Here is a 72,089-nt window from a genome sequence, read left to right as displayed (position 1 = left end):
AGGTCAGCCCCGCTAATTGACCTGGTTAAGGTTGAGGTCAGCCCTGTGTTAATTTGACCTGGTTGTAAACGGTGCCGCTCCACCCTTAAGTGAGCTGTTAGTGGAATCCTCCTACTTGCGAGCTAGAGGCGGGGACGTAGGCACAGTTGGCAGAACCCCGATAACATATCGTGCGTGTTCTTTACATTTCTGCAATTTACTCACTGCACGTGTATGTTATATTGTAAATGATTAGATTTACATTTGCATAGACAGACCCTAGGTTAAGTAATACTGCTTATCTGGTTTAACCTAGGTGATAATTTTTAAATACCCAATTCACCCCCCCCTCTTAGGATTGCACCAAAGCTAACACCATCTCCTCCCTCTCACCCACACGACCACCCCCATCTATATACCCATAAAACCACCTTCCCTACACTCCATAGCTGCGTTCATCTTGGTGTTTCAATGCTTGTTCGAAGGACTCACGGCGTGGTCTAACTTGTGTTGAACAACGTCAAGTCATCCAACGAATCTCGTAGTAAATTTAGTACTTGTTTGAACCCTTACTTAATATTGTGAAAGCCTTTTCTTGAAGCCTAAAATTCCATATTTGAATAACACATTTAAACCCTTAGATTTCAATATTGACACTTGCTAGTTAAAATCAACTATATGAACATTAGCTTGTTAATTTAGGACTTGCAATCTTGACTTTAAAATTAACATATGTTGTATTTGTATGTGTGGCACTTATACTTAGGGCTCGTAAACAGAAAATGAAAAGCATATGGGTTGAATTCTTGAAGAGTGCAGCAGTGACTCGTCAACGAGTGTCATGTTCTCGTCGACGAGTAGATACCAACCGAGAGGCTATAAATTGTAGAGTCTCTAAGATACCGAGAGCATGAAATTAGACTCGTTGACGAATGATCATACTAGTCAATGAGTAGACTTCTCTCTCACATCGACAAGTGTCATATTCTCATCGATGAGTGCTCCTGGGCCGCGAGGAAGAATTCAAATTTTGAATTGGAACATTGGGACAGTTGGGTATTTGGAGGGAAACCTCCGAGGGGTTGTTAAATAGGTCCTTCTGGGCATATTTTGTATATAGAGAGATCATTGTATGAAGTATATTGTAAACTTTCAATTTAATAGTGAAATATTGACCAAATTGCTCCTATGGATGTAGGCATTGCCGAACCATGTATATTATCATATTGTTCTCTTTACTTGTTTTTAGATTTACTGGTTGTGTATGAATTTGTGTTCTTGGTGCTTCATCATTTGCTATAAGTTTAATTATTCCGCTGTGCATCTTATACTTAATTTCCACAACAAATTGGTATCAGAGCATTTGTTATCATGGTGTCGGGTACTTCTTCTACAAGATTTAATGTCATAAAATTCGATGGAACCAAGAATTTTGGTTTGTGGCAAAGGAGAATTAAGGATATACTTGTGCAACAAGGAATAGTGAAGGCTCTACATGGTGTTCAATCGGATAATATGGATGCGGCAACTTAGGGAGAATTGCAGAGTCGTTTCTACAATACGTTTGTGTTTGGCCGATGAAGTTCTCTATCATGTGATGGAGGAAGATTCTCCAGCGGCTGTGTGGCAAAAGTTAAAAAGTCGGTAGATGTCCAAATCACTCACAAATAAACTATTTCTTAAGCAGCGTCTTTATTGGCTTAAGATGGTTAAAGGATCAAACTTAAATCAACATATCAATGCCTTTAATCAAATCATAAGTGATTTGATGCGTGTTGATGTTAAGTTTGATGAAGATGATAAAGCTTTGATGTTACTAAACTCCTTTCCAGCGACTCACACTTATGAAAATTTAGTTGCCACTCTTACTTGGGGAAAAAAATCTCTTAATCTAGAAGAGGTGACAAGTGCCTTACTGAATTTTCATCAAAGGCTTAAAATATGTGATGAAGGAGAATGACTTGTGGTGAAAAGTAACAATGAGCGTGGCAAAGGAAAATTCAAACATGGATCAAGTCAGAAATCCCGTACTCAATCCAAGAAAAAAAAAGGATATCCGGTGTTATAAATGCTGTAAAAAAGGGCATGTTAAACCGGAGTGTCCGGATTGGAAGAAAGGAAATGCTGAAAAGCATGAGGGTACTTCAAAATCTGCAAATGTGGTTCAAGAAGGAGATTCAGTTTGTAGTGATGATGATGTTCTTCAGGTTTCGTCGGGGTTGGATCACCTTAAGAACTCCTTGATACTTGAGTTGGCATGTTCTTACCACATGACTCCAAACAAGGAGTGGTTCAGTACCTACAGGTTGGTAAACTCAGGTTCAGTTCTTATGGGTAATGATGTTTCTTGTAAGATTATTGACATAGGAAACATTAAGAAAAAAAATGTTTGATGGTGCTATGAGAGCCTTGAGTAATGTGAGACACATACCAGAGTTAAGGAAGAGTTGGATTTCACTTGACATGTTGGATTGTGATGATTTCAATTACAAGTCCGAAGGTGGGGCTATGAAAGTATGGAAAGGAAATCTAACGATGATGAAAGGGCAAAAGTTAGACGGGAATATCTACACATTGCAGGGAACTAGTATTGTAGGTGGAGTTGCAATCGTAGATGTTGAATCTGATGAAACTATCTTGTGGCATATGCGTCTTGGGCATATGAGGATACATGGTATGAAGGAACTACACAAGAGGCTCTTGAAAGGTATGAAATCTTGTCAGTTGGACTTTTGCAAGATTTGTGTTCTTGGAAAACAAAACAGGGCAAAATTCAAGTTAGTTATTCACAACATGAAAGGTATTCTTGATTATGCGCATTCCGATGTTTGGGGCCTGGTTAGAGTAGCATCAAGGGATGGACATGTGTATTATGTGAGTTTTGTTGACAATTACTCACGAAAAGTCTAGGTATACTTCATGTGGCATAAGTCTGATACGTTTGCCAGGTTGAAGATGTGGAAGGCTGAAATAGAAAACCAGACAAGGAGGAGAATCATATATTTAAGGTCGGACAATGGGGCCAAGTACACTGATTCTCGGTTTATGGAGTTTTGTGAGCAGTAGGGCATTAAAAGACACTTTATTGTTCGCTAGACACCTCAACAAAACGGTGTGTCTAAAAGGATGAATTGAACTCTAGTTGAAAGAGCTCGGTGTCTCAAGTTGAATGCAAGGCTACCGAAGAACTTCTAAGCCAAGGCAGTTAGAATGACTTGTTTTCTAATAAACCAATTGCCAAAGGCATCACTAGAGGGTAAAGTGGCAGAAGAGGTATGGACGGGAAATGGATTAGACTACTCCGAATTGAAGGTATTTGGGTGTCTAGCCTATGTTCACGTGTCTAGTGAAGAGAGGTCTAAGCTTGACCTAAAGTCTCGATGTTGCATCTTTTTAGGATATCAAAAGGGCATAAAGGGATACAAGATATGGGATCTAGTGGCAAACAAGGTGGTGATCAGTAGAGATACAGCCTTTGATGAAAAAGTTATGGTGAAACGTACTCAAGCTTGTGATGATCAGAAACAGGAGCCAAAAAACTAGGGCAGAGATGAACATGTTGTGCAGGTGGAGTTGAAAGTTCAGGACAACGACGATGATCATGGTCCTTTGGTTGTAGGGAGTTCTAGCTCGGGAAACCAGAAAGTCGACAATCTTTCTATACGGAGATCCAAACGCACTATCAGACCACCACCAAAGTATGGATTTGAAGAGTTAGTGTTTTATGCTTTTCTTACCGGTTGCAACGATCCAACTATATTTTAAGAGGCAATGCATGGCCAAGAGAAAGGTAAATGGATGGGTGCAGTGATTAAGGAGATGGAATCACTGCATAAGAATCAAACTTGGGATTTGGTGGAGCTTCCAGATAGGAAGAGACTGATAGGTTGCAAATGGGTGTATCGGAAGAAGGAAGCAATTTCAAAAAAGGAAGGAGAAAAATTCAATGCATAGTTAGTGGAAAAAGGGTACTTACAAAAGAAGGGAATAGACTATGATGAGATTTTTTCACCTATGGTCCAACACACTTCTATCAGGATTGTGTTGGAATTGGTAGCCCATTATGATCTTCATTTGGAACAAATGGATATGAAGACGACATTTCTTCACGGTAATTTGGAGGAACATATTTATATGGTACAACCGGAGGGATTCAATGAACCAGGGAAAGAAAACTTAGTTTACAAGTTGAAGAAGTCTCTTTACGGGTTGAAACAATCTCTAAGGCGATGTTATAAAAGATTTGATTCCTATATAATAAAGAATGGTTACAAAAGGTGTAAGTATGACTGATGTGTGTATTTGAACAAGTTTGATGATGGTTCTCTTATTTTTTTGTTATTATATGTCGATGACATGTTGATAGCAGCAAAAGATTTAACTGAAGTAAATTAGTTAAAGGAACTGTTGCATAAAGAGTTTGACATGAAAGATTTTGGTTCAGCCAAAAAGATACTTGGGATGGAGATTCACCGGGACAAAACTATAGGGAGGTTATGGTTATCTTAAGGCAATTATGAACAGAAGGTGTTGGATAGGTTTAGCACGGTTGATGCAAAGCCATTGTGTACACCTCTAGTGAGTCATTTTAAGTTGTCTACTGCAGATTACCCAAGTACGGATGAGGATATCCAAGACATGTCAAAGGTCCCCTATGCAAGCACAGTGGGGAGTTTAATGTATGCCATGGTGTGTACGAGGCCAGACTTGACACATGCTATGAGTGTGGTGAGTAAGTTTCTCTTTAATCTAGGAAGAAAGCATTGGGAAGTCGTCAAATGGATATTCAAATACTTACGAGGGACATCGAGTTATGGCATCATGTTCGGCAAGCAAAAGGGTAGTTCTTCAGTTATGGGGTTCATTGATGCTAATTATGCAAAAGATATGGATGATAGAAGGTCTACAACGAGTTATGTTTTTACCTCTGTAGGAGGACGTATATGTTGGAGATCCATGGTTCAATCTCTAGTGGCATTATCCAAAATTGAAGCTAAATATATGTCAGTTGCCAAAGCTGCAAAGGAAGCCTTATGGCTAACCAGTTTGGTCAAAGAGTTAGGATTACAGTAAGATGGGGTTGTGCTGTGTTGTGATAGTCAGAGTGCTATTTACTTAGCAAAGAATCACGTGTATCATGCTAGAACCAAGCATATTAATGTAAGGTTCCACAGGGTTCAGGAGTTGATTACTTAGGGTGAGCTTGTATTCGAGAAGGTTCACACGTCTGAAAACACAGCGGATATTTTGACAAAGTCGGTCATTAGTAAAAAGTTCAAGCATTTCTTAAACTTACTCCATGTCTCCAAGTGATAGAAAGGAGATAAACTTAATCGAGTAGTCCAAGTTCAAGGTGGAGTAGTCAGATATGTTTTTTGGGTTCTCCTAAGGGGTGTATAATCGTCAAGGTGGAGATTGTTGTATTTGTATGTGTGGCTCTTATACTTAGGGCTCATAAATAGAAGATGAAAAGCATATGGGTTGAATTCTTGAAGAGTGAAGCAGTGACTCGTCGACGAGTGTCTTATTCTCGTCACCGAGTAGATACCGAGAGGCTGGAAATTGTAGAGTCTATGAGATACCGAGAGCATGAAATCAGACTCGTTGACGAGTGGTCATACTAGACGACGAGTGGACTTCTCTTTCTCTCTCTTATCGACGAGTGTCCTGTTCTCGTCGACGAGTGCTCCTGGACTGCGAGGAGGAATTCAAATTTTGAATTGGAACGATGGGACAGTTGGGTATTTGGCGGAAAACCTCCGAGGGGTTGTTAAATAGGTCCTTATGGGCATAATTTGTATATAGAGAGATCATTGTATGAAGTATATTGTAAACTTTCAATTTCATAGTGAAATATTGGCCGGATTGCTCCCATGGATGTAGGTATTGCTGAACCATGTATATTCTCGTATTGTTTTTTTTACTTGTTTTCAAATTTACTGGTTGTGCATGAATTTGTGTTCTTGGTGCTTCATCATTTGCTGCAAGTTTAATTATTCCGCTGTGCATCCTATACTCGATTTCAACAACAACATCTTTATGCAGAAAGCTTGATTCCTTAATCAGTAACTCTAAGGGCTTATTTTATGGAAAAAAACATACACCTTTTCAAAAATCCGACATGTGAAAGGTAACATAATTTATGGTGTTTATGTTAGTTAATGGAATTCTTAATCCAAAGTATTTTGAATGTATGTCCTACATCAATAACCTTTTAGGTAGTCAAGATTTTGACGATCATTTACAAACCAAAGAAGTATAGATAATCAAACCATTGGTTTTCTAACTTGTTCTTTTATTTTTTTTTAAAAACGGAGTTGCCACTTTATTTCATTTTTTTAAAAAGCAAAATAAAATAAAAAATTTTTATAAGACATTAGGTTCGGGAGTACATTTGCAAATAAGGAAGGTCATACTTTAAATCCCTTTTTTATTTGGAATTCAAAAAATTAGCATCCTAAAACACTTATTCCATGAATGGTCACCGTGCTTACCTTTTGTATGTATATATATATCTCCTTTTGAAAGAAAATTTCTGAAAGAAAACGTTTGAATTTGGAAAAAAAAGAAGAAGATTATTTTTAAAAAACCAAGTAATTGACTGCCTGTAAAGGCAAGTCGACGTCCCTCTGCAATTTTTCATTTCTTGTGTTTGTTCATTTAAAAAACTTCCTACTCTTAACCTCTTATAAAAGCTTTTGTAAGATCCATGTGGAGGACTGAACCTCATGAAAATCCTACTACTTGAATGTTTATTCAAAAAGAACATGCAAATAACTATAAAATAAAGAAAAGAAAAAGGAGGGACTTTTGGTTTTTTGTTTGGTATGACTGGAATTACAAAATAGATTGCATACATATCCACCAAAAAGGAATCAATTTATCTTAGTTTCCAAAAAATATTTTAAATTTCAAAGTTAAAAACAATTTTTGGGTTATTTTATGAAAACTTTTAAATTTACATGATCATAGGATAAAAACCATAAAACTCAACTTGAAAACTCTTGCTTACATTTTTAAAAAAAGAGACTTTTTAATATGTTTAACAACCATTTCATGAATGGTTCATTAAAAAGTTAGATTTTCTAAAAAAAATTAATTTATTTAAAAGGAAAACAATAAACCCTATTTAAGAAAGTGAGGGTTTTGGAGAGAAAATCACAAACTTGCATTGATTTTGATTGAAGAAGGCTGGAGAACACCCAAACAGCGCATTATGGATGTGTGAATCCAAATATATTTGAAAATTTTGCAAAAACATGGAAGTTTTATAAAAAAACATCACACAAGTTCATTTGTTTTGATGAAAAGTTGGTTTTTTAAAAAGAAAACTATGAAACCTTTTAATAAAAGTTGATCAAATTCAATCAAATGTACTCTACTATGTGTGGAGATTTCAAAATACTTAAAATTCCAAGGAAAAACAAGAAAGAGTGTAGAAAATGGTACTCTCAAGATTTGGTTGTTGATTGCCTACAAGAGTCGATTGATTGCCTGTAGACAAGAAAGGGGCTAGTCAACGGCTTGTATGGGCTAGTCGACCACTTGAATGTGCAATTCCAAACAAACATAAAATTTTGACTTCTAAACATGTTTTTTCCTATACAATCAAGATGGAAGCATATTCTATTACTTCTAACATGCATTTCAACTTAGATTAATGGAGATATCATGAAACATTAACCATAAATATTCAAAAAGACATAAATATATTTCAACATGCCAAAATTCATCAAATGAATGGAAATGAATAAAGTAAAGGATTAGACATTGACCTCTTTGAAGAGTAAACATCTATAGATCAAGTAGAAGACACCTTCATTTCAAATCACACTCCAAAAAACCTTTCAAAAAGAAGAAAAGTGTGGTTTTCTCTCTTTTCTTTCCTTTAAACAAAATCCCTTTTTGATACCTTAAAAGACTTTGAAAACCTCACCTTATCCTCAATTGGACGTGCCTTAAACTCTCCCACAAGAAGTCATTTATGGACTTCCCATGGAACGGAAAGGGTTGACTCGCCTCTACGAGTGAGGGTTTTTCCCTGAATTTTTAAAGGGGGTGAGGTGGGGTTTTCGGGTAGGGGTAGGAGGGGGAGTTGGTGGTAGGGGGTTTAGTTTGCTGTAATGATCCCTCGAAGCTATGGATAAAATTCCACAACCTTCAGGAAAAAAAAAATATATATTATTAGAAAGAGCAATTAAGCTTTCAATAATAAGCATTGCTTTGAGTCTTCAAAGCAAGTCCAAGAATCCATTTGTTGTACCATGAAATCTTGGACCTAATTTCAAAAGAATATATGTCAATTGAAAATCAAAAGGCAATTATTGTAAAAAAAAAGAAAAAGGGAAAAGGATTAGAAAATTGTACAACAAGTTGAGAAATTTATTTTCTATTTTGTTGTGTTTTCTTATATCAAATACTATTAAAACTAAAAATTGTTGTGACATAATTAATTTTCTCTAGAAAAATTAAATGTTAATAATGTATAAAATTAAAATTATTTATCATTGATTTAGTATATTTTTTATTTTCTTATTTACTTTCATAATAACCAAACATGAAAAGTAATTTCATTTATATTTTTCTTTACTCTCCCTAATATTTTTCAAGTTCCAAAAGGACATAATGAGACCAAAATTTCAAAAATCTTGATTTATTGAAAAAGAATGTCTTAAAAAAAATAAAAATAAAAATAAGTATTTTACCCAACAAAGATTAACAAAGCACATAAGAATGCCTTAAACCCTCATTGGCAACTTAGAAAAATATTACATTTTTTTTCTTATTTTGTTAAGGAGGAAAATAAGAAGGAAAATAGAATACATAACTAATCAATAAATAAATTTTTGATTCTATATATGTTTATTATTTGATTTTTTTAAATTTTTAACTTTTAATGCTCGTTGTTGTTGAGGGAAAATACAATCAAAAATGCATTTTTTATTTTTATTTTTTTCCTCAAATAAAATATTTGATCCAATTAAGACCTTATAGACTTACAATTGGACAACAAATAAACAGAAAATAAAAAAAAAATTAAAATTAACATAAAATCCAACAAGAAATTACATAGCATACAACTTCTTCTTTTTTTTTTTTCGCAAAACTTGTTATTGTAAAAGAGTTTCAAATAAATCATTTTATGGGTGATGAGGAAAAAAAATAATCATCCTTGTTGGAGGTGATAGGGGGAGAGGAATTAGCCTCATCAAACATGAAATTATAAATAAAAAAAATAAAAAAATAAAATTCACTTATTGCCCCACCACCTCGCCTTCAAAATTTTTTTCCGAAATGACTTTATGTTGTATTTAAGAGCATGAATTTCATATTTTAAATTTAGATTTGGATAATTTTGAACACATTTTCTTATCTAATTTGAATGCAAATTCAAATCTAAAAGTTATTTAAATATAAGGTTACAATCTTCGATTTTTTACCAATTACTATAAAACACTCTCATAATTTGTTAGACAAAATATCTATTCATTAGTTAACTGCTCATCTAGTACTTATGTGTTAAAAAAATTTACCACATTTATACAATAACTTTTTGTCCTTTTATTTTGTTATTACAAACTTTTGTTGTCATAATAAATTAATGCAAAATGAAATGATACACAACCTTATTAAGCTCCACATGGACATTAACTTGGTGGAATAAGTGGGCCACTAAATCAATGGTCCAATTGTTGGATTCATAGTCAAACATGTAGGCTACTAATTATTCAATTAAACAATTTATATATTTTAAATCTTAAGTTTTAGTTTACATCAATTAATTCAACTTACAAGCCTGTTTGAAATTAAAAAAAAATAAAAAAAAAAACAAAAATGTTAATTTTTCGTACTTTATTTAATATATAGGAAGAGTAAAAAAGAAAAATAAAAGATATCTTTAATTAGTTAGAGAGCTCATCCTTAAAATCTAGATATCAAGAAGAGATGATTTTATACAAGCTTGAGACTTAGGGTGAGCAAACGGTCGATTTGGTCAAATTTGGTTAATTAATCAAAAATTTCGGTTAATAAATTCTGTTAACTGAACCGACCGAACAAGGAGAGCTACCTGAACCGAACCCGACCAAATTCCTTTTCGGGTAATTCGGTTAACCGAATCTAACCAAAATAATTAAAATTAATTATTAAAGAATGGAATATGTACCTGAGTCACTGAATCGATCCATCCAGCTACTGGAAGAGGGATTTGGGATCGGGATTGGGATGAGGACAGAGAACTGGGAAGTGGGAAGAGGGGCTTAGCCGCCGGCGCTTAGGGCATGAGCCTCAAGCAAAGCAACGAAGATTGAAGAGACGATTTGCGAAGAGGGAAAAGGAGAAGTGGAGAAGGACTGCCTGCTAAGTCTAGCAGAGGGAAACAAAAGAAGGACTGAAATCTGAAGGAGAAGGAGAACTGAGGTCCGAGACCGAGAGGGGAAACTGGAGAGGCTGCAGTGCAAAGGAGACTTTGAAGGAGAACTGGAGAAGGAAAAATAAGGGTTTGAGATGGAGTCATCGAGAAGCTGCGACGCAGATGAGAGGACACAAACAGTTGGCCAGTCGGGGTCGTCTGGCACATAGGAGAGGACCCTAGCATATAATATATATCTATTTTATATTTAAATTTTAATTAATTCTTGATTCGGGTAATTTGGTTAACCGAATTAAATTTTTTCATAACCAACCCGATAACTGATTACCCAAAATTTAGCGAACACATAACCGAACCGACCGACCCCTATTTGTTAACCAAACTGAACTGACCGAAATTGATAGGTTAATTCGGGTTTCCCCGAATTATGCTCATCCCTACTTGAGACTGCCCACATGTGAGACTGGATGTACACCAACACTCCCTCTTGAGTCCATGGGGGGAAAAATAACAAAAATACAAAAAAATGTTATTTTTTCATACTTGATTTAATAGGAAGAGTAAAAAAGAAAAATAAAAGATATACTTAATTAGTTAGAGAGCTTATCCTCAAAACCTAGGTATCAAAGAGAGAGAGATAAGAAGATCTTATACTGGCTTGAAACTGCACATAGAGACAATGTGAGATTAGGCGTACACCAACACTCCTCCTTGAGCCCATGAGGGGAAATGAGGTGAGGAGGAGTCCAATCCACAGAAGAGCTAAGCGACCCAAGGTCCAACCCTGATACCAAGTTAAAGTGCTCATCCTCAACACACTGCCCACAGAGGCGATGTGAGACTGGATGTACACCAACATAATTGTTAAGTTATAACTCATATTCACATAACTTATTCGTGAAACCTTTTTATTTACTTAAAGTAAACTGAGCAAGACATATTGGAGGATCCTCTAGATGTAATGGTATAGTTATTTGAGTGAGGGTATAATGTCATTATATTATAATCAGGGTATTTTGAAGTTTTTTATATGGAACTATATATATATACATTATAGTCAAGAGTTGAAATCTTAAAACAATTTTCGTTTGATAATAGGGAAAATTGCACAGTTGTTCCATGGATGTAGGCATATTGTTAAATCAGGTAAATTTGCTCTTTTTCTTCTTTCCTCTGATTTCTTTATTTTCTTATTTGTTATATGTGTGGGCATAACCTTAGGAAGTGATTTCGCAATAACCAAATTAGTGAGCAAATTTTCTTAATTTTTAGTCATATCAAAATAATTTTTTTTGTTTTTAATAGTATTTTATGTAAAAAGAAAGTACAATGAAAAATAATTTCCTTCTTATTTTCCTTTTATTTTTTTATGAAATTCTTAATCCAAGCAAATGCCAAGATTCTTACTTTCACAATTTATAATTTTAGTTAATTATTTATGTGGTATGGTTGTAAAAAATTAGAGAAACAAAAACTAGAAACGAAAATCAAAAACCAAAAATAGAAGCTAAAAATTAGAAGCAAATAACCTGTTTGGTTAACATTGATAAAACTAATACCAATTAAAATCTTAATTAATAATGCTCATTTCCACTTTAAATCAAATAATATTATAAAAATATGATTAAAATAATAAAATTACAAATAATACACATTAAAAAATTATTATAATAAAAATAAATTTATTATAATTATTTTTTTAATTGTTCTACTTTCTAATTTTACTGCACAATAAAATTTTATTAGACATGACAATTGAAAAGTAGTAAAAATATTTTGTAATTGGCTTTATTACTACTTTTTAAAATTTATGCATATATATCTTTTAATTGTATTTAAATTCATATGATCATTTAATTTTGATTTTAATTTAAAAGTGTATAAAATGAATAATTTAATAAAAAAACTATTTCTGAATATTAAAATTTTTGAAAAAAAAGTTATCAAAATAATTGAAAACCGATAAAACAAACAGAAAATTGATAATTTAAACAAACACGTTTTATAATTTATTTCTTTATTGAGGAGAAATAAAAACACTTAAGGACATGAATTTAATTAAGTTTTAATAATGTTTTGAGTTAAAAAATATGAGAGCGATAATTCATATCTTAGTTACTCGGACGCTCTTCTTCTACTTGTTCAAAGCGCAACCGAAAGAGAGGACACTTGGCAAAAGAGAATGAAATTGAGCGGGAACTATTTGAATTTTGCCATAGTTGAGCGGAGAGAGTAAATAGTAGAGTCTCAAACAGGCATCGGCATCGGCACCGGTCTCCGTCTCCCCAACGGGAAAAATTAAAAACAAAAGTGGAAAAGGGCTTTTCAGAAACAAAAGCACCGCTGCCAGAGCTTCACGGTGGAGCTTCGACTCATCCATCCATGGCGAGAATCAAACATGTCGCCAGCAGGAAAACAAGTTCCCGTCGCAAATCTGGTCAGACTCAGATCTCTCTCTCTCTCTCTCTCTCTCTATTCGTAAACCCTGATTTTCTCTCTCTAAATCTCGCAGCTGCCGGAGTCGCCTCACCGTCGACCCCTGGAACGAGTTCGGTACATTTCTTCTCTTGCTCTATTTCTGCTTTTGGAAAATTTTAATCTATTCTTCTGTTATTTTAAAAGTTTGGTACATTTGTATCTCATCCAGTTTTTAAAAACCATTTTGGGGAAAATTTACAGCGAGGTGGACGTTCTAGGATGGCGGGGGATGCTACACCAAGTGAGTTTTCGTCGGTGTTCGGTTCGCATTTTGGAAATAAATTTTCCCCTGCTTTTCAGAGCAAATGTCATTAACTTTAGTAGACAAAATGTTAATAATGCTAGGTTTTTTTTCTTCTTTTCTGTTGAGTTTTCTAGAAATTTGTTACAAGTGAAGTTGAGGGTCAGGAATGATTTTGATCCTTTCAGGTGAGGCAGGGTCGCGAAATGTGCGAAGACACCGCCGCTATAGGCCGGGAACGGTTTCTCTTCAGGAGATTCGACGCTTGCAAAAGACTTGGAATCTGCTGATCCCAGCTGCTCCTTTCATTAGAACTGTGAGTTTGTTAGATCACTTATCATTCAAAGTGGCTTAAAATTAGATAGTTTATAGTTAAATAGATTCCCAGCCGAGACTGCTATTCACTGTATTTTTGTATTGTTAGTTACATATATGATAACTTGGACCCTTTGAAACAGCTCTGTATAATTTATTTAAGATTGTAGATACTCGACTCAACTGTACAAACCTTCCTTAGACTATTTGACTTGTACTGAGTTATGAAAGATTTAACATATTTATGCAGGCAGTTTTGTAACCTACATGTCAGTTGTTGAACAATGGAATCAAATTTCACTTAAATGGAGAATAAAGTTACACCCTCTTTGGAGTGGTGTAGACTTTGTTTTCGATTAAACACCCCATGAAGTGATGATTGGTGATAAATTATATTATTCAAACTGGGAATATTGTCTTCGACCTGTTTTAACTGAGTGGCTCTAATTGATGACAAGATGTGGGAAATTTGTTTAAAATTTTTCAAATTGTGTCAAAAGGATGAACTGTGGAATGAATAGAGTAATCTGATAAAAATTGTCTACTTGCCAATTTAGCAAACTTTGTTTTCCGTCAAATAAACCTTGTACATTTTGTATTGTCCTATGAAATTTGTCCCTTAGAATTACATCTTTGTTAATTCAACGCAGAGTATGATTTATGCTTCTTAGCATTGAAATATAATAACCGTATATTACACATGCCCATAAGGCATACATGTGGCTGCTGTTGAGCTGTAATAGAAACGGAGCCTTGATGAGAGCCAGCTTTGATGTGCTGTAGTGTCGGTGCTAATCACTAGCTCATCTCATTGAATCACCTCATTGAACCTTATTACCATCTTCCATTTATATCCATCCCCATCCATCTATATAAATGGAGATATGTGTGTGTGAAAAATATGTGAGTGTAATTGAGTTAAAGGTGTGAGAGCGAGAGAGGTGTGAGAAAGAGTGAGTTGAGTTGAGTGGAGTGCAGGAGCTTCCTCCTCCTCCTCTTGTATTTTCTCCTAGTTTTAGTGAAGTTTGGCGTGCTTCGTGGACGTAGGTCAGTTTGGACCGAACCACGTTAAATCTTGGTGTTTAGTTTGCTTGTTTATTTTTGGTTGTGGTGTTATTGTTGCTCCTAGATCCCCAACAATTGGTATCAGAGCCAGATCGGAGTAAAACCGCTAGATCAGAGCAAAATCGTTAGATTGGAGCCTCTGCCTAGTATCTCAAAATCAAGTTTTGAGCACACCAGGGTATTCCTCTCGACAAGATGAAGCTAACGGTGCAAATCAAAGCTCGAAAGGAGGTCCCATGCACCCACACGCGCTTCTAGGAGTACGCGTCGTTGTCATGCGCCTTCATGCGCCACCAGGTCACCAGCACGTGACCTCACGCGCCCACATGCGCCTATGTATCTCACGCGTCTGCTGCAATAGTTGACGTTAGCGCATCCCTGTTAGAAGTCTCAGTCCACGTTAGTGCCACGTCAGATGCCACGTTAGTAGTTGGGTGCACTTGCCATGACAAATGCCATGTCAGCAATTGAGACTAACTTTGTTACGTTAGCTGCCTCATCATCTGGGCCCCACTTGCCACATTAGCAGCCACGTCAGTAAATGGCGTCAGTAACGGCGTCAACAAATGGCGTCAGTAACGGCGTCAGCATATTCCGTTAAAAAGGAGGATATTCTGTTAAGTTTAACAGAATTTGACTAGGCTTTTTGGAGCCATTTCAGGTCCGTTTTTTGAATGAGTCGAACCATTTCCAAGGTTTTTGGCGGTTTCGGATTCAACTGTGTTGTCCGCTTGAATTGATTCCATCTCTAGATAGGTGAATCAAGATGTCGAACGAAAAGAGCTCAAAGATCGAGATGTTTGGCGACACCAATTTCGGTTTTTGGAAGATGCAAATTGAGGACTACCTGTTTGGTAAGGAGTTGCATTTACCATTGAAGGGAAAACTAGAATCCATAAAGGAGGATGAGTGGGAGTTGCTTGACCAGAATGCTCTTGGAGCTGTCAGGATAATGCTAGCAAAGTCTGTAGCCTTCAACATCAAGCACATGACAACCACCAAATCACTTATGGATGCGATTTCCAACATGTACAAACAACTATTAGCCTCCAATAAGGTACACTTAATGAAAAAGTTGTTTACCATGCACATACTCGTAGGTCAAAGTTTTAGTAAACATTTGAACAATTTCAACGAGCTATCAGATCAACTCGCATCAGTTGAAATCACGTTTGACAATAAAATTCATGCCTTGTTGATTCTTAGTCAGTTGCCTGAGAGTTGGAAATGTATCGTTACTACGATCAGTAGTTTCGCAGGAAAATCAAAGCTGAAGTATGACGAGGTCATCAACATGATTTTGACGGAAAAGATCAGGATGCAGTCAAACAATGCTTCCACTTCAAGTTTAGCCTTGAACGTAGAAAGTCGAGGGAAAGATTCATGGAAAGGAAGCAGGTATGGAAGATCTTGGGTCTTAGACTCTGGAGCTTCATTTCATGCCACTTGCAGTAGAGATTGCCTAGAGGAGTATACACCAGGTGACTTCGGTATGGTATACCTTGGCAATGATCAACCTTGCGACATAGTCGGCAAAGGATTCTGAAGATTAAGATGAACAGGTCCGTATGGAAGCTAAAGGATGTCAAATATATTCCAGACCTGAGAAAGAACTTGCTCTTAGTTGGACAACTGGAAGATGAAGGATACACCACAACATTCATTGGCGATGAATGGAAGATGTCAAAGGGTGCACTGATGATTGCATGAGGTAAGAAAAGTGGAACACTTTATGTGACTTCTAATGCCTGCATGTCTATTTCAGTTGTTATAGGAAATGACGATAGCAACATTTGACACCAATGACTTGGTCACATGAGCGAGAAGAGACTCTGGATGAAGCATTCAAAGGAAAATTTAGTGATCTACGGTTAGTAGAGATTAACATGTGCGAGGATTGCATACTCGGGAAACAGAAGAGGGTCAATTTTCAGACATACACTCATACCCCAAAGGAGAGACTTGAACTAGTCTATTCAGATGTATGGGGACCAACGCCCGTCTCATCCATAGGCGGAAGGAATTACTTCATGACATTTATTGACGATCATTCTCGGAAGGTATGAGTTTATTTTCTGAAATAGAAATCAAATGTCTTTGACGCTTTCAAGATTTGGAAAGCAATGGTTGAAAATGAAATTGGTTTAAAAATCAAGAAACTGAGAGCTGACAACGGTGGTGAGTATGAAGACACCAGGTTCAAGAAATTCTGCTGTGAGCATGGTATCAGGATGGAAAGAACTGTACTAGGTACGCCCCAGCATAACGACGTAGCCAAGCGGATGAACTGATCGTTGACCGAAAAAGCTAGAAGCATGCGTATGTAGTCAGGCCTACCAAAGCAATTTTGGACAAAGGTAGTCAACACAACAGCATACTTGATCAATAGGAGTCCATCAGTATCATTGGATCACAGACTCGTAGAAGAAGTATGAAGTGGAAAAGAGGTGAGACTTTTATATTTGAAAGTTTTTGGTTGTGTTGCATATGTGTATGTTAGTGATCATGTTAGAAACAAGCTTGATCCAAAGTCTCGGAAATGCACCTTTGTCGGCTATAGTGAAGATGAGTATGAGTATCGCATTTGAGATGATGAAAACAAGAAGGTAACAGAAGCAGAGACGTGATCTTCAATGAAAAGGTGATGTACAAAGACAGACACACAACAAAACCAGTTCAGAATGAAACAACCTATGTAGACTTGGATGATGTCCTAGAAGGTGTTGGGACACAACAGAAAAACACCGAGAATCCTCAGGCGGAGGAACGTGTGGAGCAGATCGTCGCACCACCGCCTCCTACTCCAGCTCCGGAGCTTAAGAGATCTTCTCGGTTCCATGTACCAAATAAGAGGTATATGAATTATTTACTTCTTATAGATGGAGGAGAACCCGAATGCTATGATGAAACATGTCAGGCAAGAGATTTGATCAAGTGGGAGCTTGCAATGAAGGACGAGATGAACTCCCTCATCTCCAACAAAATGTGAGAACTAACTAAGTTGCCCAAAGGTAAGAAGACTCTTCACAACAAGTGGGTGTACAGAATTAAAGAGGAGCATGATGGCTCCAGGAGGTACAAAGCCCGATTGGTAGTCAAAGGCTTTAAGCAGAAGGAAGGAATCGACTACACCGACATATTTGCATCAGTTGTGAAGCTAACAACCATCAGATTAGTTTTGAGCATTGTTGTCTCGGAGGGCCTATATATCGAGCAGTTGGGTGTGAAGATGACATTTCTTCACGGTAATTTAGATGAGGAGATTTACATACATCAGCCAGAAGAATTCTCAGTGAAAGGTAAAGAGAATCTTGTGTGTAGATTGAAAAAGAGGTTGTACGGTCTCAAACAAGCTCTCAGGCAATGATACCTAAAATTTGACGGTTTTATGCGCAGGAAAGATTTTTAGAAGTGCAATGCCGACCACTGTTGCTACTTGAAGAGGTATTCGTCTAGCTATATCATTCAATTACTATATGTCGATGACATGCTAGTCGTAGGACCAGATATAGAAGAGATTAGAAAATTGAAGTTGCAATTGTTAGAGGAGTTTGACATAAAGGACTTGGGTTCAGCAAAGCAGATACTTGAGATGCGGATCTTCAGAGATAAACAATAGAGAACATTGTGGTTATCTCAGTTAGAGTATATTAGCTGTATTTTACATGGCTTCAACATGAGCAGCTCTAGAGCAGTAAATACACCATTGGCCGATCACTTCTGCCTCTCCAAGGATTAGACTCCCTAAACAGATGAAGAGAGGGACTTCCTGGCTAAGGTATCTTACACCTCAGCCATTGGAAGTCTCATGTATGTCATGGTTTGTATCAGACTAGACATTGACCAATCAGTGGGAGCTGTCAGGAGGTTCATGTCAAATCTAGGGAAGACTCACTGGGAAGCAGTGAAGTGGATCTTGAGATACCTGCATGGCACTATTGATAAGTGCCTATGTTTCGACAAAGGAGACTTGAAAATTCAAGGGTATGTTGATGCCAATTGTGCTGGTGAAATTGATCAACGTAGAAGTACCACCGGATATGTGTTCACTATTGGCACAACAACTGTTAGTTGGATGTCACAGATATAAAAGATTGTTGTTCTATTCACTATAGAAGCTGAATACGTAGCAGTGACAGAAGCCAGCAAAGAGTTGGCACAACAACTGTTAGTTGGATGTCACAGATACAAAAGATTGTTGTTCTATTCACTATAGAAGCTGAATACGTAGCAGTGACATAAGCCAGCAAAGAGATGATTTGGCTTTAAGGTTTGTTGACAGAGCTCAAAATAAAGTAGATGAGAAATGTTTTGCATAGCGATAGTCAGAGTGTGATACATCTAGAAAATAACTCTGCATTTCATTCCAGAACCAAACACATTGGACTACGTTATCACTTTGTCAGATCTCTGTTGGAGGACGGAGTGCTGACACTTGAAAAAATCCAAGGTACTAGGAATCCAGCAGATATGTTGACAAAGGCGGTGACCACAGAGAAGCTGAATCATTTACCTATATACTGGTTGAGATGGTGTTTCATCTCCAAGTGGGAGATTGTTGAGTTGTAATGGAAATGGAGCCTTGATGAGAGCCAGCTTTGATGAGTTGTAGAGAGCCAACTTTGATGAGCTGTAGAGAGCCAGCTTTGATATGTTGTAGTGTCGGTGCTAATCACCAGCTCATCTCATTGAATCACCTCATTACCATCTTCCATTTATATCCATCCCCATCCATCTATATAAATGGAGATGTGTGTGCGTGAAAAATATGTGAGTGTAATTGAGTTGAAGGTGAGAGAGAGAGAGGTGTGAGAAAGAGTGAGTTGAGTTGAGTGGAGTGCTGGAGCCTCCTCCTCCTCTTGTATTTTCTCCTAGTTTTATTGAAGTTTGGTGTGCTCTGTGGATGTAGGTCAGTTTGGACCGAATCACGTTAAATCTTGGTGTTTATTTTGCTTGTTTATTTTTGCTTGTGGTGTGATTGTCGCTCCTAGATCCCCAACAATTGCAAGGATACAAATTGTGGACATAAATGTGAATATTCTTGAAATTTAGGGAGATGTGGTGTGATTCATTTAGGACTAACCATATATTTTAAACATATACATCAGTATTTTACCAAAGTTTATCTAAAACATAAATAACAAGAATGAAAGGGATTAAGTAAATCATAAAACAAGATATATGTAATAGTACAAGCATTTAAAGAATGCTATACAATTATTTAGAAATTAGAAACTACACTATTTTTCATATAAAATAGATTCCATGCTATTGCTTTTGCTTTTCTACCTGCTCATAAATATTTAATATATTTCCAATGTTAAATATATGTTTACAAGAGTAGAATACATTGTGTTGCATCAAGATACTTTTTTTGAAATATTTGATGTGAATTCAAATAGTATGTAAAGAGTATTGGTTACAAAACAGATATGGCCACCTTATAAAACTATTTGAACTCATAGATGCTCCTACACACCTAGAATGTACGTGCAGACACCTAGTTTTGGAATTTCCAAATAGCACTTGAGGTTAATAGTCAGGATTCATGAACTGGTGTTCCACAGAATTTTACATCAGTGAGTGACTGCTTGCATATGTAACTAATCAGTTGTTTAATGCTTGCCTAAGGCAACCTTATGGGGCTATAGAACTGATTGATTGTCTCCACTCCAGCGCTCTTGAATATCGCTATTTGTTGTGATATAGTTTTATGGATTCTGTATGTAGTTATTTGTTGACATTTGCTATTTGTTGTGCATGTTGTTCTTTTTCTTGTAATTGCCTATTTATTTTAGGGTTCCATTGTTGATTTTTTTTTTAATATTTTTATTTTTTATATGAGATTAACTCAGTTAGTGATAGTCATTCTTATCATTTGTGGAAGGTGAAAGAAATTAGCAATTTCTATGCTCCAGAAATTAGTCGTTGGACTGCTGAAGCTCTAACAGCACTTCAGGAGGTATCGTTCATCATGTGTGCATCTGTCTCTGCGGAGACTTCTTTGTATTACTGCAAGCATGCTTTTTTTAGGTGTTGTATTGGAGATTTGGCATATGTTAGGTCACTAGTTTTTGATAGAATATTAAATTGACTATCATGATGTTGCTGAAAAAAAAACATTTTTTTTTTGAGATGGTGTTGAAAATAAATTAATAATTCCAAACAATATATTTTTCCATTCTCTACCTCAATATCTGTCTTCCAATGTTTTCCCTATGAATTTCTATTGGTTAATGATTTTGCTCTGATGATTATAGTGACATATTAAATTTCTAGTCTAAGCTATTTATAAAATTTATATTGGCACCACAGATTCAAGTGATTTCATAAACAAGAATTCATGTGGTGTCGGTGTGCTTATGGAACTTGAAAGCACCAGGCTTCTAAAGCTTGGTGGGTAAGCATATACTTGAAACTTACACCATCCATTCACTCTCTCTATTTTCACACACTATTGATCATGCACAAATTAGTGGTTTTTTTGTAAGGCTTAGTGCTTCTAGTTTCCAGTCATAATTCTAAAATGATTATGTTAGGACTTATTATAGATCATGCTTCTGTTATAATAGATTTGAAACTAAATTATGGGTTTTTCTTTATTTAGAATGACAATTTTTGTTGAGATCTATCATTAGAATTAATATGATAACGATGGGCTCATGATACTATTTATGGTGGATAATTTAACCATAACTTGCTTTTTTTAAAAATGAAAAACTATAACCTGCTTAGGTTTGTCGATAGAATATTCCAAAGTAAATGCAACTGATTTTCTGTTATTTGGTTGAAAATTCCTGGTGACATGGGTTCTCAGATGTAGCCTCCTTGGTTTCACCCACTTTATGTTGTGTCGGGCACCCAACTTGTGCCAAACACCAATATTACAACTATTGTTATTGAATATATAAGAAACTAAAGTAATGCAGAAACTAATAATAAAACAGTGAAAAGAACAAGATAAGAAATTAACGACGTTTGGTATAGAATTACCTATGTCCTTGGGCGCCGATGATCAATCCACTACTTCTTGACAAAGTACAACTTTGAGGTGTGTTTTACAAATGGAGAGTTGAGCTCTTTATATAGCTTCAACCTCAAGTCCAAAAAACACTTCTCTCCAATGTGAGACAAATAATACAAAAAATTCAAAACAACTTTTTATACGAATGTGGAACTATTGTACCAATGTAGGACAAAAAACAACAATTTAAGCATAGAAACTACCATTAGACACGGATAATTTTCTTGGACTTGATTAATATTAAAATTCACAATGCCCAATTTTCCCAGGTTTATGAGATATAGTAGGGACTGCTTTCTGTATCTAAATGAAGCTTGCATCAAATATAGACCATGAGTTCCTAACTGTATTGGCAAAACCATGCTCCCTGGACGAGATTCTAGGGGCTCAACCTTCATTCAAATTTATGGTAGTTCTCTCTGGTATGGGAAATGAAAAGAAACTCACTGCTATTTGTAGATTTATCACCAACTGCTAGATTGACATTGTAAATGGGCAATCCTGCAGAACATGGATTGTGTTCTCATAGATATGGTGGCAATGATTTGACCACTGCTTTGAGTTATATTCCCTGGGCATTTGCTGTCATTGTGAGGAGGCTGTTTGAATGCAACGCAGAAGGAACCTCAGCTTGAAAGAATGCTTCAGTTTCTTTATGGTCAGTGGGTTTTCTGTTTCTGAGATTGTAAAATACTGAAAGGAAAAATTAATAAATTTATTATTATATTCAAGAAATTTGCTTATTGAATTCAAACTTTTCTTGAAGACCATAAGGTATACTGTTGTGCTTAGCTGAGCATGCGTGTGCATTTGGGGGAGAAAAGCAGAGTTTTTCATGTCTGACTCTGGTGCAGGGATAAGGCTTGAATTTTCTTAAAAATATCAAACATTAAAATATTGCACTATAGTGTCATACAGCAACATGGTTGCTGATAGGACTACTATAGTCTCTCACTCTCTCCTTGTAAATAAGAAATAATATTCAACTTAAAAGGCAGCATCTGCAATTGATTCTGGTTCTTGTTAAAATTTGTCGTGAATGGCGCCAGCATTTTGCCCTATCACCAATTGCTGTAACTTGGTTCAATGTGCAATAACTGCAATCTGTCTATTGCTTGTTTCATTTCCTGACCACTTACCTGTGCTATCTTTAATGGAACCATGTATGGTCAACGTTTTTTCTAATGCCTTTGCTTTTTAAGACAGCAACGGTAGTGTTCTTATCCAAAAAATAAATACAGCCAGGCAATGTGTGATGATTCATTCTTGATGCCATCATCATCCATGTTTATAATGTGCTCCATTATAGCTTTAACTCAATTCAACGAAGTGGTAGTTATTTGTGGAACTCCTTCGTCACCATCTACTCTATCTACTGCCATATATTTTGGTTTAATTACAGACTTTCATGTCTTGTTTCCATGTAGCATCTTCAACTAAATAATAAAAACATTTCTTACTCAAACGATCATCGATTTTATTGCAACCAAGCATTTTTGGCTGACTTAGTCTCTAGTGCATCTCTTTGTTGGCAATTTTCTTGTTTTTCGGGCTTGTTTGGTATCATTTTTGGTTTCCCCCTTTTTTTTTGGTTGCTTTAAAGCAACAGGTTACAACAATGTGTTTGTTTATGTTTCTAGTTTTCTATTTTTGCTGTCCCTTTTGGCTTGGTTACATTGTTGTGCTACTTAATATCGATAATTGACTTTTGTGGATTAAATCATTTCATTTTATAATTTTTTTAATTAAAATTAAAATAAAATTACAATGTGAATTTAAAATAAAATTAAAATTTAAAAATCTAAAAAATTTCTAAAAACTTGAAAATTTTTTTTATTTAAAAATAAGCCATTTAGTAAACCATATTTTTACTAATTTTCAATTCTCATGCACAATAGGATTGTTCTAAGAGCACAATGAGTTTGAAATAATTATAATAAATTTCCATTTTTATTATAATGATTTTTAATTTATATTCTTTTGTAATATTACTACTTTAATTATATTTTAAATTGTTATTTGATTCAATGACAAAACAATAATGAGTTCAACTAGGTTTTTAATTTTTTTCTGTTTTGGAAATATTAACCAAATAGGTTGCTAGATAGTGAAACATCCCTTAATTTATGTATATGTTTTCTTAAATTCTTGGGGTATATTTTACTTATTCCAAAACTATTCACACTGTCATCTTCATACCTATTGTTTAACTTCAGGTGAATATTACAAAGGTAATTTTTCAGTGAATTAGTTGCCCAATGTAGTGCATCATATGGCTTTAGAATGGAGTTGCAAAAGATGACATGTGAATCTGGCCCGATGTTAGCTGGATACTTGATTAGATATATTGGTGTTAAAAGTGTAACGGGACTTGTATATTTTGGAGAGGATGTTGAGCTGTTTCTAAATCTAGAAGAGATTTTCTGTCTTGGAATAGATTAATAATGTAGGATGATTCCTCATTTTAACTAATAAAAAGTTATTTTGTGTGAAAATTATTGAATTGGAGCATTGGATCATTTGATTTAGTGTTCCAAACAAAAATGTACCACATTGTTCTCTAGGGTGCTAGCATTTTCTGGTAGCTATGATCTGGCCCTATACAAGAGTTGTTATATGACCCAGCACTGTTGATATATAAATACATGTTTCATGTGGCAGCACTTTTCAAAGAAGGCAAAATTATGAACCTATTCCAGCTTTTCCAGTCCTATGTGGCTATGTGCAATAGGATATGGGATATATTGCCACAAAAACTTGTTAGATTGTTTTTGTAGATTGCTTTAACAGCTTCTTGTACAGTATACTTACCTTAGGTTTATTCTGTAGGCTGCAGAGGATTTTTTGGTTCATTTGTTTGAAGATTCAATGCTGTGTGCAATTCATGCAAAGCGTGTTACACTAAGTAAGTGAGACTTATCACACTCATGGTTTTTTTTTTGTTATTTTAAATAAAAATCTTGCTGTTTTAAATTTATTTGTCTATTTGGTGCTGTGGCTTGGAGCATGGGTTGATGCACCAGTTAAGAAAATTGAAATCATTTCCAAAATTTTTCATTTTTCTCATTCTTATTCTCATTCATTCATTTTTTTTTGATTTTTTTGTTTTGGAGATTTTAATTCTTTTCACCTTTTCCACCGCTTCATGTCTATATTGGAAGTGCATTGTTAACTTTATATATTTGCATATGAAATTAATCATAGTGTGGCTTGGGGTACTTGCAAATCCTAGTCCTTTTGTCTTTTAGGCCAGCCCATAATTATTACTAAATGCTAATATTGAAGTGAATTCTGAAATCACATGAACCTTTAGAAACATAGCGCATTGTGTTATAACTTCTAAAATCTAAAACACTAAATCTCACAGTCCAACGATTTAACTAAATATTTTATGTGCGACATATACATTTTTATTAGTGGCTGGAGCATTATTGTAGTATGACTTTGTTTTTCAATTCATTATTAATCTAATTACCTGTAAAAACTCCTTTTAAATTTAGAAATCCCTCAGTATCTTGTCTTACATATATGCATGTTGCTATGGATTTTTATAATGTGTATGCATAAGCATACCCTAAAGCTAAAGAAAGAAAGTGCAAGGATTTAGTTAATATAAAATGGATAAAGAATGTAGGATAATATATTGGTTAAAGAAGAAGATATATAAGAGAGGTGGCGAAGCTACATTAATAAGTTGTGAAAGCATAAACTTAGAAGTGATGAATGAGGAAAATGCTAAAAAATTGAGATTTATTGGCAAAATTGGCGTCATTGAAGTTAAGATGACTTTAAAAAAGATTAAAGGTGGGAAATCTATAGGATTGGATAACATCCCAATTGAAGTTTGAAAATGTCTACTGGATAATATAAGTATATGTCTAACTAATTTATTCAAAACAATTATGAAAACCAAGAAAATGCCAGACGAATGGAGGAAAGCACGTTAATACCTATATACAAAAACAAATGTGATATTTGAAATTATAATAATTATTGTGGAAAACTTATGAGTCATAGAGTGAAACAGTGGGAAATGGTAATTGAACAAAGAATAAGGTTGGAAATGAGAGTCGCAAAGAATCAATTTGGTTTTATGTTGGGGAGACAGACTATAGAATCTATTTATCTATTAAGAAGATTAATGAAAAAGTTTAGAAAAAAAAGAGGGACTTGCATGTGGTTTTATTGATCTAGAAAAAAGTTCTTTGATGGGTTTTTGGGAAAAAAGGAGTATGTAGTAGTATATTGATGTCATTAAGGTTATGTATGATAAAGTAATAACTAGCATTAGAATTGCAGGTGGGGACTCTAGAGAATTTCCAATCACTTTTGGTGTACATAAATGATATACTTTGAGGCCTTACCTTTTTGCTTTTGCAATTGATGAACTCACTAGGAGTATGTGAAATGAGATCCCATGGTGTATGTTGTTTGTAGATGATGTTGTTTTGATTGATGAAAATAGGAGTAAAGTAGAATCTAAGTTAGAATTATGAGAGAAGCTTTAGAGTCTGTAGGTTTTAGAATAAGTAGAAACAAGATAGAATTATATAAGATGTAATTTCAACCATGGTTGGAAGAATATCGAAGAAAAGATTAAACTTGATGGTCAAATAATTAATAGCACTAGTAGATTTCAATTCCTTGGATCTATTATGCAAGTGGAAGGAGAAATTGAAGAGGATGTAATACATAGGGTTAACCCTTGTTTGGGAGTACTTCAAAAAAAGTGCTTATAGCACTTATCACTTAAAATAAGAACTTTTATAAACAAGTGACATTTGGCTTGTACTACAATAAACACTTTTTGCAAAAAGTGCTTTTGCAAAATCTTTTTTTTGAGAACTTTTTAAGTAAATTTTGATAAACAATCTAAAATAACTTTTTGGCCACTTATAACTGACGCTGTTCATATGTTGGGTCAATTTTGTAAATATAAGAAAATTAAGTGGTTATTTTATAATTCTAAAAATACATTAGAAGATAATCATATACTATTTTATTATGTATAATAATTTATTACTTACTAATGAAACATAATTCAATTATGGAATGAAGAAGAAAAATCATCTATTAATTTGAAATAATATTAAAAATTAAAAATAATAATTTAGTTTATAATGTCATTTTAATATAAATTAATATGATGATCATATGTTATAAATATAAATTAAGAACAAGATTATTGTTAATCAAAATTAATATTGTATTATTTTTACTTAATAAAAATATTTAAATATTAATTAAAAACAATAATTAACATAATTATTAATTAAATTGTAAATTAAAAATTTTAAAATAAATCAAATATTATTTTACTATGCATTATAGCCCATTAATTATTAATAAAATATACTTAAATTGTGGAATGAATAAAAAGAACCATCCATAAATTTAAATTAACATTAAATAAATTAAAAATTTTAATTTAGTTATTAATATTATTTTTAACATAAATTAATGTGATAATCATATGTTTTAAATATAAATTAATAATAAAATTATTTTTAATTAATAAATAGTGATATTATATTATTTCATTTAATAGAAAATATTAAAATTTCAATAAAAACTTAATATTATTATCTTTAAATTTATTTATAAAAATATTATTATTTTTATTAAATATATTTAAAAATAATTGTATTTTAAATTAACATTAAATAAATTAAAAAATTGAATTTAATTAATAATATTATTTTTATCATAATTTAGTATGATAGTAATATGTTAATTAAAAATAATAATTTATATTATTTTTTAACAGAAAATATTTAAATTTTAATCATAAATAATTAAAATAATACTTATTAAAATTTTTTAATTTAAAAATATTAATATTTGTAATCTGAAGTATGTGTAAAAATAATCATATAGTACCCTATAATAAAAGTAAGTGTCCAAATACCATTTATTTTAAATACAACCAAACTCCACTTTTAACTTTCAACACTTTTTCGGTATTATCAGCACTTATTAAATTCAACCCTTTTTTCTGAAAAACACTTCTTTATAAGTAGTTCCAAACTAGGTTGGGTAAAATGGAGGAGTGCTTTGGGAGTGTTGTGTGATCGTCGAATACCCTTAAAATTAAAAGGATTCTACAAAATGACTATAGGACTAGCTATGTTATATGGATTAGACTGTTGGGCATCTTAGAAACAATATATCCAAAAATTAAAAGTTTTTAAAATGCGAATACTAAGGTGGATGAGTGGTATAAAATTAAAGGGTAAATTGAGGAACAAACATGATCGTAGTAAGTTAGGCATGGTATTGATAGAAGAAAAGATAAGGAATGTCTTAGATGGTTTGAACATCTAAACGTATGTCAAATAGTGCACCAGTAAGGAGGAGTAAGCTAGTTACTATTATTTGTAGTAGAAGGGATAGGGATAGACCTAAAATAATATGGAATGAGATAGTGAATAACGATTTAATAGCCCTTAATCTATGTGAGAAAAATGATCTTGATTTTGCGAATTGATGGAAAAGCTTTCATGTACCTGACCCTATCTAGTGGGACTTAAGACTTGATTTTGTTGTTGTTGTATACCTTAGTTTTTTGTACTTTAGAACATTTTTTGTGGTGCAGTCTTATTCCTATCTTACAAACTAGAACACATTCTAGGTGGCATCGGGTTTGATGCTGTTGTAGTTTATGCAAGCTGCAGCCATCTCTATATGAATCATGATATATGGACATACTTTTTTTCTTTGCTTCAATAGTATCTTTTTGATGGCTCCCAATTTAATTAATTGTTAATTTGTGTTGTGAAATCACGCCCAAGGTTATACACACACACACACACACACACACACACAGAGCAAATACAAAAAATAGAGAAAATAGAAGGAGAGAAGAACTTTGAATTAATTTGGTCCAACAATGTGCTAAGTCCAAGGAGCCTCTGTGCAATTTTCACTATTATCAAACGAAAACTGCTTAAGGTTTCAACTCTTGGCTACGATATGTATATAAAGCCCCATATGAAAATCCCAAAAATATCCTCATGATAATACAATTACACTACACCTTGCTCAAGTACCATACTGCAGGTGGGCGACTTCCAAAGCACACCCACTGGGCTCGGTTTAACTAAACAAGGAGGTTTCACGCATGGAAGGCTTAGGGGCCTACAAAAAGCTTCTGAGCCCTCCACATGAAACCTCCCACTTGTAACAAACTTCAAGTGGATAATCCCTTTGAATTTGAGCCATTACTCAACACTTTGTTTCATTGATACAAGTTCAATTCTCTTGTGATTCCTTAATTGATGATCAAGCAATGTTTTTTAAAAGGTGAAGGCGTTAGTTGAGGCATTTTTAACCCTTAAGAGGTGAGGCATAAGCCTTAAGGAATTGCTGCGTAAGCCTTTTGAGAATTTAATTTTAGATAAATATATGTAAATAAATTGCATATATTCTAAAAATAAAGAAAAAATTAAGACAAAACACAAATATAATGTAAAAAAATTCAAGGGAAAGAAGACACTGACCTCCTTTGAGGTTTGGAAAAAAAAATGAGGACCTCCCCTAACGTTTCAAAAATTCCATAGTCCTCTCTTGAGGTTTGTCAAAAAGACATTAGCCTCCTTTTATATTTGGCTAAAAGACTAATTTTTTGAGGGGTGTAAGTGTCCAAAAATTAAATGTCAGCGGAGTTCTATGGAAATTTTGAAACCTCAAGGGAAGTCCTTGTCGTTTTGCCAAATATTAGGGGGTTAGTATCTTTAGTCCCAAAATAAAAAATAATTTGCATACTACTTGTGGGCCATTCAAAAATTGCTAATTTGCTTTCATTACATGAATCATGACTAGGGATACCTATAACATTATAAAGTTCAAATTATTTTCAAGACTTAAGATACAACTCATTTATTTTGGAAAGGTTGAGGTTCTAGAGATTTTGAAATCAACTCATATTATGACATTCCTTTTATATAAACACGGAGTTAAACTTTTTTAGCCAAATCTAACTTGAGAATTACACTCCCAAAATGCTTAAGCCTCAACTAAAATGGTGCAAAAGGCATGTCTTTTGTTCAAATGCGTAAGCATCACCATGTAATGTAGCCTTTTGTGGGATTTGATATTTTGGATTGAGCCTTAAGGCATTTTAGGCATGCCTTGTCTTCAGGTAAGATTGAGCCTTTTAAAATAGTGTGTTCAAGCCGTTAGGGGCATGATTGATGTTGATTATTTAACAAGTCTATATTCATGGTCAATCTTGGAAGCATGCATAAAGAGTGATGCTAGATTGAAGTGCAAAATAATTTTAATTTAAACTTTAATAAATCTAGTACATAGAAGGCCTTTTATAGATTTCCAATGCTTAGGGAATAAGAAAACATTGGGAAGTCTAAATATTCTAAAATACTGTTGTGAAATAAGGGTGGCCTCTCCCAACAATGCGCAGCGGAATGAACATTGTATAAAGGGTCACACATACATACTTGCAACAAACAAATTTGGTGATAAAAAAAAACATTCCACAACCATAACAATATAAATAAAGTAAAGATAAGAGCAAGGACACCAGGAATTACGTGGTTCGGCAAAGCCTACATCCATGAGAGCAATCGGTAAGAGATTTCACTATGAAAATCAAAGATACATACTCAATGATCTTCTCTCCTTCTCTTACCCCTTTCTTACTCTTTTACATGTCAAAATATGCCTAGAAGAGCATATATAACAAGCCCTCGGAGGCTTCCCTCCGAATCCCCAACTGTCTCATCATTTACATTCAAAATTCAAATAACTTCTCGCAGCCCGGGCTTTCTCGTCGACGAGTCTTGAACTCTGCAGTTTTTCACCTCTCGGTATCTTCTTGTCGACAAGCATAGGACACTCGTCGACGAGTCATTGCTGCTGCATCAATATATGTTTTTCTCCCTTTGTTCATAAGTCCCCACAAAGTATAAGAGCCACACCATAAACAACAATCTCCACCTTGGCGATTATACGCCCCTTAGGAGAACCCGAAAAACATATCTGATTGCTCCACCTTGAACTTAGAATGCTCGGTTGGGACCGTCTCCCTTCTACCACTTGGAGACATGCACCAAGTCCAAGCAATACCGCTTGAACTTGTCATTGACGGTTTCAGCTTCTATCATCAACCCCGATACAGTTGTAGATGCAATACCTGAAAACTTCACCCTAGGCTTCTAATAAGACCTTCCCACAATAAGAAACAAAAAAGTTGCTGCAAGCCTTATATCACCAAAGCCCCCTGTATAGTCTTCAACAAAACTAACAACTGACGGTTCACTCTGTTGCTTGCTGAAACACTCCATTACAAAAATCATGGAGGACCTTTGACATATCCCGGACATCACAACCCATCCTTGGGTACCGAGTGGTAGATATTTCACAACGATTCTCCACAGTACCCCTTTGAGACGGCAAATGAAGTCTCCCTATGGTTCCGTCCAAAAGCGACCCTGAGATAACACTAATCTCTATGCAGCTTTGTCCATAAAGCCACTATGAGATAATACCAATCTCCTTGCAGCTTTGTCCATGCGAATCAACAAACCAAGACTCATCTTGGCCGTACCCAAACATAGTCATGTCAAAACCTTTCAACAGAGTTTCCAACTGATTAAAGCCTCAATTAAAGCATTTTCAGCCAATAACATGTCATTCATACACAACAAACATATCACTCCACTGTATCTTATCACCCTCTTCCATATTGGAAGCCTCACCACCTCACACCTGAGTGGTGTTCTGATAGTGCACATGAACTTGCCGTGATTCTGCGGATCTCTCGAGCTGAAACTCTTTACAAAATGACCAATGCCGTCTCTGCCCTGAGTCTGTTGCTCCACCTGCATCACAAACCCATTTAATCTGTGATATTGTTAACCTGAGTTAGAACTCCCCGCATTTCTGCCTTGAGTCCCTAACTCTACCTGAATAACATGATTGCTGCTGCTGCTGCAGTTTTCTGGCATTTTTGTTCCTCTTCCTTTACTTGAGTACGCTGCCCTATGACTTCATCAACAAAAAGCCATGTCCTCAATCACCCCTTTGTTTGCCACAGGATCACCCAACTTGCACCCTCCTTTCTTAGTGAATAAAGAAAGAGGTACTGTTCGGAAAATAACACCAAGCCTAGATCCTCCATCACTAGAATAGTGCACAAGTGGACATTCACTCACAACCGAGTAGTCTACTGCAAAAACATGCCCACAATTCACTTGCAACTTTTCCATCTAGCGATACTTTTGGCTATCGATCATACGAGGAACATACCATATTCACTGACTTCATCAAGAAGTACCCTGCAAGCTCTGCATATAACTTGCCCTGCTCAAAAAATTTCTTGAACAAAACCAGCGTACTCATCCCCAATGTTTGACTTGAGAATCTCTCTCCTAGTCTAGTTCTCCACCTCAGCCACTGCATGAAGTACACCAAGACCCTACATGATAAATCCATGAAATACATATGTCTATCCCATGATGGTATCATCATTGGTTCCCAAACATCTAAATACATGTAGTCACCCATATACTTTATGTCACGCCCTGAACCCGGAAATGGGACCCGGGGGTGAAAATTGTAACCTAACCTGTCCCTGTATCATATAAATCATCACAGATACAGTACACTAGATGAGGGTCCGACCCTGTGGGGTTCCCAGGTACCCTAAACACATCCAATCATAATCATATACGCAGCGGAAAAATTCATTCTATATCAACATATACAGTACCATACCAGAGTCTATACAAGAGCAGAACATGGCTCTAACAAAACAGACAAACTGGGTGCCCAAATACAACTCAAAATGGCAACCCAACAAAACTACAGTCCTAGCACTTACCCAAGCGCTAATGTAGTACACCGGCCACTACGCTCCCTACACCAGGACACTAGTTTCGGTTACCCGAAGGACCTGTAAAAATGTACGTACAGTAGGGGTGAGACACCTCTCAGTAAGGAAGAACACAGGTTATATCGGTGTGTGGCATTTGAGTGTTATCATGATACAACATACATGCAGTTAAATGCATTCTAGTACTAATTTACACAGTGCATACACGCACACATACGAAGGCCATTTATACGCAAGCCCCGTCACAATACACACACATGATCAGTAACCCGGTGTCGTCACACCCATCGGCCCAAAGCCGGTCGGGCATTCCGGCGTTGGCCAGTAGCCAACCCGCGAAGCACGGCACCACCGGCATATGGCTAGTCTTCGACTCCCATGGCATCATATCGGCGCTAACTGGTGGATCCACACCCTTCGGCCTGATCTGTTGGAATAGGCTCACGCCCTCGAATATAGAGTCGGCCACTCTTGCCAACGTGGCTGACGATACACACGCCCTCGGATATAGAGCCGGTCACTCTCAGGTTCTGGAACAATTTCGGAACCGCGTTCCTACTAGCACTTCAACATATCACACACACATGCATGCTCATATAACCAAACAAACCACACTCATTTGGTAATCTAAATCATGGTTTTCCAAACAAATACAGTTTAAACAAAGTCAAGGCACGGTCATCCCAATATCACAGTATAAATCACACATATACTCGGTTTTCAACAAAACCCGGGATTCAGCCCGTCGCCCCCTTTTTCCCAAAATTGTAATAATGAAAAACCCATAGTTTTCCTTGTTAGATTCCCCTAAATGAGTAGCCAAAACACACAGAGGACCGTGGACCACAGTTCCACCGAGTCCGATTTCAAAAATAACCAATATAAACATAGTTCCCCTTACCTTAATCCCGTAGGCAAATCCTGAACTCCAAGGTTCCTAAACAGCGAACTGAGTTTCAAAACTTATAAATCATAGTACAGAATATACTCACAAGACTGATACCTACAAAACTACTGGATCAGAATTAAAAACCGAGCCTTACCTCGATTTTACGCTGAAACCCGAAAATCTCTGAAACGAGATTCCGATTCGTAGAAGTTGTAGAGAATCCTTCCACGATCCTCGTGGTAGCTTTCGTTTTTCGATTTCGTCAACGATCGGTGAAGAATTCTAGAGAGAAGGAGAGAGTAGAGAGAGTTTAGAAAGAGAGAGAGATAAGATTGAGTTTACTTAATGAAGAAGTAATAGAAATTTCCTTTTATAGCCCTTGACCCAAAAATTTCCAATTTTGCCCCTCTTAATATTTAAACCCATTTTTTCACATTTTGGGTTTTTACTATCTCCCCTCCTTACAAAAATTTCTTCCTCAAAATTTGCCATCTCTTATTCCCAGATTCATACATACAATCAAATACATTGACATAACTCAAGAGCGAACTGACGATCATCACAGCATAGTCCCATCATACACATACACTTAGACACAACTCAAGAGCGAACTGACGATCATCACTGCATTGTCCCATCATACACATACACATACATACCCTCACTTATGGCAGAGAAATACTGTGGTTACATATACAACAGTCTCAGGAGTTCACAATACTCACACTCTCGATGACTAACCACCTATTCCAACCCATAGTAGGATCATGTACAAGTGCTCAAAATAACTGTGGATACTTCCGGCGTATTTCCGTTTCTAGTTTCCAAGAAGTTTTTTTAACCTCGTGGTTTCGCCACAATACCTTCACTAATGGTATCTCTCTGGTACGAAACTTCGAATTTTACGGTCTAGAACCTGAACAGGTATCTCCTCATATGTTAAAGTATCCCCAATTTCCAACTCATCATAACTAACCACATGTGAAGGATCCAACACGTACCTCCTCAACATGGAGACGTGAAACACATCATGGATCCTCGAAAGTGCTGGAGGTAATGCAACTCTGTAGGCTACTGGACCCACTCACTCAAGTACTTCGAATGGTCTGATATACCTCGAGCTTAGCTGACCCTTCCTGCCGAATCTCATCACTCCTTTCATTGGAACCATACGCAGAAATACCTTACCTCCCACTTCAAACTCTAACTCACGGCGGCGAACATCTGCATAACTCTTTTGCCGATTCTGAGTTGATTTAATCCTCTCCTGGATCAAACCCACCTTCTCAGACGCCTGCTGCACAAGTTTAAGTCCTAACACCTGACGTTCACCAACCTCATCCCAACACAAAGGAGATCGACACCTCCGACTATACAAAGCCTCAAACGGTGCCATCCCGATACTAGATTGGAAGTTGTTGTTATAAGAAAACTCCACAAGTGGTATAAACTGTATCTAGCTACCACCGAAGTCTAACACACAAGCTCGCAACATATCTTCCAATATCTGTATTGTCCTCTCCAACTGTCCATCAGTCTGGGGGTAGAACGCTGTACTGAAAGTAAGCTTCGTCCCCAATGCCTCTTGCAAACTCGTCCAGAATCGAGAAGTAAACCTCAGATCTCGATCTGACACAATGGACACCGGTACCCCGTGCATTCTCACAATCTCATGCACATACAAATCTGCTAGCCTACTCAAAGGATAGCTAACCTTCATCGGTATGAAATGAGCAGATTTCGTCAATTTATCCACGATCACCTAGATAGCATTCTGTCCGTGAAGCGTTGGTGGCAATCCGGTCACAAAATCCATGGAAATATGCTCCCATTTCCACATCGGAATAGGCAAAGGCTGCAACAGCCCTGCAGGCCTCTGATATTCAACTTTCACTTGCTGACACGTCAGACACTGCTCCACGAACTGAGCAATCTGCCTCTTCATACCAGACCACCAGAAGGTCTCACGCAAGTCTCGATACATCTTCGTACTACCAGGATGTACCGTAAACATAGAACGATGCGCCTCCTCTAGAATCGTCCTTCTGATCTCATCATCGTTCGGAACACACAATCTGGTCCCAAACCTCAGCACACCTCCCTCAGAGATGTTAAACTCTGTAGTTAGTCCTTGTTGTACCTTTTCCATAACCTCTGCCAACTTTGCATCACTAGCCTGCGCGGCTTTTATACGCTCAAACAAAATCGGTTGGACCACCAAACCAGCAAGATAAGCCTGATGATCACCCACCACCAACTCTATACCTGAGCTCTCCAAATCCCGTCTGATGTGACACTGAGTTACAATTGCAGATATAGCCGTAGGCCCTAACTTCCGACTCAACGCATCAGCTACCACATTAGCCTTCCCCAGGTGATAACTGATTGTGCAATCGTAGTCTTTAATCAATTCAAGCCACCGCCTCTACCTCATATTCAACTCCTTCAGTGTGAAGAAATACCTGAGGCTCTAATGGTCAGTGAAGATCTCACACTGCACCTCGTACAAATAGTGTCGCTAGATCTTCAGTGCATACACAACAACAGCCAACTCCAGATCATGCGTAGGGTAATTCTTCTCATACTCTTTCAGTTGCCGAGAATCATACGCCACAACCTTACCTTGCTGCATAAGCACACATCCCAAGTCCTTTAGAGACGTGTCGCTATAAATCACAAATCCACCATCTCCTGAATGAATGGTCAATATTGGAGTAGTAACCATCCGGTGCTTCAACTCCTGAAAGCACTGCTCGAAATCACTGGTCCACTCAAATTGCTCTCCCTTCCTGGTCAATCGTGTCAGAGGTCTAGGCAGTTTAGAGAAACCCTCTACGAACCGACGATAATAACCCACCAGTCCCAGAAAATTCCGAATTTCCTGCACATTCTTCGGCCTTACCCAGTCGACCACAGCTTCAATCTTGCTAGGATCAACTGATATACCATCCCCAGTAACCACATGGCCTAAGAATGTGATCTGACTCAACCAGAATTCACATTTCTTCAACTTAGCATACAACTTCTTCTCCCGCAGAATCTATAGCACTAACCTCAAATGTTCTGCGTGTTCTTTCGTACTCCTTGAGTATACCAGAATGTCATCAATGAATACCACTACAAATCGATCTAGGTACTCATGGAAAACCCTGTTCATCAGATCCATGAACACCGCCGGAGCATTTGTCAACCCAAAAGGCATGACTAAAAACTCGTAGTGGCCATATCTAGTTCGAAAAGCCGTCTTCGCTACATCCTCCGCTCTAACCCTCACTTGATGATATCCTAACCGCAAATTGATCTTCGAAAAGACTCGCGTCCCCTGCAACTGGTCAAAGAGATCATTTATACGAGGTAAAGGATAACGATTCTTCACAGTTACCTTATTAATCTCCCGATAATCAATGCACATCCGCATCGACCCGTCCTTCTTTATAAATAGTACTGGAGCTCCCTAGGGCGAAACACTAGGTCGAATGAATCCCCTGTCCAGTAATTCCTACAACTGCTCCTTCAACTCCTGAAATTCTGCTGGAGCCATCCGGTACGGAACTTTAGAGTCGGTGCCTTACCAGGCAGCAACTCTATCGCAAACTCCACCTCACGATCTGGAGGTAAATCGGGTAAATTATCTGGAAACACATCCTGGAATTCGCTAACTACCCAAATATCCTCGAGTCTCAACTCATCCCGCGGAGGTTCCTCCACACAAGCTAAGTACCCCTAACATCCGTCCAAGAGTAGCTTCCTCGCCTATAATGCCGATAGAATCTGTGGCGCTGAAAGCACACACGATCCTACAAACTCATACTCCTGCTCCCCAGGAGGTCTGAAAACTACTACCTTCCTACGACAGTCGATCACGGCATAACTGGAGAACAACCAATCTATCCCCAGAATGATATCAAACACCGACATGTCGTATACTACAAGATTCGCCGGTAGCAGCTTTCCCTGAATTTCTACTGGGTAGTCTACCAACATCTTCCTACAGGAAGATACACTCCCAGATGGCGTAGTAACAGATAACACCTCATTCATATCTCGAGTCTCAACCCCACACCGTCCCACAAAATTCACAGATACAAAGGAATGGGTTGCACCCGAATCAAACAAAACAGAAGCTTTATTCAAAAGCAATAATAAGGTACCTGTCACCACGTTACTTGCATGCTCAGCGTCCGCTAGAGTAAGAGAGTATACTCTGGCCGAAGCTGTATTCGTCTGAATGGTTCCCTGAGGTTTCTGGTTGCTCCCTCAGTCCCCACTAACTGCAGGCACGTTTTGCCTCGGTGCTCGACAATCACGAGACCTGTGGCCTGGCTGGCCACAGTTGTAGCAACTACCTCCAAATGGCCGGCACTCACCCTCGTGCCACCTGTTGCATCTGGTACAACGACCATCAGTCTGGCTCCTCTGAGAAACCTGGCACTCGGTATTCTGATGATAACCTGAGCCTTTGCTCTTCTTCTTCCACGATCCCTGACGAGATCCTGTCTGAGAACCAGAAGGTACTGTCCTCTTCCTCGATTCCTGATCCACCTTGTCCTCTCGAATACCAGTTTCGATCACCGTGGCCTTATCCACCAATACCGAGAACTCGCGGATCTGAAGCATACCCACCATTCTACGGATATCCTTCCTCAAACCCTTCTCGAACCTCCGAGTCTTCTCATACTCGCTCGAGATCATACATGGTGCAAAACGGGACAACTCTATGTATCGAGCCGCATACCCTTGCACCGTCAAACTCCCCTGCGTCAGAGCAGCAAACTCATCTGCCTTCGCATCACGTACTGAAGTCGGGAAGTATCTGTCAAAGAACACCTCCTTGAAACGGCTCCATGTCATCTCCTCAGGACCAGCTCTCTGTCTCTCCAGCAAACTCACCGCAGTCCACCATCGACTCGCCTCCCCAGACAGTTAGAAAGTAGCATAGAGGGCTCCCTGCCTATCCGTGCAGTGCAGAACTCCCAGAATCCTCTCAGTCTTCTCCATCCAGTTCTCTGCTGTCGTCGGGTCAGGTCCTCCAGAGAACGTCGGAGGATGTATGCGTGTGAACCTCACAATGGTGCACCCCGCAGCAGTATGAGAGCACTCGCATCTCCTCACACTCCGCCCGATCTCCCGTAATACCTGCCTCATCAAACCTCGAGGCACAGAAAGGGACTCATCACTCGCAGTCTCCTCGGAGCCACTTCCCAGATTATTATCCCTGGGCTCCATTCTGCAACACAATAGGAATCTATCAGTATCCCTATAACATAAACAGTTAACACAATGATCTACATTAATCGTGTTAACTACTTCCTGCTAGGTCTAGGTATGTCCTATCACACTGACACGAAAGTCATCAATGATCTGCCCTACTTTTACTGGAATCGTCATCCTAGGAAAAACACGGAATACCATCGACAATCCCTAGTCTAGCAACCGAACAACTCTCAACCAACTCTACCCATATCCACATCCTATACTCTGGTATGTACTCATAACTAAACCTAACCAAGTCTACAAGATCTGGTAACCAACTTGGCTTTGATACCAAGCTGTCATGCCCCGAACCCGGAAATGGGACTCGAGGGTGAAAATTGTAACCTAACCTGTCCCTGTATCATATAAATCATCACAGATACAGTACACTGGATGAGGGTCCGACCCCGTGGGGTTCCCAGGCACCCTAAACATATCCAATCATAATCATATACGTAGTGGAAAAAGTCATTCTATATCAACATATGCAGTACCATACTAGAGTCTATACAAGAGTAGAACATGACTCTAACAAAACAGACAAACTGGGTGCCCAAATACAACTCAAAATGGCAACCCAACAAAACTACAGTCCTAGCACTTACCCAAGAGCTAACGTAGTACACCGGCCACTACGCTCCCTACACTAGGACGCTAGTTCCGGTTACCCGAAGGACCTGTAAAAATGTACGTATAGTAGGGGTGAGACACCTCTCAGTAAGGAAGAACACAGGTTATATCGGTGTGTGGCATTTGAATGTTATCACGATACAACATACATGCAGTTAAATGCATTCCAGTACTAATTTACACAGTGCATACACGCACACATATGAAGGCCATTTATACGCAACCCCGTCACAATACACACACATGATCAGTAACCCGGTGTCGTCACACCCATCGGCCCGAAGCCGGTCGGGTATTCCGGCGTTGGCCCGTAGCTAACCCGCGAAGCATGGCGCCACCGGCACATGGCTAGTCCTCGACTCTCATGGCATCGTACCGGCGCTAACTGGTGGATCCACACCCTTCGACCTGATCTGCTGGAATAGGCTCACCCTCTCGGATATAGAGCCGGCCACTCTTGCCAACGTGGCTGGTGATACACATACCCTCGGATATAGAGCCGGCCACTCTCAGTACCTGAAACAATTTCGAAACCACGTTCCTACTAGCACTTCAACATATCACACACACATGCATGCTCATATAACCAAACAAACTATACTCATTTGGTAATCTAAATCATGGTTTTCCAAACAAATATAGTTTAAACAAAGTCAAGGCACGGTCATCCCAATATCACAGTATAAATCACACATATACTCGGTTTTCAACAAAACTAGGGATTTAGCCCGTCGCCCCCTTTTTCCCAAAACTGTAACAATAAAAAACCCATAGTTTTTCCCGTTAGATCCCCCTAAATATCCCCCTAAATGAGTAGCCAAAACACACACAGGACCGTGGACCACAGTTCCATCGGGTCCGATTTTAAAAATAACCAATATAAACATAGTTCCCCTTACCTTAACCCCATAAGCAAATCCCGAACTCCAAGGTCCCTAAACAGCGAATCGAGTTTCAAAACCTACAATTCATAGTACAACATATACTCACAAGACTGATACCTACAAAACTATTGGATCAGAATTAAAAATCGAGCCTTATCTTGATTTTACGCCGAAACCCGAAAATCTCCGAAACAAGATTCCGATCCGTAGAAGTTGTAGAGAATCCTTCCACGATCCTCGTGGTTGCTTCCGTTTTTCGATTTCGTCAACGATCGACGAAGAATTCTAGAGAGAAGGAGAGAGTAGAGAGAGTTTAGAGAGAGAGAGAGATAGGATTGAGTTTACTTAATGAAGAAGTAATAGAAATTTCCTTTTATAGCCCTTGACCCAAAAATTTCCAATTTTGCCCCTCTTAATATTTAAACCCATTTTTTCGCATTTTGGGTTTTTACACTTTAACCGCATATACCACAAAAAATCCGACTCAGACTTAATAGTTGCAACTCCACCTACAACTATAACATCTTGTAGTGTAAAGATATTTTTTGCTACTTTATCTCCTTTCATCACTATCAAGTTACCCTCACACACTTTCATTTCTCGACATTCAGACTTGTAACAATATCCATTACGGTCTAAAATTCCAAATGAAATACCATTCTTCCTTAGACCCGATTCATACTTTATGTCACATATGGTTTTTACAACACCATCATACATTTTTGATTTTGACATTTCTAATAACAAATATTTTGTATGAAATATAATTTTCAAACAAAATACAACTAGCATAAATTGACCTATCGGTGTCAAACCATTTCCTACGATAAAAGCATCCGGTGACTAAGATTCAAGAATTATCCGCGAGGCACCCCGAACCCGATGAACCACGTAACATATCTCCAACACTACATTCTGACTCTTCCTCCATTACACTTGCAGATTTTGATGAACCCTTAGACATATATCGGCATTCCCGTTTTTTCCAAACTAATGCTGGAGAATTCTTATTCATGACATGATGCAACACGTCCTTAGCTAAATAAAGACAAATGATTGCTCCCATTCCCTTCCAAGTCATTGCATCTATGCTATCCGGTTGAAAATCTATATTAACCTTTCACCAAAACCTTGTTGCACTAAGAGATCCTTCAATTCAGAGGCCATACAACACTCTCTAATACCAAATAAGGGCGGTCTCTCCCAATAATGCGCAGCAGAATGAACATTGTATAAAGGGTCACACATACATACTTGCAACAAACAAATTTGGTGATAAACAAAAACATTCCACAACCATAGTAATATAAAGAGAGTTAAGATAAGAGCAACGACACCAGGAATTACGTGGTTCGGGAAAGCTTGCATCTACGGGAGCAATCGGTAAGAAATTTCACTATGAAATTCAAAGATACACACTCAATGATCTTCTCTCCTTCTCTTACCCCTCTTTTACTCTCTTACATGTCAAAATATGCCCAGAAGAACATATCTAATAAGTCCTCGGAGGCTTCCCTCTGAATCCCCAACCGTCACACCGTTTGCATTCAAAATTCAAATAACTTCTCGCAGCCCGGGCGCATTTGTCGACGAGTACAAGTGATTTGTCAACGAGTCAGAGAAGACCACTCATCGACTAGTCAACCCACTCGTTGATGAGTCTTGAACTCTGCAGTTTTTCACCTCTCGACATCTTCTTGTAGACGAGCACAGGGCATTTGTCGACGAGTCATTGCTGCTGCATCAATATATGTTTTTCTCCCTTTGTTCATAAGCCCCCACAAAGTATAAGAGCCACACCATAAACAATAAATACAAATTTTCTAAATAGAAAATATCCTATAATCTTGTAGATATATTCCAATAAAAATAAAGTATATGAAAAAATTGAAAACATAATAAAATTTCCAAAAAATATAATTCATCTTGTTTGCATGCTGCATCATTCTCCTGAATCTCCTCTAGTTGGGAAAAATCCAACCTCAAATTTTGAATATGTGAAGGTTCTAGAACTATGATTGCAAGTAAACTTGAAAGATATCGATGCAATTCGATGGCATCAGAAGCGAAATAGAATTCAATAGTAGAGAAGTTACTGGAGGGCAGCTGATAAATTTACCCAAAATAATAACCAATTTTGGGCAAGGAATCAACAGTTGTCAATGATGAATTTCGCTTTGGTTGGCATTGTAAAAGCAATGATTTATTCGTCTTCTTTTTCTTTTTTCGTCTCTTTTATTTTTATTTTTTGATGCTACACTTTTTTTTTTGCTTTTGTTTTTGCTTCTACTCCTCATTGCAAAACTTTTGGGTTTGTTGGATGTCTATTCTTAGAAATAGAATGGAATAAGATGGGAATGTAACAAAAATATTGTATATAGATGTAATAATTTAAAACAAATCATTCATGCAAAAAATTTTGTCATTCTATCCTACATGGAATTTAGAAATAGACATTAATGGTCATTACTTGACTATTCCATGTTATGGATTTACAAAGTTCTTGCATTGTCATTTTCTTTATGATAACATATTTTCTTTTGAAAGCTATCAAATTCTTACTTTACTGCTGCCTTACTCCAAAGAATTAGCACCCCATGAACCAAATGTAACCCTGTTTTAATGAAAATTTCCCCCTTATCGTGGCTCTAAATGGAAGGGGAAAGTGTGGAGATTGCAGAAAGGAGTAGTGGTGGTCGAAATGTGGATGACTGGATGGTGGTGTAGATGCAGTGGCACAAAGCGATTTAAACCCTGCAAGTTTGATTTAGCACAAACAACCCTATTAAATATTGACAACATGACAATTTAAGCTAAATATTATGAAACTTGCCAAAGAACAGTGACAACTGCGTCCGATTAGAGGCTGCTTTATACCACTCGAGGTAGGAGCCAAAGATGCCATCCATGGTTAATTTTGAAAAAGGAAAGAAGAGAGAGAATAACCAGCCTCTTGATTACATCAATATTTGAATCAAGTTCTTTAGTCACACAAGCATCTTAGCCTCTTAAGTGTGTACCATACACTGCAAGGAATAAGAAGAAGCCCCTGACAAACACTTAAGAACAATAGACTTATGAGGAGAGAGAGGAGAAAGAAACTGAAAGAGAAGAGAGTGGGGGCGTCTAGGGATGGCAAGCTTCTTTGTCTTATCTCTTTGATCTCTTATATAGAGTTCCGAGGCATCGGGTGACTGCCAAGTGGTTTCCTTGTCATTAAGATATCCCTTCATACACACACACACACACACACACACACACACACACACACTATCGTTTCTTATTCAAATTTTTATTCTTATCACGTGTGGCCCATTAAGTTCATTCTAATCTAATGGCGAGTATGGTTATATCAATCTAGATCAATATCTCAATTATCTAATTAGTTGAATTAAAACACCTTTCATATCTCCTTTTATGAGGATTCTAATATCAAAGTTCTTTAGGACATTCATTATCCATGAGACTTAGTTGGTGATATATGTTAATTTGAATGGGAGAGAGCTTATTCCATTACAATCAATGTGTGATGTAGTCCTTATTTAATGCAATGCCTCGATTAAGCAACTTAGATAATGAGAAATATATGTGGAATCTCTTGCTTAATGCTATGTGTCTGAGCTTTAATTATGACTTTAATTAGAGAGGTCTTCTACTCTTATGCCTTAGTGAAGGATTTCCTAAGTCATATTAAGAAGACCTTATAGGACTTTCATTATTTACCGTCAAGGTACTATGTCTATATTCACTTACCTTCATGCATAAGACTATCATAACCTGCTTGTTCACATTCAGATTTCTTGATTAGAGAATGAGTGTATGGTGCGCTCATTAAAAAAAATCTTATACCTAACTATCTAAGCACTATACTATACACAAGTGTAATATAAACACTTCGACAAATACGTAAAACTTCGTTCTAGTGTTTTAGGGGTTGGTCATGATCTGTGCACTTGGTCTTTAACATGTAACATTTTAAACATGTATCCTTGTGTTTGTCTCAGTGTCGCACCATTCCCTAAATGTCATACATAGCTCAAGCTAATTTATTTGGATTATCAGTGCCTAGTTGGTAATTATATGAACAGAAGTTTTGTTATAACCAAGTGCAAAAGGATACAAGTTTTATGTCCTTAATCTATTTAAGGACTTATTTCCTCGACTCAAATCCTATAAACTATGCAAAACTTGACCTTTTATTAATTAGGCGAACATAGGAAGTGTTAAGTTGAAATGGAACTGGAGAAAATGGAAATGCCTTAAAGAGGATGAGCTGCAGCCGTGTACCAAATTCATTCTGTCAAAAACACAATTATCACATGCTAAAATAATCCATTAAATACCATGTGCTCATTATCCCATTAGAATGCAATAACTCCTTTCCTTCTATATCTATCCTATGTATCTATAAATAAGAACATTTGTGTTGTGTGAAGTGTGCAAATGAAGCGAGTGAGTGAGGAGTGTGAGAGTGCTGAAGCTGAGAGAGGGAGAAAAGTGTGAGAAGAGTTGAGTTGAGTGTGTGTTTCCTCCTTTTGTTTTTCTTTTTGGTTATAGTATATTTGATGTGCTCTGTGAACATAGGTCAGATTAGACCGAAACACGTAAATCTGGTGTTTTTATTTTGTGTGCTTGTTTTTCTTGTGTGTGTGATTATTGTTCCTAGATCCCTAACAGGAAGATACAATGTAAATGTCCTTACATGATATCATTTTTTTTTGGGGTTTAGGGCATACAAATAACATGTCCAAGCCAAGGAGGCCTTTTATAGGTTTACAGTGCTTTGGAAATAATAAAATCAATTTTAGAAATCTAAATAAATTAAAATACTAATTTACTAAATAAAATAACCTTGAATCTTAAAAATACAATCCTAACAAAATACATAAATAAAAGATGAAAAAATGATATAAAAATTACAAAAATATAATTCCTCTTGCTTGGATGTAGCATCAAAAAGATTATTTGCAATTGTTTCTAGTATGTATTTATTAGGTTGCACTTTTCATTTCAAGTTATTTTGTTTTCCTTTGTATAAAATCTGCCAGCTGTGATATTATGCAACAAATACTTAGCATATGCTTTTCGATACAAGTTAAACTTTTGACAAGGGTTTTTGTTAGCTCCATTTGCCTTGGGGTGGTTTTATTTTTTAGCCAATAATAATTGTTAAATTTCAGACTCCACCTGCATTTGTTATTCATCCTCAAGAGTTGGAAAGGGGATATGCTGAGTTAGTTAAGAATTTTAAGATGTTTTTGCACCAGTTTGTTGGTTGCCTGTAGTTGGAGTGAAAAAAGCATTAATAATTGTCAATGCTCGAATCATTGATTTGCACTCTTGGAAGTAAGACGACAGTGGTTTTGGTCCAACTCTAGGGTGGTATATTTTGGCACATTGAGCCTCATAATTTTGTCCCATGAAATGCATTTCATAGGATTGAGACCTAATTTGTCTCTATATGGGAAAGCTTTTTCTAGGACATTCCTAATGTAGGTTGTGACGTGCTCTCTTGTTTGATCTCTTTTTGTCTCTTGTTCAATCTTTGGCATCCTTGATAGTGGCACACACCTACTCACATGGCAATATCTCTTAAGTCCAAGGTAATTCTGACACCAAATGTAGCCGTTTTCTTACTTTGGTGAACTATTGATCGCTTAGGCTTCATGGTTTTGTCCCATAAAGGTGCCTCACAAAGTTAAGGCCTAGTTCGTCCTTCTAAAGCCAAGATCTCCCTAGTACACATGCCATGTGGAATTGTAATAGGCTTGCCGCCCGATCTTCAACCTCAATAGTCTCAGCCTAGTATTATGTACTTTGGTCCATTGAGCCTCATGATTTTACCTCATAAAGATGCCTCACAAAATTGAGACAATCAGCCCTCATATGGCGAAGATCTCCTTTATGCACTCTCATTGTGGATCAGCTCATTCGTCCAATTTTTTATATCCTCTTGAGAGTGCTCCACACCTAGGAGGGGAGTGCATCAGTCATTGAATCGAGAGATGGGATCAAGTTTGGTCCAACCTGTTCGGTTGAAGGAGTTAAACTGGTCCTCTTCAATAAGTAAACAATGGATAATGGTTAGTTGGTTCCAAAGTGACTTTTCCTTCTGAATTGAGAAAATTGAATTGACCAGTTAATGAATTTTTAAAATAATTTATTTTAAAAAAATCACAAGCATATTATCATTGTTTTTTTACTTCTCAATTTGATACAAACAAATCCACACTGGCTAACTCTTAACGTTTTGCATCATGCTGCAAGTGCATCTATTGTCCTACTCCCATTGCTGCCACCATCTTACTACCACCACGCCAGGTCAATGCCTCTGCTATCCTTGTCCTTGATGGCATCCCACCCATTTGACCATTCAACAAAGATTGATTTGTAGAAATTTTGAATCTCTGGGTCTTTAACCTGAACCGAACATTTGATACTTTAATATTCTGATTCTTCAACTTGAACCCAACCTTTTTCGAAGCTTTGAAGGTTTGACACTTCAATTTTTCAAAGATTAATTCACAGCTTGATAGCCACCAGTGGAGCTCAGCCTGAATCAAGGGTAAAGCCATCACTTGACACAGTTCTTCTTCTTCCATATTTTTCTAGCAGAAATGCTTGAATAGTTACTTGATTCTAGCAATTAGTTAACATGAATACATGCTGATTCTAAATAAAGAGTTGGTGCATTTTTGTCTAAAACTTGACTTTGATTTGCATGTGTTTGCAAAAAGGACTAAAATTTTGTAACTTCTGAGTTTGGCTTAGTGGTTTTTTGTTTTTAATCTGTTCGGTTCTGCACATTTTGAATCCCACTAGCTCGGTTGGCTTGGTTTCGGCTGCAGACTCCAAATCAGGACATTTTCTTTGGATGGAAACATGCAAAAGGACTGTTGCTTTGAATGAAAAAATGATAGCAATTGTAGTGTGGTAGGAAAATAGAAAAAATGGACACTTGCCCAGTAGGGCATTGGAGGGATCTGCTTCTTTATTGTTGTATTGATTCATGGTATTGCATGCCATATATCTGGATTCATTTTCCAATTTTAGTGTATCTTGCTGGTTAGAGTGCTGTACACTAGTACCTTGTGATATGTTAAGATGAACCCGTTCCTTTTCATTTGCTTGCTTCCCAGTGAAGAAGGATTGGGAACTTGCACGGCGACTTGGAGGGAAAGGGCAGCCTTGGTGAGACTCAGTGCATCATGCTGGCGACTAACCCTTATTTTATCAGTTGCAACCATTCTAAATTTGTAATATGCACTTGTCATTCGATAGCATGTTCATTCTTGTATTGTAAGAGGCTTACCAATTTTTTTGTTTTTAAATGTAAAAGAATATTGTTACTAGAAAACAAATAGAATCGCAGACATGGGGAGAATTAGGCATTTTCTTAGGTCATGAATGCTTATCCTTAGGAGTAGAATGGTCATAATAGAAGAATTGGATAATTTGTATAAAAAACTAATTTTATCAAAAGGTGTGTTTTTGTGACGAATCTTGTAGAAATGTATAGTTATGCTATGAAGTGTTTTGTTTAAGTTCTTTTCTTTCTAAGATGGAATAGGATAAGTTGGCTGAAGCATAATGACAATATTATCTCTAGTTCTAGTACTAAAAAAAGTTACAATTGAATCAAAACTAAATTAATGAAAGCAAATAATTACAGTAAAGGACTGCTTTATCCTAAGATAAATGGACAAAAGTAAATTTTTAATGGATGATTTTAGCATTCATCACAAAAAATAGCAAAAAAAATAAAAATAAATCTTATAACCCAATTCATTTTTAGTAGGTCACATCCTCTCTAAAAATAGAACAAAAGAAAATGTCTTGGAGTTTCTTAGAGGCATAACAAGGAAGGAGGTGCTCACTCCATTCACTGGATTTTGGGCACAAAATGCAAATTTGCATAATAACTACCATAAGGCTTCTTATTTTATAACAACTCCAGATTTTGAAGTAAGCTTTCCTTGTTTCTAGTTTTTTTTTTTTTTAAAATGCATGTCATGAAAAAATTGGAAAATAAACTGCATTTTTGTAATGATTTGTAAGTCTAAAAATAGAAAATGAAATTTATTTTCTATAATTGAATGAACTCTTAGCTTTTAGAAAGCATTATTAAGATATCTAAAAGGTTAATGCGAACCGAAAGAATAATGAGAATTGACAATCCAAATGGCTAAATCATTTCTCCTATGAGCGAATGGGTCCAATATTCTAATAAAAAATAATGAATTCATCAAATTCTATTTTATTGAGTTGTACTTAGAAGGGACTAGAAAATGGAGATTGGTAGAGAAAGGGTAAGATAGGGTGAGAAAGATTTAGGGCCTTTTTTTGTGTAGAAAAAAAAAATATTTTTAGTTTCATTTTTTAATTTTTCTATGAAATAAAAATGACATGTTTTCCAAAGCTTGTATTTAAAAATAGAAAATAGAGGATTTATTTAATTATGAAAAGCATTTTTATTTTTTATTATTTAAAATTTCAATAATTATAAAGATGTTATCTCGTTTTTAAATTTTTCAAAATTTATATAAAAATTAAAAGTTTAGAAAATAGGAAAAAAAATGCTTTTCAAGTTTCCTATACAAATTTAGAAAAATAGAAAATAATTTTTTTATTTTTGTAATTATTAGAAAATTTTAAAATAAAAAATAAACCTATTTTCCACAAGTGCACCGCATCAAAGCCTTTCATTTTTTTAAAAAGTTTTTTGTACTAGTGTTGAAGAAATTGAAAAGTAAGCTGATATTTTTTTAAATATATTTGAAAAAGTGAAATAAAAATTAGAAATAACTAAACACAGCCTTAGCTTCCTATGCGAAAAATTAAAACCAAGCATCCAAGTCAGTAGTACTTGCAAGCCAAACCCTTAGTAGGTCATTAAGGAAAGCGTGTCAAGAAAGTGAAAAGTAAAAATTTTAGTTTTAAACATAATTAACATTTTATTTTTTTTAATTTTAAAGTAAAATTTTATTTTTAATGGTATTTAATTTCGAAAGAAAATATAATGAAACATGAATTCCTTCTTATTTTTCTTCCCTTCTCTCTCCCCAAACAAAATCCTTGATCGTATAATGGATCCCTAGGTTTTATTTGGAACTTAAAAAATGTTAAGGAAAGGAAATTATGAAGGAAGTGAGAAAAAAAAAAAAAAAAAATACTAAACCAATGAATAAAAATTTGATTTTGCACATCATTAATATTAGAAATTTTCTTAATTTTTTTCTATATTAGAATAATTTTTTATTTTTAGTAATATTTATTGTAAAGGGAAAATAAATTTTCTTCTTATTTTTTTTCTTTCCCCTAACAAAATCTTTGATCCAAATGGACCCTACACTGTGTTTGGGAGCATGAATTTTAGATTTTGGGATTGGATTTGGATTTGAACGGATTTCAATACAATTTTATATTATTTTTTATTTAAATTTAATACAAATTCAAATTCAAAACTTTTCAAAACATAAAGTTAACGTGTACATTAGGCATCCTAGTCTGACGTATATGCCTAAATTTTAAGAAGTGACACACTAACCGTCGCTTGCAACATTGAATGACCATGCCAAGAAGACCCTTTTATCATAAGAAATTATTAAGTTAAATTGTTTTATCGCATTCTGTATTAAACAATCAACTAAATTCTTAAAATTTAGTAGCTATCACTTGATAGTCATTTATTGGAATAAAAAATTTTCACTAATCATCCAAAAGTTAATGATTTGATTCATTTAAATGTGACATGTTAATAATTTGTCCTTTATCTCACATTGTCGTAATGAAATGAAGGCCACGCGGCCAAACTTATTGTTTGCTAGTCTTGGGAAGATAAGAAGTTTTATCCAAAAATATTATCTTTTTATTAACATAATTTTGGAAACTGAGTTTTAAGACTTAGTTTTGGGCCTTAGTTTTATGGCCTAAAACCTAGTTTTTAAAACCAAGTTTTAAAATCTAGTTTCGAATGCCATGCACGTGCGATGTAAAGTTACTGAAAACCTAGTTTCTGAAAGTCAATTTTAAAACTTTATGCAAATTGTTAGACTTAAAACCTAGTTTTGTAAACTAGATTTTAGCTTAAATCTTTACCTCCACCATGTAAAGTGTGAGTAGTTATTGGGTGGTCCTAGACTATGGGGTAGGTGGTGGTCCAAGGACTTCTAAGCAAATATAATATTAAAGTGTTTCCCATAAAAACATGAAATTATAAACAAGAACAAACATAGAAATAAAATAACGATAAAGGACTAATTTTATTAGTAACAAAATACCTTCCTTACAAGAGATTAAGTCTTGAAGAAGATGAGGTGTACTCTCTATCAAGAAGAAGGTCATAGCTGCACGTTGTGTCCAAGGAGGACTATAGGTCATGTTAGAGTCAGGCCTTTGGATTGATGCTGATTCTGTATATTTATTCTTTATTGTTATGCTCCTTGTTTATATATGTATTGACTATTTTAATATATGCATTTCATTTGTAATACTTCTCAGACTACATGATAATCTTTCTGTTGTATTATTATTTACAATAGTGGAATAATAAGCTCTCTCCCATGGATGTAAACTTTATAGCTAAACCACATATATTTGCATATATTGTGTTAAATTTTTACTCAACTTTTTGTTTCATGATTTCTATACTTCAATAAATTAAATTTGGTGATCATGTTTGGGAATGAAGACATGGGCAAAAATGTAATCTTGAACTGTAGAATATCTTGTAAGCAATAACATATACTCAATTTTGGTCACAATGTACGATTATGAATAATTGAATTGAAAATCCAAAAGAACAAGGTTGCATAGAGAATTACAATCTAAAAGGAGGACAACAAAGTATGTGCATTTGTATTAGTTGTTTCAAAATGATATTATCTATTATTAGTTCACCAACTCGAGATAGCACTACAAGAAAATACACTTTTTTTTTTGTATACATTTTGGTGCTCAATAGGTGTATTTAGGGGATGGGGACTTCGTTTCTATAATGCGTTAAAAAATTTGACGGGTTATTTCTTGAATCTTTTACAACATATTACGATTTAACCACCATTTATGAGATTTATTGACTTCTAGTCATAATCATAACAAGGTCACTAGTTGCTATTAAACCTTTTAAACTTTTTTTCTCTTCAATCCAAATTAGCAACATTGAAAAATAGGGCAATGATTTTAGTAATCAATACAAATATTGCAAAAATATCTTTGAATTGTTTTCTGGTTGCTGTATTTTATGGTAGAGAGTAAAACGCTTAGAGTGCATCATTGAAAAATAGGGCCATTTATGTAGGAGAATGAGTCATTTTTATCCAAACTATTGAAGATTGGTCCATTATATAGGCAACTAAATAAAGTTCATATTTGAGTGAGACACAAACTAAATTGATCCTTTGGAGAACATTCTTCCCCAAAAGTGTTGCTAGAGTACTTTTGATGTATAATTAGCTATCTACAATCTTCATTATGTTATTTTAATACAATCTATATAACAAAAATGATGAAACCTAAGGTGTAGTCCTAAGAGGGGGGGGGGGGGAGTGAATCAGGTTATTTAAAATTCTTTAGAGTCTTTTTAAGAGTTGTTGACTTTTTACAATCCTTTAAAGACTTCTTTTATTCTTGTTGATTAGGAAATCCACACAAGCAGTAACTTCTTCTATTCAATCTACAACCACAACAAACACAATCAATTGATTAACTATTCAATCCAAACAAACACCATACACGAAATTAATAATAGCTTTTGCAATATTTAGCAACCATGTATATGAATGTGCAAGTCCTGTAGTTGGCTTTTAAACTAAAGATTAAAATAACATTCAAAACAAGTCCTGTAGTTGGCTTTTGAACTAAAGATTAAAATAACATTCAAACACTTTTTCAAGATCAGAATTTAAATAAACCTTCAACTAATAGGTTTTGAGTTGTTAACCAATCAACATACTCCCTTATAGTTTCCGCAAAAAATTAATTAACCAACGTACTCACTTTCGGTTTCCGCAAGCCCAACAACAAATTAGGCTTTGGTTTATTTAACTTCTAATATATGTGGTTTTTATTATTGAAATAATTACAACATCCACGCAGTTTATATTTTACAGGAATTTAAAAAGAGTAAGGGAAAGAGAGTGATACCGTTACTTTTAAGAGGTTCGGCTTACCCCAGCCTACGTCCTCACCTTAGGTCAACCACCTAAGGATTTTACTATACCTTATTCCTTTCGGGTGGAACAAAAACCTTTACAATAACCCACCTCTTTTTAAGGAAGAGAAACCTCTCCAAACAACAACCTATGCTTGGTCCAACGATCCAACAATACCTTGAACCGTCAAAGATCTAGTAGAAAGGAATGGATATTTGCGTACAAAAACACTCTCAACCACAGAGCAAGTTGCACAAGTTAAATCTCAAATCATATTTCAAAACCAAAACTAAATAGAAAATGTGAAGCTCAAGGTTTGGAAGTCACCAATGGTTCTTTCTTAAAGATTTAGATGCAACTTAGAACCAAACCCTTATTTTTAATCCAACAATTTTGTAGAGTTTCCCCCCTAGCAAAGGTGTAAGCAAGAATGAGCTTTAGGAGAGTTTTAGCATAGAAATCATATATTGCTTGAAAGTATTTTTTATTGATCAAGGGAGGTATTTATAGACATTTTAAAGAAAAGTTTCCTCATTTAATATGGAGCATTTAGGTAAATTTTCAAAAAATATTAATTCATAGAATTAATTTTGAAAATATTCCTGTAAGTTTGAAATTCAAAATCCTCCGCAGAGTTAGTCGACTGACTCACTCGACTGGGTTACTTTTTGCACTAGTCAGTTGACTGGACAGGCGGCTGACACCATTCTATCTCTCAAAAAATTATTCTAATAAATTGTTAGTCAGCTGACTGAACCGCGTTCTTTCAAGATTTTAATCTCAATATGATCTTTGTAATATTCAACTTAATGTATATATATATATCTATATATATATATATATATATATATATATATATATATATATATATATAGTTATGCACTTCTAAGGATATCTAATCAAATAGTTTAGAAGTATCCAAAATATCAAGTCTTTAACTAAGAACACACTTGAATGAAAACTCTTTAATCAATGGCCAAAAGAAAACTTTCTTAAGTAATGAACTTGTCAAAAACACTCTCTATATGTATATGAAAACTCAATGTCAATCATATCTAATGATATTCAATAACAGATGATGATATGAGAAACTCTTAAAAACACTAAATGGATTAATCAAACCTTAATATCAAGTTGAAATAAAGATGTGTAATGAATCTCCTTTGATTTTATGAGTTGATTTGCCCAAGCTTGATATGTATGAGTTAGAGTGTAGACAATCGTATAGCTATATGCTCAAGTTTCTTAATTCTCTTTCAAAAGCAATGTTCTCTTCTCTTCTCTTTGATCTTAGCTAACGTACTAGGGTTTAGATGTTCAATATATATATGTCTTATCCTTAGAATCAATTTCAACCGTTGGATCAAAAAATATCTCGCGAGTTCTCTTATTAAAAATTAAATTTTTAAGCTTTCTCGCAAGTTTAGATGACTGAGGTCAAGGGCCCAGATGACTGAAGTTCCTTAAAGTTTCGAAAAAATCAACCTAGACATAGGGTTAGACGAATGAAGTTTGGGGTTCAAATGATTGAAGTGTCAGGTTCATACGACTGAAGTTCGAGTTCAATCTTTTGAGGTGTTTCTACCAGGTTCTGTGTTTCACCATAAATTCTTTAGGCGACTAAACTTAATCTTCAGTCTTCTGAAGAAATTATTTAGATGACTAAGGTTATCTTTAGTCTTCTAAAGTGGCAACTTCAGGCGACTAACCGTTGAGTTTGGTCTTCTGAAGTTCCTATTTTCTGAATTTTTTCTTTATACTTTGAAAAACTGCTTTCCTCTCTTTCTTGGTTCTTTTACAAAAATATTTTCTAGGGGTTTTAAAAATATTTTAAGTCCTTGAATGTCCCCTAATGATGTTCATGAGATGCATGAGTCCTAAGGTCATTCTAGGGTATATGTTGAGCCTTAAATTAAATTATATGAAAATGTACGTACATGAATTCTAAGTGCCCATTCCCATGATGCTCTTGAACTTGGTGCTTGCATCTTCATTCTTGCACTCTTTGAGTTTCATGGATCTTGCCAAGATATGTATGCTTTATTCTTTATGGCTTCCATGACTTGTTATCTTTTCGTGCGTGCTTAATGTAGTTCCTGTTCACAATCTCAATGCACATATCAAATACCAAGTGATTTATCATTATCAAAACAGGATTGGACTCATAAAGTCAAAACATATTGTAATGACCCAAAGTATAATGGTATTTAAATAATAATTGAGAGAGAGAAAAATGGGAATAGAAAAGAGGGTGCAGAAGAAGCGTTCATCGACGACGCGGCAATTGGGCTCGTCGACAAGGGTATGTCTCGTCGACGAGAAAATACTAAAGAGGGTTTTGGCATTTCTGAATTTTGCTGATGAGGGGTGAAGGTTCATTGACGAAACTCTTCAAGGACTCCTCGATGAATCCGGCTTTATAAATAGTGCGAAAACTAGGTTTTATGCAGGAAAAATAAAAAATTCTCACTTTCTCTCTTTCCCTACGGTTTCTCTCTCCTTAGATCTCTCTCAAACTGCTGTACCTTCTTTGCTTCATTTGGTATAATATACGGGGTGAAGTGAGATAATTCGATGAACCTCGCCGCGTACTGCTGTACGGTCTGCTGTCCTTGCTTCAGATTCAAGAACTCCTTTATCTTAACTTCCCCGGACGAGGTTGGAAAATACCTGTAGAAGAATGTCTCCTTAAACCACTCCCATGTCATCTCCACAGGTACTGTTCTCTGCTGCTCTAAAAGTTCATTGTCGTCCACCATCTCTCGGCCTCTCCAATCAATCTATAGGTAGCAAATAGCACCCTCTGCTCCTCTGAACACTGCAATACTGCAAATATTTTCTCTATCTCCTGCACCTTATTTTAAGCGACTACATGATCTGTTCCCCCTGATAAAGCCGGAGGATTCATCTTTATGAATTTCTCTATCGAGTTACCGTGACCCACCGACAGACCACCCTGTTCCCTTGAACTCCTGGCAATTTCATCCATAACTTGCTGTGCCACGCTGCATAAGACTGCATCCGAATCACCACCCGCAGCGCCTGAGGGTCCAGCACCCTCATTCCCACTAGCATGAGCACTACTGCCATCAGGGTCCATCCTGAAAAATAAATAACTTAATTTAGAACCCCTTCACTATACATATCGCTCAACTTATATAATATATTCTCCTAATTAATTCATCACTCCTAATCTTAATTCAAGGTTCAATCCGGCAACTTAGATACCCAACCCGACAATAGTTTACCATGAATTTCCTAAAATTGTCACCCCAGGAAAATCACACAAACCACCACGGAAGTCTTGCATCTAGACTACAAAACCGGACCTCAAATTCCCTTATCCTATACTCTAGTATTATTACTGTTGCATTCTAGAGTCTACAGAATCTAGTATCCTAGGCTTTGATACCAAACTGTAATGACCTAGTTATATTTATTATATAATAAACATATTTAATAACAAGGTCAACCCGAACCTGTGGGTACCGGGGACACACCTATCATATACAGCGGAAACCTAGGCAGCAGTAAATGTAAATCACATTCTCATAACCATAAAATATAAAATACCAGAGTCAACTGTATTCCCAAATATCTATGTTTATGTACAATCTCCAAATATACAACATACATACAAACATATCTAGGAACCCACAACACACATCTACTATCCCTAGATCAAAACTTATCCTCCTAGTGGGGTAGTACTACTATCTCAATGGCAGTCACGCTCCGCCGATTTTTCTGAGTTTCATTTAATGTTCGAGGGTGAGACACTTATCAGTAAGGAAAATAAACTAAATACAGATGTGTGACAACATGAATATTTAATGATAATATAGATATACAGTGCATTCTTCATACCAGAAAACATTCATCATTTAATAACTGCATAAATGTATACCTTCATATTTTTAATAAATCATACTAATCATAACCGTTTAGTATAGCTAATAATACTGAATAACTAGCTGATGTCAAGTATTACCCCCCATAACGAGGTGTTCAGCCTGAAGGCCGGACCCGACAATGGCTGGCCGACCACTGCGAAGTCAAAAATGTCTGTAAGTACGATGGGCCCGCTATACCCTGGTTGGACTACCAGGTGGACGTCTACAACTCTACGCTGAAAGCCACATCGACTATCCATCTCCCACCCCCTTGTGGGGTGGTTAGCACCAATCTGAACATAGATATCTAATCTATATAGCTATGGTACCGTGCTCCTGAAACTGAACTAAACTAACATTCGGGTTTCGATAATATATAATACATGATAATATAGCGTTTAACATAAATGGATTGATATCATTTTTGGCATGGATTGGCTAGCAGCTAATTTTGCCAGTATAGACTGCCATGTGAGAGAAGTAATATTTAGACCGTTAGGAAGAACATAATTCAGATTTATAGGGTCACGAGTACAGTCTCTACCTCAGATGGTCTCAGCTGTTCAGGCTAAGAGACTGCTCCTGAGTGGTTGTCATGGATTTATAGCTTTCGTGAAAGAAATGTGAGAGAATGAGTTGAAACTTATTAACACGCCAGTAGTGAAAGAATTTATAGATGTGTTTCCAAATGAATTGTTAGGTTTGCCACCTGATCGTGAAGTAGATTTTTCCGTTGATCTAATTCCACGTACATTGCTGATCTCTAAAGCACCGTATCGAATGGCGCCGACAGAGTTGGCAGAACTGAAAGATCAGTTACAGGATTTACTTGATTAATGTTTCATACGACCTAGTGTATTCACGTGGGAAGCTTCGATATTGTTTATAAAGAAGAAGGACGGGTTTATAAGGATGTGCATATAGATTATAGGGAGATTAATAAAGTGACAATTAAGAACAAGTATCCTCTACCCCGTATCGATGATTTTTTTGATCAGCTCCAGGGTACACGGGTATATTCTAAGATTGACATCAAATCAGGCTACCATCAAGTAAAGGTAAAAGCAGAAGATGTATCGAAGACGACTTTTAGGACCAGGTATGGGCATTATGAGTTCCTTGTTATGCCATTTGATTTGATGAATGCTCCTGCGATATTTTTGGATTTGATGAATAGGTTTTTTCATCCATATTTAGGTTAGTTTGTTGTTTTTATTGATGATGTACTAGTCTATTCGAGAAGCTGTAAGGAGCATGAGGTACATTTGAGGCAGGTATTACAGATGCTTAGGGAAAAGAATCTGTATGCAAAGTTTAGCAAATACGATTTCTGGCTAAAAAAAGTTACGTTTTTAGGGTACGTTATCTCAGGAGACGAAATTTTTGTGGATCCCAGTAAAATTGATGCAGTAGTGAATTGAGCTAGACCAAGGAATGTCAAGGAGATCAGGAGTTTCTTGGGGTTAGCCGAATATTACCGTCGTTTTGTCGAGGGATTCTTAGCTTTATCAAGGCCTCTGATGTGACTGACTAGAAAGAATGCTAGATTCGAATGGGACGACAATTGTGAGCAGATTTTCAGGAATTGAAACAGAGGCTAGTCAAAGCACCAGTACTGATCATCCTGTCAGGGGGTGAGGGTTATACTATCTAGAGTGATGCGTCCTTGAAAGGACTTGGTTGTGTATTATTGCAGCATGGCAAGGTGGTGGCGTATGCGTCCAGACAATTGAAATAATATGAAAAGAACTACCTTACTCATGATCTTGAATTAGCTGTAGTGGTACACGCATTGAAAATTAGGAGACATTACCTGTACGACGAGCAATGTGATATTTTCTCCAACCACAAGAGTTTAAAGTATTTCTTCACCTAGGAGGAATTGAATATGAGACAGAGAAGGTGGTTAGAGTTGATTAAGGATTTTGATTGTACTATCAGTTTCCACCCAAGGAAAGCAAACGTGGTAGCTAATACACTGAGCAATAAGTCCGAGGAATCAGCGTTGGCGGCTATGGAAATCTAGCATCCTCTCATGATGGATCTAGAGAGACTCGGCATTGAATTGATCTAGGGTAATCCTTCAGTTTGTATCGCTATCCTAGTGGTACAACCTACTCTGCAGGAAAGAATTAAAGTCGCTTAGAAGGAAGACCCAAAATTAGCAGAGGTGATGGATAAAGTGCAGACTGGCCAGGGAGATGAATTCTGCATTTCAAATGATGGGGCTTTATGGTTCCGTTCCAGACTGTGTGTTCCTGCTGATGCTAGGATCAGGAAGACTATTTTGGATGAGGCTCATAGATCCTTGTATACGGTTCATCCTGGCAGTACGAAAATGTACAGGGATCTGCGAGAGTTTTACTGGTGGAGTGGTATGAAGAAGGAAATTGTTGAGTATGTAGCCCAGTGTTTGATGTGCCAGCAGGTAAAAGCTAAGCACCAGAGGCTAGCGGGTCAGTTGTAGCCGCTATTTATCCCAGAGTGGAAGTGAGATCATATTTCCATGGATTTTGTCTCAGGGCTGCCGTCAACATCGCATGGCTAGAATGCTATTTGGGTGATAATAGATCGGTTGACTAAGACCACCCATTTCCTCCCTATCAAGATCAACTATTCCTTTAACCGTTTGGCGAAGATCTATATCCAGGAGATAGTTTGTTCCCATAGGGTGCTAGTATCTATAGTGTTAGATCGAGACCCGCGTTTCAACTCACATTTCTGCAACAGTCCCGGGGTCTTCTTTCTTTCTACTTTAACTTATTGAAAAATCAAATAGGTCTTTGTATAAATTACCACATCATCATCCATATTCGACCAATCGTACCCTTGTGTGATTATTGCCTGAGTTCATCGCCATCCTGAGTGTTTTTTCCGTAACATGTGGCCTCATTCTTTTAACAATTTCTTCCTCAAATTCCTAGATGTGGGTACATACAATCGCCTTCCCTTCGTCATTAACAACCCATCCTCTATCTAGAATTGTCGTGTCTTCCCTTCTTCTACCAGTTTCTTCAATGTCTGCACCTACTAGTTTGTTCTCAAGTGTCTTCTGATGAGTTCCTTCATGGATAAAGTTACCCTGCTAATCAATAGATGACTTATGGCTATCAGTGCTGCCAAATTCTGTTTTCCTACTTAAAGCATCAACCACTTGACCCCAAAAGATAATGCCTCCAAACTCGAAGACTGTATACCATGACTAGAAGTTCCTTCCCTTGGGCTGTATAGTTGTGTTTAACACCTTTTATTTTTTGGCTTTCAAAAGCAACCAGATGTCATAAAAGACTCCCCCTAATGCAAAGTTGGATGTATCTGCCTACACTTTAAATGGCTTTGTCTCATTAGGAAGGATTAGAACGTGATCCTATGCAATGTTCTTCTTTAATTCATCAAATGTTGATTGACAATCTTCTAACCATTCCCATTTTACCCCCTTTTCCAATAAGTCTATTAATGGCACGATTATTCTAGAGTACCCTTTGAAGAACTTCTTATAGCAGTTGGCAAGTCCTAAGAAGGATCGTAGTTCAATGACGAATGTAGGTGGTCTCCATTCATGGATGGTTTGTAGCTTCACCGGATCCTTTCGTGTCTGCCCCTCTTGTCCCAAGAATTTGATACGTCTTTGGGTGAAAGCACATTTCTCCCCTTTTAAGTACAACTGATTTTCTTTGAGTTTTTGAACGACTAGCTGAAGATATTCCTTGTGTTCTACTAAATACAAGTTGAACAACACAATGTCATCAAGGTAGAAGACCACAAATTTATCCAGGTAGTCTGAAAAAACTTGATTCATTAAGGTACAAAAAGTGACAGGTGCATTTGTTAGTCTGAAAGGCATAAGAAGGAATTCAAATGCTTCATATTGATTGACACAAGTGGTCTTTGATTAGCCCCCCTGCAATGCGCACTTGGTGGTATCCCAACTTTAAGTCTAGCTTAGTGAGGCATTAGCTGTACTTAGTAGGTTGAAGAGATTTGGAATTAATGGAATGAGGTACTTATTATGAACAATAACCTTGTTGAGGGCCCGATAATCCATGCATAGTATCAGACTCCCATCTTGTTTCTTCTGGAATAACACTAGTACCCCAAAGGGTGCTTTAATGGTTGAATAAATCCTACTTCTATTATTTCATTTAATTATCTTCTAAGTTCAGCTACTTCCGATGGCGCTATATGATAGGGGATGCGAGATGGTGGTTTTACTCCGAGCAGAAGCTTTATTTCATGGTCTATATGTCGTTGAGGTGGTAAAACCATAGGGAGCTACTCTAGGATTACATCTTTAAATTCCTTTAGCACTTCTTTGATCTCAGTTGGACATGCCTATATATTTTTATCCCCTAAATCTAGGGGTAGCACTATGAAAGAAGGCTCTCTCCTCTTCACTCCTTTCTTGAATTGGAGAGCTGAAAGTAACTTCTTTCCATCCATAGTGTTACAGCCTATTGGCACCACACAAGGGTTATCTCCGATCATCACGAGGAATCGGAACTAAGCATGTGACTTTGTGGAAATCCATCCCCAACACCACATCAAAGTCATCTAGGGGTGCTATTGTGAAGTCGATTGACCCTGATTAGGGCCCCATCTGGTAGGCAACTCTAGGGTTGACTCCTACAATGGTCACTGCTTCTAACTTTATTGCCTTCAAGTTTTCCATGTCCCTATCAACCTGCAGTTTTAACTATTGGGCTTTTATATCTGCGATAAAATTTTATGTGGCCTTGGCCTTGGTCATCTTCCCATTCAACCATAGATCCATATACATTTGATCTGTTTCTTGAGACTTGTTGGCCATTGCTTGACGTTCCAATGCCCCCAAAAACCTTAGGGCTCCTACCATCTCCTATTTCTCTTTTGAGTCTATTATCGGCTTTCTGTTCCCTCCCAAAGGGCTTTCAGGGCATTTAAGGCCTTTTGTTTAGGGCACACTACTACACAATGAGGTCCCATACAGAGAAAGCATGAACTCAATGGTTGGTATTCTCTACCCGCTATATGTCCACCTTTTGAGTCCCTAGTTGTTGAAGATATTTTATCTCTCCAATAACCATTAGTTCCTTTATCACCTCCCCCATTTTTAGGATTATATACCTTCTTGGGCTTCTGTTTACTATTGGCGGTCATTGGGTACTTCCTCATTATAGACGTATCTGAAAAATTGTCTAGCCACCAGGCTGTTGCAAGGGTAGAGGAGAGGTTAAAGACCCCTTGCCTTGGCATCTCATTTTTTGGACAAGTCTTCAATCCCCGGAGGAAATGGAATAGCTTATCAAGTTCATTCATGTCTTTAATGTCAAGAATTTGGGCTTGAAACTCCCGTACATAGCTCTTTATAGAGCTCATTTGTGGTAAATCATACACTTTGCACCGTGGCATATACTCTGCATTCTTAAGATAAAATTATGCCTTCAACGCTTGTTTCAATCCCTTTCAGTTCTCAATAGTACATCGATTGTGCTGCATCTCTTCGCATTTGATTCTCCACCATAACTTAGTATCCCCAGAAAGGCATACTATTGCAATGTTCACTTGGTTTCTGATTTGATCCGTGAGCACTTAAAGTAGTGTTCCAAGTCGAAGATGAAATTATCCTATTCCTTTGCATCTCGAGTGCCCCATAACTTTTTGGTTTCGGTAACTTAATTCGAGTCCCCTCAATAGTATCAGTTATTGGCTTATGGGACATTTGTGCCACCGCATTCAATTTTGCACTCATCTTCTGTAAGCTACTCTCAAACTGGTCTATAGTGTTCTAGAAGTTGCCTATTTCTTTAAGATCTTATTTGAAGGCACTAATGGACTCTTTGACGTTTTCTTCAAGAAAATAAAAATTGTCAGTTAACTCTCGTAAAGAGGCCTCAAGCTCTATTGGCTCTTCTCCTTGGGAACTAATGGATGCCAACACACCCTCAATGTGTTTCAGCCTATTCCCAAAGGCTTCCAACTGCTTAATGTTCATTTCAAAGGTTCTTAAGATTTATTGGACTTTTCTCCAAGGATTTTATACATGGAATGAATTTCTTAAGTTCCATAATTATTTCCTCAAGCTCATCATAGAGGTTTCCCTCTAATGTTTTCTTTGGAAGCCTCTAGCTATATTGGCATGCCTTTCTTTTTAAACCATTCATCACCTACCCTTAGAGTTCAAAGAGTTTCGTCTTCAAGGTTTCAAGTTTTGCCACTTTTGCTTCAAGTGCCTCAACGTGTTTTGTCATTCCAAACTTTGAGGTTCTCATGCCATTACTCATGGTGTTCGCACACATTGTGCTCTAATACCAACTATCATGGACCCCCGAATAAGACTCAATTCAGGGCCACGTGACACTCATCGAGAGCTCTCCCCCAACCGAGCACGCTGATAATCACGTATTGAAAACCTACAGACATGAGCACTAGATAAGTATCGATAACCATCGGGAGATTAGAAATGCATTAATACAAAAGACAATAAAGCACTTAGTCAAGACATTCATATACAAAGGATATTCATAAAACAATAAGGTACAACCCTTTTCTAGACATCAACATAATGATAACAAAGACAACTTGTCTTATTCCATTCAAGAGAAAAATCATACAATCATTGACACAAGTAATCAAATATTCATTATAAATCCCTGGAGAATACATGTAAAGCAATATCTCACGCCATTTATCCCATTACATTGTCACTCCCTAACACCTATATTAGTGATTGGGGTGTGTTGTTTTTTTGTAGCTCATATACTTGATGGACTGCATAAAAAATGAAGAAGACATAGTGAAAAATCACATGTGCTAAGGAGAAGTAGGGAAATAGTCGATTATTTGGCTCCAGAATTCTGATAATTTACATTTAGTCTGAAACAGTCGATTGTTTGGCCTAAACAATCAATGGTTTGGCTCAGGACAACCAGCGCAGATTTCAAATTTTGAATATTTGGATGTTAATATAGTTGGGTTTCAAGGGGAAAACTTCGAGGAGGCTTATATATACATAGTATATGTTGTATATGTAGGGTTGAGTGTTGGTTGATGGTTTTAGAGAGAATTGAGAGGGTTCTTGTATTACTCTTGTAATTTACACAAGAAGATAGTGAATCCTTCCCGTTTGCTCCCGTGGATGTAGACAATATCGAACCACGTAATTCTTCGTGTCTTTGTGATTATTATTGCTTTAATTTACTTACTGTGGTTGTGGATTATTTTTTATATTCACCATTAGATTACTATAGTGTGTGTTTGATCCTTTACATATAAATATACATTCCACTGTGCATAGTTAGGGGTTTTTACACAACAATTGGTATTAAAGTTTTTTTTATAATGGCCTCTACATCTTCATCTATGAAATTTGACGTTATCAAGTTTGATGGAACCAAGAATTTCAGTTTGTGATAGAGAAGGGTGAAGGATCTCTTGGTGCAGCAATGGATGGTGAAGACATTGTATAGAATTCAACCAGAAAGTATGGATGAAGCAACATGGAATGAATTGGAGGTAAATGCAGTATCAACCATTCATTTGTGTTTGGCTAATGATGTGTTGTATCATGTCATGGATGAGGATTCTTCGGCAGCAGATTGGCGTAAAATGGAAAGCTGGTATATGCTTAAGTCTTTATCAAACAAACTCTTTCTTAAGCAAAGGTTGTATTGGCTTAAGATGATGGAGGGTTTGGATTTGAACCAACATATCAGCACTTTCAATCAGATTATGAGTGATTTTGTGCGTGTTGATGCAAAGTTCGAGGAGGAAGATAAGACTTTGATGCTATTAAATTCCCTACCTGCATCTCAAACTTATAAGAACTTAGTTACCACTCTTACATGGGGCAAGAAAAGCTTGAATTTAGAAGAGGTGACAAGTGCATTGCTCATTTTTCATTGAACACAAATGGCCATCGATGATGTTTCACATTGTGAAGGGCTTGTGGTGAAAAGTAACCAAGAATATGGGAGACGTAAGTCCTGAAGTGGATCTGGGTTGCAGTCTGAGATGAAGATGAACGTGAAGTGTTTTAGGTGCAGTAAAATTGGGCATATAAGACTGGAATGTCCAACGTGGAAGAGTGGGAATGTTAAAAATCAACAAGATCCGTCAAAATCTGAAAATGTAGTGGAAGGAGGCTCAAAAAGCAGTGGTGATGATATGGTTTTTGTTTCATTGGGTTTGGAGTGCCTCACGGATGATTCTTGGATCTTAGATATTGGATGCTCTTATCAGATGACATCAAATATAAAATGGTTCAACACCTATAGGTTAGTTACACTGGTTGTATTTTGATGGAAAATAATATTTCGTGCAAAATACTTGGTATTGGAAATGTCAAAATCAAAATGTATGATGGTGTTGTGAGAACCGTATGTGATGTAAGGCATGTACCCGGTCAAAGGAAGAATGTTATTTCATTAGGCACTTTATGTAACGCCCTAAAAATTTTGGCTATATATATATATATTTACTTCTTAAACTCTGATACCACAAATTGTAAACAAAGTCAACCCGAACCCAAAGTGGGGTACCAGGGATACACCTATTCATATATATATATATATATATCAATTGTGCAGCGGAAAACATGATATACCTAAACCTTATACACAATACCGGAGTCCTACTAACTTCATAATTATACATATACATCCCCAAAAATCCATAGAAATATTCTAGGGACTCACACAAAATCCCTCTTCTAACTCAAGTACTTACCTTGTAGCTAGGACAGTACTAAAACCTCCTCTATCTCGGAGCTCACTCCACTTGTTTATTTGGGTTTCCTGAAATGTTTGAATTATGGGGTGAGACACCTCTCAGTAAGTGGGATATATTAGCATCAGTGTGTGGCACATGAGTTCTATTGTGTTATAAATGTATACTCTACATAAATTATTTGCATATAATAAATCAAGTAAATTTGTCCTGTATAAATATTAAGAAATCATATTTCAACATAGACATACTGTGTCATAATAAATTTTTATATGCATATAAATTGTCTGCCATATCTGTATAATATTGAAATTTTGAATGCATATAAATTGTCTGCTATATTTGTATAATACTGAAATTCTATATGCATATAAATTGTTTGCTATATCTGTATAATACTGAAATTTTGTATGCATATAAGTTGTCTCCTATATCTATATAATACTGAAATTTTGTATGCATATAAATTATATGCTATATCTATATAATACTGAAATCATCCCCAGGATGGATAACTAGCTGATATCATGTATTACCCCCACATGATTGGGTTGTGCATCCCGTAGGCGGAACCTAGGAATGGTTGGCCTACCATACCAAGCCAAAACTGACTTGTCTGTAAGTACGATTGGCCTCCCTAGTCTGGTCCGGACTACTAGGGGGCACACTACTACACGGCTCAATCGACTATCCATACACCGACACTCTATCTGAGATGTGCAGCGGCACTAATTCTGAACTAATTGCTTCGGTACAGTGCTCTGAAACTAAACTAAGCCATCCAGGTTCTACTATCATATAGTACATTTCATAAATATTTGTAATATAACTGTTTCATGGTTCTGTGTAAAATCTGTCATAATAATGTTTCTGAATAAACTGTTATAAATATATCTAGTCATGACATTTGGGCCGGTTGAAATATCACGGCATTTGGGTCGACTGAAATATCACAGCATCTAGGCCGGATGAATTATCATGGCATCTAGGCCAGCTGAATTATCACTGCATCTAGGCCGGCTAAATTATCATGACATCTAGGTTGACTGAAATATCACGGCATCTGGGCGAGCTGAAATATCACAGTATCTAGACCTGTTGAATTATCACGACATCTAGGCCGGCTGAATTATAACGGCATCTGTGCCGGCTGAAATATCATGGCATCTGGGCCGGCTAAATTATCATAATATACCAAAAATATCACAAGTTCTATACTGTTTATAAATTTTCTAAAAATTCGTTATAAAAACATGCTTGTTCTGTGTAACCATAAAGTAATCTGGCAAGCTAATATCTATAGTAAAATATTTATACTCATACCACACAAGTGAGTACTATTATATGATATACTGACTGTCTAGGAAGATTATATTTTTCTTAATCAAATACTGTATTTTTAAATGGTAAATTTTCTGAAAATACCTGACTTATCTATCCCCTTACTTGTTTCCTGAAACTATGCCTACTGGGAATCCAGTACTATGCATGCGGCGCCCGCACAAAACCTGTATCCATAAACCCTAATTCAATCAACTTAACCTCATAATAACAACCATTCAACATAAGTAGGCCCACATATTACCAATAACTAGCCAAACTTTTAAAAATAATCTCTTTAGCCTAGTTTTGGAGTGGTGCTTAAAATGCCTGAATTACGAAACCGCTCTAGTTAAATTGCAGAGAACATCACTAGGATCTTGAAATGATGTTCCTTCTTCAATTTGGGCTTAAATCGGGCAAGAAAATGAAGAGAGATAGAGAGAGCTGGCCGCAGTCCTAAATGGAGAGAGAGAGAGAGAGAGAGAGAGAGAGAGAGAGAGAGAGAGAGAGAGAGAGAGAGAGAGAGAGAGAGAGAGAGAGAGATTGATTTTAAACAAATAAAATCACTTAAACCCTTTATATAGGGTTGCTAGCACAAGGAAAACTATTGATGGTTTCCCTAAAACCATTGACGGTTTGGTCTTTTAACCAAGTCGTCACTGATTTACCGTTACTAAGCAGCGGTTGTTACAAAATCGTCAACAATTTTCTGCTCCCCCACCAAACCGTCGACGGTTTGGTCTACAGCAAACCAAATTCCTTCTTTTCCCGTATTTTCTTAGTATTCCTATTTTCCAAGTCACTACATTCTCCCCTCCTTATAAAAATTTCGTCCTTGAAATTTGTCATCTTTCATTTACACCAACCTTAAAGAAAAACGCTGAAATTTTATTAATTACCCTCACTTATGGCAGAGGAATACCGTGGTTACATATACAGTTCTGGGAGATTACAATCACTAAATCAAAACTCTCCCAAAACCAACCAAAATAGAAAACTATTACATTCAACTAATTAAGCAACACAAAAATCTACTTACATACATGATTTCTTACCTAAACCATTACCTTTCCCTGGCTAATGCTGGATCCCACTAAATAAATGTGGGTACTTTTGATGCATTTCCTCCTCTAACTCCCACGAAGCTTCCTCAACCGCATGATTCCTCCATAGTACCTTCACCAGTGGGATTTTCTTGGTGTGTAATTCCTGCTCTTTATGATCTAAGATATGAACGAGCATTTCATCATAAGATAATGTTTCACCAATCTCCAGTGCCTCATAACTTATTATATGAAATGGATCTGGGACATATTTATTCAACATGGACACATGAAATATATCATGGGTTCTGGATAGCACTGGGAGTAATGATATCCTGTATGCAACTGGGCCAACTCTTTCCAATATCTCAAACGACCAAATATACCTAGGGCTAAGCTTACCCTTCTTCCCAAATCTCATTACCCCTTTCGTTGGTGCAATTTTCAAGAACACATTATCACCTACATCAAATTCCAACGCTTGTTGACGAGTATCTGCATAACTTTTCTGTCGGCTCTGAGCTATTCTAATTCTTTCCTAGATAAGCTTGATTTTCTTAGAAGCTTGTTGTACCATTTCTAGCCCTAATATATGATTTTCCCCAATTTCATCCCAATATAACAAAGATCGACATCTCTGACCATATAACGCCTTATACGGGGCCATCCCAATACTAGTTTGGTAGCTGTTATTGTAAGCAAATTCCACTAGTGGTAGGTACTAAATCCAACTACCTCCAAAATCTAGAACACATGCACGCAACATATCCTCCAATATTTATATAGTCCTCTTTGTCTATCCATCGATTTAAGGATGAAAGGTCGTACTAAAAGTCAACTAGGATCCCAAAGCTCTTTATAAGCTTTTTTAGAACTGAGACGTGAAATGTGGATCATGGTTAGAAATAATGGACACGGGCACTCCATGCAATCTGACTATCTCCTGTATATACAATTCTGCCAATCTACCCATGGAGCAGTTAACTCTGATAGGAAGAAAATGGGCAGTCTTCGTCAATCTATCAACGAATACCCATATGGTGCCTTGTCCATTAAGTGCCAACGACAACCTTGATATAAAGTCCATAGAAATATGCTCCCACTTCCATTTAGGGATGTGAAGTGGTTGCAATGGTCGCGCCAATTTCTGATGCTCAACTTTCATTTGCTGGCACTTCAAACACTGCTCTACATATTTAGCGATTTCTTTCTTCATATTGCTCCACTAGAAGGATATTCGCAAATCCCTGTGCATTTTCATACTTCCTGGATGTATTGTATACAGCGAATGGTGCACCTCTTCCAAAATAGTATTTTTAATTCCAACGTCATCAGATACACATAACCTACTATGAAATCTCAAAGCTCCATCATCTGAAATATTAAAATCAGTTCCTTGTCCGCTCTGCACTTTATCTTTGAACTTTACTAATTCTGTGTTTTGTATCTGTGCAATCTTAATTTTCTTCGGTAAAGTTGGTTGAAGTACTAGATGAGCAATTAATGTCTAATGACTATCCTTTACCAGCTATACACCAAGTCTTTCTAAATCCATTCTGATCAGAGGTGTAGTTACTATTGCTTATATGGATGCGCACCCTGATTTATAGCGTAAAACATCAGCTACCACATTAGCCTTCCATAGGTGGTAACTAATGGTACAATTGTAATCTTTAATCAATTCCAGCCACCTCCTCTGCCTCATATTCAACTCCTTTTATGTGAAGAAATATTTCAAACTCTTACAATCTGTAAATATTTCACATTTCCACCATACAGATAATGTCTTTAGATCTTTAATGCGTACACCACTAGAGCCAACTCTAAATCATGTGTAGGGCAATTCTTCTTATACTCTTTAAGTTGACGAGAAGAATAGGCTATAACTTTCCCCTATTACATTAGCACACATCCCAGCCCCTTCTGAGATGCATCACTGTAGATTATGAATCCACCAACTCCTAATGAAATTGTCAAAACAAGTGTAGTGATGAACCGCTACTTCAATTCCTGGAAGCTCTGCTCACAATCGTCATTCTATTCAAACTTAACATTCTTCTTTGTTAGCCATGTCAGAGGCCTTGATATCCTAGAAAATCCCTTTACAAACTGGCGATAATATTCCACCAGTCTCAAGAAACTTCCGATCTTCTAAACATTCCTCAGTTTTGCCCAAGTCACCACTGCTCCTATCTTGCTTGGATCTACTGAGATACCATCCCCGGATACCACATGCCCAAGGAATGTAACTTTATCTAAACTGAATTCACACTTTTTGAATTTGGCATACAGTTCCCTTTCTCTAAGTATCTGAAGTATCAACCTCAAGTGTGTCTCACGCTCCTCGGGACTCCTCGAATATACCAGTATATCACTAATGAAAAACACTACAAACTGGTCTAAGTACTAATGGAAAACTTTATTCATGAGATCCATGAATGTAGCAAGTGCATTTTTTTAGTCTAAATGGCATAACTAGAAATTCATAGTGGCCATACCGAGTTCGGAACACTGTCTTGGAAACATCCTCTGCTTTGACCTTCACTTGATGGTACCCAGAGCAAAGATCAATCTTGGAATAGATTCGTGTTCCCTGGAGCTAATCGAACAAGTGGGAAGAGGATACTTGTTCTTAACTATCACTTTATTTATCTCTTTGTAGTCAATGCACATCCTTATCAACTCATTTTTCTTCTTTAAAATAGAACTGGTGCTCCCTAGGGTGATACACTAGATCTAATAAATCCCTTATCTAATAATTCTTGCAAATGATCTTTTAATTCTTTCAATTCTACTGGAGCCATTCTGTAGGGAGCTTAAGAAATTGGTGCCATCCCTAGTAGCAAATCAACGACAAATTCAATCTCATGGTCAAGAGGTAATCCAAGTAATTCCTCTAGAAAGACATTTGAAAATTCCTTCACTACTAGAAAATTGGTAAGTTTCAATTCTTTCTTCGGAATTTCCTTCACACAAGCTATGTGCCCTTGACATCCATCTAGGAGTAGCCTCCTTGATTGAATAACTGACACTAACTGTGGTGAGAAACGCACATGTGACCCCAAAAATCTAACTCCTGCTCTCCAGAAGGTCTGAATACCACCTCTTTCTGATGGTAGTTGATGCTGGCATAGTTGGAGGCTAACCAATCTATTTCCAATATCATATTGAATCCATGCATGTCTAACATTACGAGGTCAGCTGTTAGCACTCTCCCATGAATTTCCACTGGATACCCTTTAACTACCCTTTGAAACCTCACTACTGATCCTGGTGGTGTGGCTACTGATAATTCGGTGTCTGGCAACTGAGTTTCTATCCCACATAACTTGATATACCCCATAGATACAAAAGAGTGTTTGGCCCCTGAATCAAATAGAACAATAGATTTAATTGAAAGCATAGTAATAATACATGTCACCACATTGCCAGCCACCTAAGTATCTCCTGGTGTTAGTGCGTAGACCTATGCCTGCGCGGTATTCTTATGCTGGTCACCTCAGGGTACCTGATTGTTTCCTTGGAATTATTTGAGGGTGGGAGCATTTCTTGGCTGCGCACAATAGTCTTGTGCCAAGACACCCAGTATACCACATTGATAGCAGATATTCCTTCCCTCTTGACACTCTCCCACGTGCCTCCTGCCACATCTAGGGCAAATAGGTCAAGTATGCTCGCCCTGAATTCCACGGATTTCCATATCCTGTCTCTGTCCCCTACTATATCTACCTCTTCTCCACGGGCCTCGGCAAGTACTTGCCTGAAATCCAGGAGGCGTGGGTCTCTTCCTTTGACTCTGTACCTCGACATCTCTTTGCCTGCTTGTCTCCGCTACGACAACCCTATCTACCAATTCTGTAAAATCTTGCATCTTCAAAACTGCCGCCTATTCATAGATTTCTTGCCTCAAGCCTCTCTCAAATTTTCTTACCTTATTCACCTCATTTGCGACTATATAAGGGGCAAAGCGGGACAGCTCAACAAACTTTACCGCGTACTGTTGAACTCTCAGGTGCCCTTGGGTCAGATTCAAGAACTCCTCGACTTTAACTTCTCTAGTGGTCGTGGGGAAATATCGGTCAAAAAATATCTCTTTAAACCAGCTCCAGGTCATGGCTATGTGTACTGGTCTCTTCTTCTCTAAGAGACTCACAGTGGACCACCAACGCTCAGCCTCCTCTCTCGGTCTGAATATGGCATATATAACTCTCTGTTTATCAGTACACTACAACAATGTCAGTATCAGTAGAAACGCGAACTTAGAAAATAAAAGAAATAAATAAGAAAAGAAGAAGGGGAAATTAAAAGAGTACAAAGCAGTAGGGCTTGTTGACGAATCCCTTGTTTTCGTCGACGAGTGCCATTCTGTGACTTGTCGACAAAGTTCAGGCGTTGTCGACGAAGAAATCCCAAAAGACAGGAAATTTCAGGCTTCAAGTTCGTCAAAGAGCCCCTTCTTTCATCAACGAACGTCCTTCTACAACTCATCGACGAATGCTCCATTTCGTCAACAAAGTCAGCCGAGTCAACAATCTATAAATAGGTTTTAAATTACTTCTTCATGAGGAAATCAAATATCTCTCTCTCTTTAGACCTGCGCTCCCCACCCCTTCTCTCTTTGATTTCTCGTCATTCATTGCCTGAATCGACGATTAGAAGTCACCATGAGGATCTGGGGGAAATTATCTATGAGTTCACCGAAACAAAATCATGTTTTGTGGTTTTCTAGGCATCACTCCAAAGTTGAGGTAAAGGTAGAAATGGGCTATTTTTCTAGCATTTAATTGTTTAAAGGGGGTGTATGGGCTTGGGGATGTTTAATGATTATTGTTCTGGGGATTGGGTTGTTTGAACCGGGGAAATGTGTTTTTAGGGTGTTGGAGCCCGTGTCACTGTGTGTTGGGCTTTAGTAGCGTCGTAGGAACTCTCTCAGTAAACAGGTTAGGGGATTAAGTTAAGTCAGGATTTGATTAAAGTTGAATCGATTAAACTA

At 36.7% G+C, this 72,089-nt stretch overlaps 1 protein-coding gene across 6 annotated transcripts; it reads left to right on the top strand.

Annotated features, from left to right (window-relative positions):
• The first annotated feature begins 12,487 nt into the window (after positions 1-12,487).
• Positions 12,488-47,483, top strand: LOC131166056 (histone H3-like centromeric protein CENH3). 6 transcript variants are annotated; one of them, XM_058124286.1, is made up of 7 exons: positions 12,488-12,788; positions 12,864-12,904; positions 13,031-13,070; positions 13,259-13,386; positions 20,338-20,412; positions 24,304-24,379; positions 47,122-47,483. In XM_058124286.1, the coding sequence occupies exons 1-7, from the start codon at positions 12,734-12,736 to the stop codon at positions 47,175-47,177; spliced, it is 471 nt and encodes a 156-aa protein (XP_057980269.1). In that variant the 5' UTR covers positions 12,488-12,733; the 3' UTR covers positions 47,178-47,483. The 6 variants fall into 6 exon arrangements, with proteins under 6 accessions (XP_057980269.1, XP_057980273.1, XP_057980268.1 ...); XM_058124285.1 differs by having other exon boundaries at positions 12,582-12,788; positions 12,864-12,899; positions 12,999-13,070; XM_058124289.1 differs by having other exon boundaries at positions 12,582-12,788; positions 12,999-13,070.
• The last annotated feature ends 24,606 nt before the right edge of the window (positions 47,484-72,089 follow it).

This window comes from Malania oleifera, chromosome 10 (genome assembly GCF_029873635.1).
Source record: "Malania oleifera isolate guangnan ecotype guangnan chromosome 10, ASM2987363v1, whole genome shotgun sequence".
NCBI classification, from domain to species: domain Eukaryota; kingdom Viridiplantae; phylum Streptophyta; class Magnoliopsida; order Santalales; family Ximeniaceae; genus Malania; species Malania oleifera.
This window is presented reverse-complemented; position numbering and strand designations above follow the sequence as displayed.

What these genes read in the sequence shown, in the direction of transcription:
- LOC131166056 (XM_058124285.1), top strand. Translation starts at nt 12,734, where the DNA reads ATGGCGAGAATCAAACATGTCGCCAGCAGGAAAACAAGTTCCCGTCGC. An exon ending in AAGTTCCCGTCGCAAATCTG is followed by an intron (nt 12,789 to 12,863) that starts GTCAGACTCAGA and finishes TAAATCTCGCAG; the next exon opens with CTGCCGGAGTCGCCTCACCG. An exon ending in CTCTAACAGCACTTCAGGAG is followed by an intron (nt 20,413 to 24,303) that starts GTATCGTTCATC and finishes TTTATTCTGTAG; the next exon opens with GCTGCAGAGGATTTTTTGGT.